The 72,089-nt window shown below is 38.0% G+C and overlaps 2 protein-coding genes and 1 long non-coding RNA gene across 5 annotated transcripts; 1 reads left to right on the forward strand and 2 right to left on the reverse strand.

The window, feature by feature from the left end:
* Positions 1-30,892: 30,892 nt before the first annotated feature.
* Positions 30,893-34,454, reverse strand: LOC142171531 (uncharacterized). Its single transcript, XR_012701146.1, has 3 exons — positions 34,316-34,454; positions 32,454-32,520; positions 30,893-31,192 (listed from the first exon to the last, which is right to left on the reverse strand). It is a non-coding gene; the product is annotated as an uncharacterized LOC142171531 (long non-coding RNA).
* Positions 34,340-43,216, forward strand: LOC107814023 (potassium transporter 11). Its single transcript, XM_075234221.1, has 8 exons — positions 34,340-35,079; positions 35,730-35,955; positions 38,795-39,040; positions 39,174-39,224; positions 39,336-39,596; positions 39,726-39,893; positions 41,260-41,514; positions 42,147-43,216. Exons 1-8 carry the CDS (start codon positions 34,948-34,950, stop codon positions 43,172-43,174), a joined length of 2,367 nt encoding a protein of 788 aa, XP_075090322.1. The 5' UTR covers positions 34,340-34,947; the 3' UTR covers positions 43,175-43,216.
* A 1,978-nt stretch (positions 43,217-45,194) lies between these two features.
* LOC107814022 (RAF-like serine/threonine-protein kinase 24) lies at positions 45,195-54,686 on the reverse strand. Of its 3 annotated transcripts, none has more exons than XR_012701144.1 (9): positions 54,420-54,663; positions 50,166-53,455; positions 49,981-50,061; positions 48,650-48,802; positions 48,010-48,207; positions 47,762-47,909; positions 47,103-47,225; positions 46,623-46,710; positions 45,195-45,653 (listed from the first exon to the last, which is right to left on the reverse strand). XR_012701144.1 is itself a non-coding variant. In XM_075234219.1 (9 exons), exons 2-9 carry the CDS (start codon positions 53,139-53,141, stop codon positions 45,451-45,453), a joined length of 3,936 nt encoding a protein of 1,311 aa, XP_075090320.1. In that variant the 5' UTR covers positions 53,142-53,455; positions 54,420-54,686; the 3' UTR covers positions 45,195-45,450. The 3 variants fall into 3 exon arrangements, 2 of the variants coding, with proteins under 2 accessions (XP_075090320.1, XP_075090321.1); XM_075234219.1 differs by having other exon boundaries at positions 48,010-48,173; positions 54,420-54,686; XM_075234220.1 differs by having other exon boundaries at positions 48,010-48,173; positions 54,428-54,644.
* Between the last annotated feature and the right edge of the window lie 17,403 nt (positions 54,687-72,089).

Below are 72,089 nucleotides of genomic sequence, written 5' to 3' on the forward strand. Positions count from 1 at the left end.
CATATCTTCCAGCAGCAGAGAGACCTTTAGCATTAGATGTTCAGACCTTGGCAGGCCAGCTTGTCAGATTGGATATTTCGGAGCCTAGTCGGGTATTGGCTTGTGTGGTCTCCAGGTCTTCCCTTTATGACCGTATCAGGGAGTGTCAGTATGATGACCCTCACTTGCTCATTCTTCAGGACAGGGTTCGGAGAGGTGATGCTAGGGATGTGACTATTGGTGATGACGGGGTGCTGAGAATGCAGGGCCGGATATGTGTGCCTAATGTAGATGGGCTTCGAGAGCTGATTCTTGAAGAGGCCCACAGCTCGCGGTATTCCATCCATCTGGATGCCACGAAGATGTACCAGGATTTGAGGCAACACTATTGGTGGAGGCGGATGAAGAAGGATATAGTTGGTTTTGTGGCTCGGTGTCTAAACTGTCAGCAGATTAAGTATGAGCATCAGAGACCGGGTGGCTTGCTTCAGAAGTTAGAGATCCAGAGTGGAAGTGGGAGCGGATCACTATGCACTTTGTAGTTGGGTTCCCACGGACTTCGAGGAAGTTCGATGCTATTTGGGTTATTATGGATCGGCTGACCAAGTCCGTGCACTTCATTCCATTTGGTACTACTTACTCTTCAGAGTGGTGGGCCGAAATTTACATCCGAGAGATCGTTCGCCTGCATGGTGTCCCAGTTTCCATCATTTCAGATAGGGGTACTCAGTTCACATCACAGTTTTGGAGGGTCGTACAGCGAGAGTTGGGTACTCAGGTTGAGTTAAGCACAGCTTTTCACCCTCAGACGGACGGGCAGTCCGAGCGCACTATTTAGATATTGGAGGACATGTTGCGTGCTTGTGTCATTGACTTTGGGGGTTCATGGGACCAGTTTCTGCCACTCGCGGAATTTGCATATAACAACAGTTATCAGTTGAGTATTCAGATGGCTCCGTACGAGGCTTTGTATGGGAGGAGGTGTAGATCTTCGGTTGGATGGTTTGAGCCAGGTGAGGCTAGGCTCTTAGGTACAGACTTGGTCCAGGACGCATTAGATAAGGTGAAATTGATTCAGGAGCAGCTTCGCACGGCGCAGTCTAGGCAAAAGAGCTACACGGATAGGAAGGTCCATGATGTGTCTTTTATGGTTGGGGAGAAGGTTTTGCTGAAGGTATCACCCATGAAGGGTGTTATGAGGTTTGGAAAGAGGGGCAAGTTGAGCCCCCAGTTCATTCGGCCTTTTAAGGTGCTTCGGAGGATAGGAGAGGTGGTTTATAAGCTTGCCTTGCCACCCACCTTGTCGAGTCTGCATCCATTGTTTCATGTTTCCATGCTTCGGAAGTATATTGGTGATCTGTCCCATGTTTTGGATTTCAGCACGGTTCAGTTAGAGGCTGATATGACTTATGATGTGGAGCCGGTGGCTATTTTGGATCGGCAAGTTCGAAGGTTGAGGTCAAAGGATATAGCTTCAGTGAAGGTGCAATGGAGAGGTTAGCCTGTGGAGGAGGCCACTTGGGATACAGAGCAGGAGATGCGGAGCAGATATCCATGCATATTCGAGACTCCGGGTATGTTTCAAGACCCGTTCGAGGACGAACGAATGTTTAATAGGGGGAGGATGTAATGACCCGGCCGGTCGTTTCGAGAGTTATAACCCTATTTTCCCCATTCCTACTTCTTTTTGTGTTATTCAGCTATATTATGTTATATCGGGTTAGTTGGTTCGAGTCCGGAAGGAACTCGGAGTGAAATGACACACTTAGTCTCATAATTGAAAATTTTAAGTTAGAAAAGTAGACCGGATATGGACCTATATGTAAACGACCTCGGATTTGAATTTCGATAATTCCAATAGCTCTCTATGGTGATTTTGGGCTTAGGAGCGTGTCCGGAATATTATTTGGGAGTCCGTAGAGGAATTAGGCTTGAAATGCTGAAAGTTTTATTTTTGAGAAGTTTGACCGGGGGGTTGACTTTTTGATATCGAGGTCGGAATCTGATTCTGAAAATTGGAATACCTCTATTATGTCATTTAGGACTTGTGTGCAAAATTTAAGGTCAATCGGACGTGATTTGATAGGTTCCAGAGTTGTTTGTAGAAATTGAAATTTCAACGTTCATTAGGCTTAAATTGGGGTGTAATTCATGGTTTTAGCGTTGTTTGAGGTGATTTGAGGATTCGACTAAGTTTGTATGATGTTTTAGGACTTTTTGGTATATTTGGTTGAGGTCCCGAGGGCCTCGGGTGAGTTTCGGATGGTTAACGGATCAAAAATTGAACTAGAACAGCTTCTGCAATTTCCTTCTGTTGGAAATTGCTTCTGCCCAGAAATCGAAGCCCAAATCGAGCTCAGGGTCTAGGGCCATGATCGAAACCCAGATCGAGCTCAGGGTAGAGGGCCACGATTGAAGCCCAGATCGAGCTCGGGGTCGAGGGCCACTATCGAAGCCATGATCGAGCCCAGAGTCGAGGGCCACGATCAAAGGCATGATCGAGCTCAGGGTCGAGGGCCACGATCAAAGCCATGATTGAGCCCAGGATCGAGAACCAAGACCGAGGACCAGGATCGAGGACCTCGATCGAAGGCCAAGATCGAGGGCCAAGATCGAGGCAGAACCGAGGATGTCTGGGCAAAATTATAAAAACAGGGACTTCGTCCCATTTGCCATTTTTGACAAATTAGAGCTTGGGGAGAGGCGATTTTGATATATTTTCAAGGAAAACTTGATGTAAGTCCCTTGTGATCATTTCTACTCCATAATATTGAATTATTATCGAATAATCCGACTAGATTACATGATTTTGAGGTGTAAATCAGAGATTGGAACTTGGAAAATTTGAAAATAAGATTTGTAGATTTGAGGGTCGAGTTGAGGTCGGATTTTGGTGAAATTAGTATGGGTAGACTCGTGGTTGAATGGGCTTTCGGATTTTGTAACTTTTGTCGGGTTTCGAGACATGGGCCCCACAGGCGATTTTTGAGCCTATTTCGGGTTTTGGTCTAATTTTGAAGATTTTCTTGTGGAATTCATTCCATTAGCGTATATTGATGGTATTATACTGATTGTGAATAGATTTGGAGCATTTGGAGGCAGAATCCAGAGGCAAGAGCATTGCGGGGTAGAGATTTGACCGGTTTGAGGTAAGTAACGATTGTAAATCTAGTCCTGAGGGTATGAAACCCCGGATTTCGTATCATTCTATTATTTTGAAGTGACGCACATACTTGGTGACGGGCATGTGGGAGTGCACTGTTAGAGATTTGTGATTTGGTTCATCCCGTAGCAACTATAAAGTTGCATACTTTGTTGAAACCATTTGATACTTATATGTTTTAGAAAGAATTTCTGTAAATTGGGCTGAATGCCATGTTTGGGCCTTGCGCCAATACTTTTTGGACCCTTAGGGGCTATTTCTTATCATCCTCTCACTGTTTTTGATTGAAAAATCTATACTCAGTCATGTTTATATTTGTTTACCGCATAACTCAGTTTTATGACTCTATTTCGATGCATATAAATGTTTTGGGCCGAATGCCCTGTTTTACTGAAATGCCCGAGGGCCTGATTTGTGAGGATGAGTGTGGATCGGGGCTGCCCGCCTGCAGTATACTTTATTATTATCGCACGTGAGTTGTCTGTGCCGATTATAGCACTTGGGCTGAAGGAGCCCCTCCAGTGTCTGTACACACCCCCAGTGAGCGCAGGTACCTACTGAGTGCGAGTGCTGAGTGCTGAGTGACTGGGAGGCAAGAGTGATTGTGAGGTATGCCCGAGTGGCAAGAGTGATTGTGAGGTATGCCCGAGTGGCAAGAGTGGTTGTGAGGTATGCCCGAGTGGCACGAGTGACAGTGAGGTTTGCCCGAGAGGCTGTATATGAGTGATGTTTTTGCCTGAGGGGCTGTTTATGATTTCATCATTTTGCTCACCTTTGCATTGAGACTTTGTTTGAAAAACTGTTGGGAAAATGTCTTTAAATGATTTTTACTGGAACTGGATTTAAACGAGATGTTTGATTCAAATCCTGATTTTTAAAAGCATGTGGTATTTTACTGAGATTTCCTAATATGAACGTTATATGCTTTATTTCTCGTCACTACTGCTTAGTCTTTATTTATTATTGTTACTTACTGAGTTGGCATACTCACGTTACTTCCTGCACCTTGTGTGCAGATTGAGGTGTAGCTGGACACGGTAGCGATTATTGAGTGTTCTGGTTGCAGATTTTCTTGGAGATAGCAAGGTAGCTGTTTGGCGATCGCAGCCCCTGCTCTTCTCCCTCTTATCTTCCTCTAGTAGTATTTAGCTATTTTCCAGGCTGAGTTAGCCTTGATATTGTTAGACAGATTATAGTAGATGCTCATGACTAGAGACACCCCGATGTCGGGCTTTTCTTTTCCGCACTTCTGTTTTTCTTTGATTTGAACTCTTTAAATGGAGGTTTTATGTTAAATAACCTTGAAATTATCTTTGAAATGAAAATATCATTTTGTTTTGGAAATGAGTCGGCTTGCCTAGTTCCACGATAGGCGCCATCACAATAGGGGTTAGCTTTTGGGTCGTGACAGGTGTCCCTATGAATGGGACTGGTGGCTCGGTGAGTGGTTGGATGGAGGTATGATAAGTATGATGTGATTGCGGGACGTGTTCAGATGGTTGGAAAGTGATAAGGAGAGTTCACTTGGGATGTAAAAAGGGTTATTGGGTGCTTTATTGTTTGGGTGTGTATACGGTCCGAAGTTAGGAGGATTTTGAGGAATTATTTCATGTTAGTTCATTGGTGGGGACGAAATAGATTTTCACGCCTTTGTGATGAGTTCAAACTCAGGAGGATTAAGAGATTGCGTAGTAATAGTGGTTGCGAAAGGGTATAGAGAGATTAAGTTTGAGGCTAAACAGGCGGGTTATCACCTGCGGGATAACTTATGGATGTGTGATTCCTATAATTTTGTGTGGAAGGTTTCTTTTCTACCAGCGGGGTATATGTGTTGAGATTTGATTTTGGATTGGTTGAGGAAGTTGACTTGACTGTCACGAAGATGAATGCGAGCATAGTGGATGATTGAGACATTGTATGGTATGTGTTACATGAGTTTATGAAGGATTTGGTTGAATTTCAGTGCGGGAATTTTGGCAGTAATAGAGTATGGGTACGGTGAGTTATCAGAGGTTTTATTCTATGGCTTTGAACTAAGTGGGGGAGCCTACTATTGACGATTTGATCTCGTGGTTATGTGTTAAATACTAGTTTTGGGTCTGAGGCAAAATTGTGGATCCGTTATGATTTGCGGGGATTGAGATCGAGGATGACTCGAGTTATATACAGGTTATATTTCACTTTATGAGTATATGAAAATCATGGGATGATTTAGTTGTTATTTGTGAAGGATGTAGTGCGCATGTAGTATGAATCTGATCGGTGCTTAAATGTGAGATTTACTTCTTTGGGTGTTGTTGTACTAATGGGGCACAGGTCATTCGGCCCGCCTGGGCGGTGAAATTTAGATTTGAGCAGAGTGGGTGACTCCTGAGAAGGTTATAATGGGTTCGAGATATATATGTAGCAATTGAGAATTGTTTCCAGACTTGTGTATAGATAGATTCTGAGATTTGTGTTTGATGGTGCCGGAACTTGCGGCAATTCTGTATGACTATGGATTCTACATTTCAGTATAAGAAAGGTAAAAAGAATAATTTTAAATACACATAAGGTCTTTTCAGAGTGGGTGTCTCGGTTGTGGTATTTATGGGGGTAATTATGATGTGGTTAGGCTCTACAGATGTTTTGGTGGTAATATTCTTGGGTTTGGTGACCTGCGTGGCTTGGTCGAGTTAGAGGAATTCGGTTCTGATAGTTTAGTTATGTGCAAATGGATTTCAAAGTGTTCTTGATGGTTTCTACCACGGTTTGAGATGGATATTTCCTACCGACGTGAGGAGCATGGTATGTATTGTGATTTTCTACTTGATGGAATCATGTAAAAGGTTCCTGGCTAATTGAGTATCTTATTTAAACTCGGTTGAGGCACTAGTTGCGTGTGTAGTATTTGAGATAGCCACACGCTATGGGAGCGCATATGTGTGGGGCTTGAGCCCATGTGCGAGCACCAAGGTATTTATTCATGCTCGGGGAAATGCTCAGGCTATGATATGCCTAGAATTGACTGTAAGCTTAAAGCTATAATATTTATTTTTCATAATTGTATCATTATTGTGAACTATTTGACCCATACTTGAGGTTACAAAGAGGTTAACTCCCTGACTAAATTGGATAATTAAAATTTCTGTGTTAACTTGCCGATTTGAGCTATAATCGTACACATTGCACATGCCTACACTTTAGCATGTCATTTATACCAGTCTAGGAGCGTAAGAATCTTATTTCATTCATGGCATACGAGTATACTTGTTTAACTGCTCATGTATGATATGTTGGACTGGAGATCAGTGACTATGCCAAGCGGATTATGTTCTTATAACACGTGAGTTATCCGTGCGGTTGACATTGATGTGAGCTCTAGGAGAGTCAGTTACTGTTATAGGATCGGGTTGTGCGCCGCAACTTTACTATGATGAGATGTAATTTATTATGCTTATTTTATGTGTTTTGCTCTTACTTATTTGAAAATAGTTCATAAGAAAATGTTAAAATTTCCCTGCTTTCTTAACTTGCTTAGTAACCTTCGTATTAATGTTCTTACTATTATTTGTCATGTTTGAATTATTACTTGTTTGGTGTACGGAATCGCGTTATGTGAGGCTTTATATGACTTTTGTTGTGACTTGTCGGTTGGACTACTTATATTGGCTGAGATGAAATTTCTAGACCTGAGATTTTCCCTATTATATTAGTATAAGGAATGTTTGGAAGAATGATACCGTATCCGCTAAGAATTTGGGGAATGGCCCTAGTTGGGCGAGTGAACTTCTCGGATTTTTGATCAGATAAGTAGTTAAGAGATTATGCGTGTTTCTTTCATCATCGGCAATGTACGAAGGTTTTGAACAAGGTTTTATTTGATATGAGTTTTACTACTAGTACCGGATTTGCTTTGGGCTACGCTATGTGTCACGACCCAATTTCCCCTCCGTGTGACGTCGTGACGGCATCTACTCTATACAACTAGGTGAGCCTAACATTTTGCGGAATAATGAAATAAAAATATAAATTTATCCAACTATTCAAAAATACACAACAAATCCCAAAACCCGGAATATCGTGAATCACAAACTACAGAAAGAAAAATCTAGTGTCTCTATAAATCAGAGTCTAGCAAGGAAAAATACAGAAGATAATGGACATGAGAAAGAGTAGAAGGGGACTCCAAGGTCTGCGGACGCGGCAGATATACCTTGAAGTCTTCAAAGCTGTCCTGGCTCACTGATAGTGCGGCCGATAAGGTACACCTGGATCTGCACACGAAAAACATGTGCAGAGAGTAGCATGAGTACACCACAATCGGTACACAGTAAGTGCCAAGCCTAACCTCGGTCGAGTAGTGACGAGGTCAGGTCAAGGCCCTACTGGTAAATATATAATAAAACAATATAGAGTGTAATACCGCAATAAAATACAGGCTGAAATTTAACAACAATGAAATCACAGAAGGTAACAGCTTAGAACACAGAAACACAACAGGGGATCTCCCGAGATACCGTCTCGTAGTCCCAAACGTAAATGTGCAAGGGGATTTCCCGGAATACAGTTCCGTAGTCCCAAAGTAAATGTGCTGCGGGATCTCCCGGCATACCGTTCCGTAGTCCTAAAGTAAATATGCAAGACATGGGGATCTCCAGGAATACCGTTTCGTAGTCCCAAAGTAAATATGCAGTACATGAGGATCACCCGGAATACCGTTCCGTAGTCCCAAAGTAAATATTAGCGTGAATGATAGAAATACAACTACATCACAAAATTCTTACAATTTCGACTAAGTACCAGTCAGGGAAGAAGCAGGAAATTCACTAAGCATGTTACACATAATTCACGTAAACAATTAAGACACGTAGACATGTTGTATTAGACTAAACATGATAGCTACACATATTGGAATAACTCAATTAAGAATGAAAATAGATTAGTACTCATTAAAATGGTATAACTCAAAATAAAAGGAAAACATATTGCTGCTCAGTAAGAAAAATCGGGTTTTACCACAACTAGCCCGTGTACGTACTCGTCACCTCACGCACACGGCGCTCACATATCACAATAGTTCCAAATCTTAAGGGGGATTTTCTCTCACACAAAGTTAGGCAAGCCATTTACCTCGAACCAAGCTCAATCAATTGGTCACAATTTCTTTCCCACGAATATCCGGCTCTGGATGGCCCAAATCTGGCCAAAAGCAATTACATATCATAATTACAACAATAATATACTCATCTAATTAACAAAATCAACATTTTAACGAAAATTCCGAAATTAACTCAAAATTTGCCCGTGGGGTCCATGTCTTGGAATCAGGTAAAAGTCATAAAACACAAAAGCCCGTTCACTCACGAGTCTACCCATATCAAAATTACTAAAATCCGACACCAAATGGTCCTCCAAATCCACAAATCAAACTTCCAAATCCCTAGCCTCCAATTCCTAATTTTCACCTTAAATACACACTAACTAGGTGGGAAACTACATGGGGAAGCAAGATTATTGATCAAAAATAAGCACAATGGACTTACCTAAAGAAATCTCTCGAAAATGCTCTCAAACATCGCCCTAAACCGAGTTGCAAAGTACAAAAATGATAAAAATCGCGAAGCCCTTCAGTGTTAACCACTGCCCAGGTATTTCCGCACCTGCGGAGCCTGGGCTCGCACCTGCGGGTGCGCTTGTGCAGCAAAATCTGCGCATCTGCGCAAATCACTTACCCCTCTCTGCCTTCGCACCTGCAATGAAAAGGCCGCATCTGCGCGTGCACGCCTGCGGAATTCCCTTCCACTTCTGCGGACCTTGCGCACCTGCGAAGGCCCCTAACACATCTGCGAGCATCACAGATGCAGAAATCACCGCGCACCTGCGACCCCTGGCACTCCTCCTTTTTCCCGCTCTTGCGCCAATTTGCTCGCACTTGCGCACAGCCTTGCGCAGGTGCGATTACAGTAGAACCAACAAAAGCACCAGATTTTTTCCTAAGTCCTATTTCATTCCGTTAAGCATCCGAAACACACCCGAGGCCCCCAAGACCTCAAACAAACCCACCAACCAATCCTATAATACCATACAAACTTAGTCGAGCCTTCAAACCACATCGAGCAACACCAAAAATCATGAATTAAGCACGGATTCAAGCCTAAGAACTTAGAATTTTCCAAATTCTACAAACGTCGCCGAACCACGTCAAATCTAGTCTGAATTACCTCAAATTTTACACACAGGTCACAAATGACACTACGAACCTACAGCCACTTTAGGAAATCCATTCCGAGCTTGATATCAAAATTTCCACTATCGGCCGAAAAATCTAACTTTCGCCAATTCAAGCCTAAATCTACTACAGACCTCCAAAACACATTCCGGACGCGCTCCTAAGCTCAAAATCACTCAAAGGAGCTAACAGAGTTGATGGAATTCCATTCCGGATCCGTCTTCACACAGTTCTGACTATGGTCCAATTTTTAAGGCTTAAGATCTCATTTAGGGACTAAGTGTCCTAAAATACTTTGTAACTCAAAACCAATCATCCCGGCAAGTCACAATAGCATAAATAGATATGAGGAAAGCAGTTAATAGGGGTTCGTGGCTCTAACTCTCAAAATGACTGGCCGGGTCGTTACATCCTCCCTCTCTCAAAACAATCGTTCGTCCTCGAACGAGCATAGAGACATACCTGAAGCTGTGAAAAGATGAGGGTACTGGCTGCACATATCCTGCTCGGCCTCCCAAGTCGCCTCCGCGACCGGCTGTCCCCTCCAATGAACCTTCACGGAAGCAATGTTCTTTGATCTTAGCTTTTTGACCTGCCTGTCTAAAATAGCCACTGGCTCCTCAACATAGGATAGATCCTTGTCCAATTGAACTGAGCTGAAATCCAACACATGGGACGGATCGCCGTGATACTTCTGGAGCATAGAAACATGGAATATCGGATGAACTCCTGCTAGGCTGGGAGGTAAGGCAAACTCATAAGACACCTCCCCAACACGCGGCAATACCTCAAAAGGACCAATGAACCTTGGGCTCAGCTTGCCCTTATTTCCGAACCTCATGACACCCTTCATGGGAGAAACCCGGAGTAAGACCCGCTTACCAACCATGAATGCAACATCACGAACCTTCCGGTTAGCATAACTCTTCTGTCTGGACTAGACTGTGCGAAGTCTATCCTAAATCACCTTAACCTTCTCCAAGGCATCCTGAACCAAGTTTGTACCCAATAATCTAGCCTTGCCCGACTCAAACCATCCCACTGGAGACCGACACCGCCTACCATATAGAGCCTCATACGGTGCCATTTGAATGTTGGACTGATAACTGTTGTTGCAGGCAAACTCCGCAAGTGGCAAGAATTGATCCCAAGCACCCTTAAAATCTATCACACACGCACAAAGCATATCCTCTAATATTTGAATAGTGCGCTCGGACTGCCCGTCCATCTGAGGGTGAAATATTGTGCTCAACTCAACCCGATTACCCAACTCATGTTGTACAGCTCTCCAGAACCGTGATGTAAACTGCATACCCCGGTCAGAGATAATAGATACTGGTACGCCATGAAGTCTGACGATTTCACTGATGTAGATTCGAGCTAGCTGCTCGGCAGAATAGGTAGTCATCACAGGAATGAAATGAGCCGCCTTGGTCAAACTATCCACAATCACCCAAATTGCATCAAACCTCTGCCGAGTCTGTGGGAGTCCAACAACGAAATCCATAGTGATCCGCTCCCATTTCCACTCCGGAATATCTAACTTCTGAAACAACCCACCTGGTCGCTGATGCTCATATTTTACCTGCTGGCAATTCAGACATCGAGCCATATACTCTCCTATGTTTTTCTTCATTCTCTTCCACCAGTAATGCTGTTTCAAGTCGTGATACATCTTTGCAGCACCCGGATGAATAAAGTACCGCGAACTGTAAGCCTCCTGAAGAATCAACTCACGCAAACCATCTACATTAGGCACACACAGCCTGCCCAGCATCCTAAATGCACCATCATCTCCAATAGTAACCTCATTAGCATCACCGTGCTAGACCGTGTCTTTAAGGACAAGCAGATGGGGGTCATCATACTGACGCTCCCTGATACGATCATAAAGAGAAGACCGAGAGACCACACAATCCAATACTCAATTCGGCTCAGAAATATCCAATCTCACAAACTGGCTGGCTAAGGCCTAAACATCCAACGCCAATGGCCTCTCTACTGCTGGTAGGTATGCAAAACTCCCCAAACTCTCTGCTCGGTGACTCAAAGCATCAGCCACCATATTCGCCTTCCCAGGGTGGTACAAAATAGTGATATAATAATCCTTAAGTAGCTCCAACCACCTCCGATGACATAAGTTAAGATCTTTCTGCTTAAATAGATGCTGCAAACTCCGATGATCAGTGTAAATCTCACAAGGAACACCGTACAAATAATGCCGCCATATCTTCAAGGCATGAACAATAGCTGCTAACTCAAGGTCATGGATAGGATAGTCTTTTCATTCACCTTCAGCTGTCTGGACGCGTAGGCAATCACCCTACTATCCTGCATCAACATCGCGCCAAGACCAATCCGTGATGCATCACAATATACAGTATAAGGCCCCGAACCTGTAGGCAATACCAATACTGAGGCTATAGTCGCTGTCTTGAGCTTCTGAAAGCTCTCCTCATATTCCTCTGTCCACCTTAACGAAGCACCCTTCTGGGTCAGCCTAGTCATAGGTGCTGCAATAGATGATAATCCCTCTACAAAGCGATGGTAATACCCCGCCAAACCAAGAAAACTTTGGATATATGTAGCTAAGGATGATCTGGGCCAACTCTGCACTGCTTCAATCATCTTCGGATCCACCTGGATCCCCTCATTCGATACTATATGACCCAAGAATGCCATTGAGTCTAGCCAAAACTCACACTTTGAAAATTTTGCATATAACTTCTTTTCTCTTAAGGTCTGAAGTGCAGTCCTCAGGTGTTGCTCATTATTTACCCGACTCTGGGAGTATACCAGAATATCGTCAATATACACAATGATGAATGAGTCAAGATAGGGCCGAAACACACTGTGCATCAAGTGCATAAAAGTTGTTGGGGCATTGGTCAGCCTAAAAGACATCACAAGAAACTCATAGTGACCATATCTGGTCTTGAAAGTAGTCTTCAGGATATCCGGCTCCCGAATCTTTAACTGATGATAACCTGAACGTAAGTCAATCTTGGAAAACACTCTAGCACCCTGTAACTGATCAAATAAGTCATCAATACGAGGTAATGGATACCTGTTCTTCACTGTGACTTTGTTCAACTGGCAGAAATTAATACACATCCGCATAGAACCATCCTTCTTCTTCACAAATAAGACAGGAGCACCCCAAGGTGACACACTGGGCCGAATGAAGCCCTTATCAAGCAACTCCTGTAACTGCTCCTTCAACTCAGGAGGAGCCATATGATATGGAGGAATAGAGATAGGTTGAGTGCCCGACAACAAATCAATGCCAAAATTAATATCTCTGTCGGGCGGCATGCCCGGAAGATCAGTTGGAAACACATCTGGAAAGTCCCTCACTACTGGAACTGACTCTACTGTAGGGGTATCAATACTGACATCTCTCACATAAGCTAGATACGCGTCACACCCCTTCTCAACCATTCGTTGAGCTTTAAAAAAAGAAATAACCCTGCTGGGAGTATACTCTAAGGTACCTCTCCACTCTAATCGCGGTAAACCTGGCATAGCCAATGTCACGGTTTTAGCGTGATAATCAAGAATAACATAATAGGGAGACAACCAATCCATGCCCAAAATAATATCAAAGTCCACCATGCTGAGCAATAATAAATCGGCTCTGGTCTCAAAACCACTAAGAGCAATCAAACACGACCGATACACGCGGTCCACAACAAGAGAATCTCCCATAGGAGTAGACACATAAATAGGGGAACTCAAAGAATCCCGAGATACGCCCAAATACGGGGTAAAATAAGAGGACATATAAGAATATGTAGATCCTGGGTCAAATAATAATGACGCATCTCTATGACAGCCTGAAACAATACCTGTAATGATAGAATCAGAAGCAACTACCTCTATACGAGTAGGAAGTGCATAATATCTGGCCTGGCATCCCCCTCTAAGGCGATCTCTACCTCCCCGACCTCCACCTCAAGCGGGCTGAGCAGGTGAGGTGGCAGCGGGTGCTATAATGATAGCCTGAGGACCCCGTGGAGCATGCTGTGGCTGAGAAGTCTATGGAGGTGCACCACTCCTAATCCTGGGGCAATCCCTCACCACATGGCGAGTGTCACCACACTCAAAACAAGCTTTGGGAGGGCGTGGTTGTTGTGACTAACTCGGTCCAGGTTTGCTGGACTGGCCACTAGGAACACCTCGTGCAGGAGGCAAACTAGATACTGGCGGTGCATAATAAGGCTCATGAGGCCTAGAAGGAGCTGGAACACCGCTAACGGCTGGAAGAGCTGAATGAACGGGGTGACTCACATAACCCCTACCATGGCGAGCTGCTGGGACACGAGCTGCAGAATAATAACCAGTCTCTCGAGACTTCTTAGCCTCTCTCTTCTCTCTATCCCGGGCAAGCATGCCCTCCAATCTCCTGGCAATACTCATAACCTGCTGATAAGAAATATCCATCTCCAACTCCCTGGCCATACTAATCCGGATGTTGGAATGGAGTCCCTCAATTAACCGTCTAACCCTCTCTCGAACTATGGCAACTAAGGCCAGTACATGTCATGCCAAATCACTGAAACAGATTGCATACTCTAACACAGTCATAGATCCTTGGTGTAGCTGCTCAAACTCCACGCGCCATGAGTCCCTGAGGCTCTGAGGGACATACTCTCTCAAAAACATGTCCGAGAACTGAATCCATGTAAGTGACGCTGCCTCAGCTGGACTACTCAACTCATAAGCACGCCACCAATGATAGGCTGCTCCTCTAAGCTAGAAGGTAGTAAAAGAAACCCCACTCGTCTCTACTACGCCCATAGTACGGAGAATACGATGACACTCTTCCAGAACACTCTGAGCATCATATGTAGCCAATCCGTTGAAGGTAGGTGGGTGGTACTTCTTGTACCTCTCAAGTCTGAGCTGCTCTGCCTCAGAAGCTGCTGCCCTAACCTCGGGCTGAACTGGAGCTACCGGCTGCATTGGTAAATTTTCTGGAACCTGGTCGACCTGAACCCGCTGCTCTGGAGTACCGGCAATGGGAGTCTGTGCTCCTCCCCTGGCCTGAGATGTGGCAGGAGCAAGTGGAATCAATCCAGCCTGAGCTAAGGTGCTGAACATGCTCAGAAACTGGGCTACAGTCTCCTAGGGGGCTGGTGCAGCAACAGGTATCTCTGGTGTCTTCCCTCCAGCTTGAGCTACTGGGGGCTCCTCTATAGCAGCTTATGCGGGTGCTCTGGCTGCACCATGTAGCCGTCCTCGGCCTCTACCCCGGCCCCAGCCTTTTGCGGCTCTAGCAGGGGGCACGGGTGCCTGTTCATCAGATCCGCTTGTACGTGTCCTCACCATCTGTGAGAGAATATAATACATAGGTTTAGAATTTTCTTGAAGTCAGCAATTTTTGCACGACAAGGAATCAAAGTAGTGAAATTTTCCTAACAGTTCCATAGCCTCCCGAAGATAAGTACAGACGTCTCCGTACCGATTCGCGAGACTCTAATAAACCGGTTTGTGACTCACGACACCTATGAACCTAGAGCTCTGATACCAACTTGTCACGACCCAATTTCCCCTCCGTGTGATGCCATGACGGCACCTAGTCTTTTCAACTAGGTAAGCCTAACATTTTGCAAAATAATGAAATAAAAATATAAATTTAACCAACTATTCAAAAATACACAACAAATCCCAAAACCCGGAACATCGTGAATCACAAACTACAGAAAGAAAAATCTAGTGTCTCTATACATCAGAGTCTAGCAAGGAAAAATACAGAAGATAATGGACATGAGAAAGAGTAGAAGGGGACTCCGAGGTCTGCGGACGCGGCAAATATACCTTGAAGTCTCCAAAGCTGTCCCGGCTCACTGATAGTGCGGCCGATAAGGTACACCTTGATCTGCACACGAAAAACATGTGCAGAGAGTAGCATGAGTACACCACAATCGGTACCCAGTAAGTGCCAAGCCTAACCTCGGTCGAGTAGTGACGAGGTCAGGTCAAGGCCCTACTGGTAAATATATAATAAAATAATATAAAGTGTAATACCGCATTAAAATAAAGGCTGAAATTTAACAATAATGAAATCATAGAAGGTAACAGCTTAGTACACAAAAACACAACAGGGGATCTCCCTAGATACCGTCTCGTAGTCCCAAACGTAAATGTGCAGGGGGATCTCCCGAAATACCGTTCCGTAGTCCCAAAGTAAATATGCAGGGGGATCTCCCGAAATACCGTTTCGTAGTCCCAAATTAAATGTGCAAGATAGGGGGATCTCCCGGAATACCGTTCCGTAGTCCCAAAATAAATATGCAGTACAAGGGGATCTCCCGGAATACCGTTCTGTAGTCCCAAAGTAAATATGCAGCGCGAATGATAGAAATACAACTACATCACGAAATTCTTACAATTTAGACTAAGTACTAGTCAGTGAAGAAGCAGGAAATTTACTAAGCATGTTGCACATAATTCACATAAACAATTAAGACACGTAGACACGTTGTATTAGACTAAACATGATAGCTACACATACTGGAATAACTCAATTAAGAATGAAAATAGATTAGTACTCATTAAAATGGTATAACTCAAAATAACAGGAAAACATGCCGCTGCTCAGTAAGAAAATCGGATTTTACCACAACTATCTTGTGTACGTACTCGTCACCTCACGTACATGGCGCTCACATATCACAATAGTTCCAAATCTTAAGGGGATTTCCCCCACACAAAGTTAGGCAAGCCACTTACCTCGAGTCAAGCTCAATCAATTCGTAAGAATTCCCTTTCCACGAATATCCGGCTCTAAATGGCCCAAATCTAGTCAAAAGCAATTACATATCATAATTACAACAATAATAGACTCATCTAATTAACGAAATCAATATTTTAACAAAAATTCTGAAATTAACTCAAAATTCGCCATTGGGGCCCACATCTCAGAATTGGGTAAAAGTCATAAAATACAAAAGCCCGTTCACTAATGAGTCTGCCCATATCAAAATTACTAAAATCATACACCAAATGATTTTCCAAATCCACAAATCAAACTTCCAAATCTCTAGCCTCCAATTCCCAATTTCCACCTTAAATACACACTAACTAGGTGGGAAAATACATGGGGAAGCAATATTATTGATCAAAAATAAGCACAATGGACTTACCTCAAGAAATCTCTCGAAACTGCTCTCAAAATTCTCCCTAAACCGAGTTGCAAAGTCCAAAAATGACAAAAATCGCAAAGCCCTTCGGTTTTAACCACTGCCTAGGTATTTCCGCACCTGCGGAGCCTGGGCTCGCACCTGCGGGTGCGCTTGTGCGGTAAAATGTGTACATCTGCGCAAATCACTGTTGCCTTCGCACCTGCGATGAAAGGGCCGCATCTGCGCGTGCGCGCCTGCGGAATTCCCTTCTGCTTCTGTGGACCTTGCGCACCTGCGAAGACCCCTAACGCATTTATAGGCATCGCAGATACGGAAATCACCTCGCACCTGCGACCCCTGGCACTCCTCTATTTTCCCACTTCTGTGCTAATTTGCTCGCATATGCGGGCTCGCAACTGCGGGCAGCCTAATTACAGCATAACCAACAAAAGCACCAGATTTTTTTCTAAGTCCAATTTCATTCCGTTAAGCATCCGAAACACACCCGAGGCCCTGGGACCTCAACCAAACCTACCAACCAATCCTATAACACCATACGAACTTAGTAGATCCTTCAAACCACATCAAACAACACCAAAAATCATGAATTAAGCACGGATTCAAGTCTAAGAACTTAGAATTTTCCAAATTTTGCAAACGACGCCGAACCACGTCAAATCTAGTCCGAATTAACTCAAATTTTACACACAAGTCACAAATGACACTACGAACCTACAGCCACTTTCGGAAATCCATTCCGAGCTCGATATCAAAATTTTCACTATCGGCCAAAAAATCTAACTTTCACCAATTCAAGCCTAAATCTACTACAGACCTCCAAAACACATTCTGGATGCGCTTCTAAGCTCAAAATCACTCAAAGGAGCTAACGAAGTTGACAGAATTCTATTCTGGATCTGTCTTCACACAGTTCCGACTACGGTCCAATTTCTAAGGCTTAAGCTCTCATTTAGGGACTAAGTGTCCCAAAACACTCCGAAACTCAAAATCAATCATCCTGGCAAGTCACAATAGTAGAAATAAATATGAGGAAAGTTGTTAATAGGGGTTCGGGGCTCTAACTCTCAAAACGACTGGTCGGATCGTTACACTATGGTAGTTAGCAGTTATTGTTGTGAGTACCTTAGTAATGTGGTGTATCACGTGGTTGCATATTGGGTCATGGTTATGGCTTGGCACAACCTGTTTAGACTTATACATCGTGTAAATGTGAGATTCGGGTCTTGTAAGGAATTTCGGATGTTGGAAATTGGGTTCTAAGGTTTACAGACTAAGGTTGAAGCAAGAATCTCCAATTATGTTGCGTTGGTAGGCTTAGATGGAGCGGGGTGATGTGGGATCCACCCCGGGTATGTACATAGTAAGGTTACACAGTGATTCGACGGCTTTATGACAACTCCTGGCACGTTCAAGGACGAACATATGCTTAAGAGTGGAGAATGTAACGACCCGATCGGTCGTTTTGAGAATTAGCGTCCCATTCAATGGCTTAAGGCCCCGAACAACTTCGTATAATATACTATGACTTGCGTGTGTGGTCGAGTTTGGTTTTCGGATAATTTGGGATCAATTTTGAAGAAAATTTATTATTTTAGAAGCTTAAGTGAAAAAAGTTGACCATGAGTTTGACTTTTGTGTAGACGACTTCGAAATGGTGTTTTGATCATTTCCATAGCTCTGTATGATGATTTTGGTCTTAAAAGTATGTCCGGATGTTGGTTTGGAAGTCTGTAGGTCGTTTCGGCATGTATTGGCGAAGGTTAGAAAAAAATTAGAAGTTTTGGAAAGTTTGACCGGGAGTTGACTTTATTGATGTCGGGATCGGATCCCAGTTCTGGAAGTTGGAATAGGTCTGTACTGTTATTTATGAATTGTGTGCAAAATTTGAGATCATTCCAAAGTGTTTAGGATTGTTCGCCGTTAGTTTTGAATTTTGAAAGTTTATTAGTTTATTAAGCTTGACTTGAGGTGTGATTCATGGTTTTGATATTTTTATGTGGGATTTAAGGCCTAGAGAAGGTCCATATTATATTTTGGGACTTATTGGTATGTTCGTACGAGGTCCCGAAGGGTTTGGGTGAGTTTCGGATAGGTTTAAGTTGTGTTGCACTTGATTTTTATGTTTCAACATCGTTTCTTCAAGAATAAATGGTACCACATTAAGCAAATGAGCACAAAATTCAGTTTGGATTGAATCATTAGATCTGTATGTAATTACGGTGCCATAGCAAAAAGAATCGCTGAATTCGGACATCGTATGTGAGAGTTATGCCTATTTCCGTATCGGGAAAGATTGTTGGTTTCTGGTGAGGTACTATTCAGTTCGCAATTGCAAAACTTTTTGCACTGTTAATATTCAAAATTGCAAAGAAATCTTGGCATTTGCGAACCCTGGATCGCAAATGTGACATCTGCAGCTTGTTTTCAGCTGTGTAAATCGGGTTTTAGCTTCATTTTTGATATTTTTGAACCCTAGGTCCGAGAGCGGCCGATTTTGAGAGAGGAATTTCATCTACAGTCGTTTGGTAAGTGTCCTTGTTTAATTTCTATGTATACTTCATGATTATATTTGAGTTTTAACACCAAAATGGTGAGAATCAAAGTGAAGAAATTGAGAAATTTGTAAAATCTTTCAAAAATAAGAATTTAGGATTTTGAGGTCGAGTTGATGTCGGAATTTGATAATTTGGTATGGTTGGACTCGTATCGGAATAGATGTTCGGATTTCGTGAATTTTGTGGAATTTCGAGACGTGAGCCCCAGCGTTGACTTTTGGTTGACTTCGGGGTTGTAATTATAAATTCGACCTTTATTATTTGGAATTGTTTCCTTACGCGTTAATTGATGTAATTGAGTTGCTTTTGGCTAGTTTCGAGCCGTTCGAAGGATGATTTGAGCGGGATAGCGCACCTAGTCTATCGAATTGGCTTGTTTGAGGTAAGTATTTTGCCTAACTTTATTGAGGGGATTTTTTCTACTAATTGCCATTGTTTGCTATATGCGGGGGTGATACATATATAAGGTGACAAGCATATATGCATGTGCTAGGGTTAATCATGCTCGGTGGTAAATTATATGACTTATTATGCTTTGTAGAATTATATGACACTCTTGTTTTATGTTTTCATTGACTTCTAGATTTCTATGAATATGATATTAAATGCTAGAAACCATGATTTGTCTTATTATAATTTGATTTAAAATCTGACGAACTTGTGTGAAAATTATTGATGTGCTAAATCCGGTCGTTATTATACTCAATCACAAATACATTGCTACGACGGTTATTCTTGAGATTTTAAATTCTATACTTGAGTTGAAGATCATTTTTCAGACTTGTTGAAATACTTAAATAATGAAGTACTTGAGGTTCATTGAATTATGATTGGCTTGAAAGCCGCGATTGATGTTCAATGTGGAACATTCATTTAAACACTCTCCTTGATATTATCTATGCTTGTTAATAATATACATGTGCTTGGTAAGGAAGAGTGTAAAGCACGAAGCATGATACCGTGCCATTTCATATACATTATCATGTAAGGGAGAGTGTAAAGTACGAAGGGTGATGTCGTGCCATTTCCGTTATATTATCATGTGAGGAAAAATATAAAGCACGAAGGGTGATGTCGTGCCATTCATATACATTATTATGCACGAAGGATAATACTGTGCCATTTCATTTACATTATCATGTGAGGATGAGAGTAAAAGCACGAAGGGTGATGCCATGCAATTATTTTTATATTATCATATGTTCATGGCACGAAGGGTGTTTTCGTGCAGGCGAGGACGAGAGACATACATTATATTGTGATATCTTTTCGTTGTTTATACATTCATGCCTTTATCTTGAGTTGTTATTGTGCACCTATATTTTCTATGTGACTTGTAGTCGTTGTTCCATCGGTGTCCTCTACCCCAAGTGTTGTTCTGTTATCCATGCCTTCTATCTGTTTAACTTGCAAATATTATGGTTTTCTTCTTGTTTGTTATATTTGCATCTAAGTCTTCTGCCATGCTAATTAGTGAAATTTATATTCTTCTTTCCTAATTGCTGTCATAATTTCTATGCCTTTTTCCCAGTCTGTTTTCGCTGTTCATATGTACTGCTTTGTTCGTTGTTGCTTTCTGTGTGCTTCCCACTTTATTTTTTTATTGTTATTGGCATTTCTCTCACCTAGTTGGTACTATTATATGTATGCTCGGTGAGAAAGAGATAAATGCACGAAGGGTGTTGTTGTGCCAATTGATTTGATCTACACATATATATATTGGGTGAGAATGAGATAAGTGCACTAAGGTATTACCGTGCCATTCAATTTGATATCTTGAATATATTCCTCACACCAGGAAAGTTATGAATTTAATTAGATAAATGCATGAAGGTGTTACCGTGCCATTCAATGTGATATCTTGAATATATTTCTCACACCAGGAAAATTATGAATTTACTACTGTGACTTCTCCTAGTAATCATTTACTGCCTCGCATAGCTGTTTTATTGTACCCTTATCTGTTATGCTCTATAATTGTTTCTATTACTAGTCTGTTGTACAAGTTATAACGGTGAGTATCTTTAAACTAAAAATCCCCGTCACTACTTCTACGAGATTAGACAATATACTTACTGGGTACGTGGGGTCGGTTGTACTCATAATAATATACTTTTGCACCTTGCGTGCAGATTTTGGAGCAGGAGTCATTGTACGTGGCGGAAGCTGATATTGAAGATGTACCTGCATTTTAGTCACTTGTTTTTTGGTAGCTTTAGAATCTTTAATCTGTTCTCGTGTATTTCAACAGATGATATATTTTATTTCTTATCAGTTTTGAAAGAAAAAATCTAAATTTTAGATGCTCGTGATTTGTACTAGTCCTTGGGAAAAGTAGAAATGTTTAGTTATTTTATCATTTATTTCCTCGATAAATCTAATTAAAGTGAATTGTAGTTAAATGGCTTACCGAATGGGTTGGGTCAGGTGTCATCACGACTGGTCGAATTTTGGGCCATGACAGGAATAAAAGAAGTTAATCTGGGAAAGTGAAAAGGTTTTTAACTGGTATGAAGTTATGATGTTTAATGGTGTTTTTTGGTGGAATTTAGAGAAAAAAACCAAAATCATACATTATCTTTGACTTTAGACTCAAAGTCATACATATTCTTCCACATGGAGCACTAATAGTCCATTTACTTTAACAAAATGGCGCACTTTTAGTCATAACACTAAACACATTTTAATTTTTAACAGAAATCTAAGATCTGATAAAATATACGTTCCATTTATTTTCTTGTTTACCAAAAGAAAGAAAGATGACAGATTTATCTATATAGTAAATAATAAATATACATAAAATTTACTTACTATTTATCTATTTACTATTTATTTACTATACGTAAAATATACATTTACTAAGAAATCTTAAACACCGTTAATTTTTATTTGCAATGATCGTTATCTAGATAACCTCAAATGTTATCAAGATTTTTTTATTATATACATAAAATTTATTTTTATTTTATGTATATCTATGTATTTTAATCTTATGTATTTTATGTATATACATAAGATTTTTTCTTTTTCTTTTTTTTTCTCTACTCTTTTTTTCTTTTTCTTTTTCTTTTTTTTCTCTATACTCTACTGTCTACATTCTTGTAAGATTTCCGTTCAATTTTCCGGTCGTCGTTCAGAACTCCGGTGTCAATTAGAAACCCCCTTATTCAATACTGTAGCAGGTTATTATTAAAGGTTTGGATTGTTCTTTTCTCTTATCTGTTTGATCGTTTCAAACAAAGGTTTTTGAATTGAAATTGAAGCTCAGATCTGAAATTTGGAAAAATATCAAAAAACAAAGAGAGAAAACAACGTAAAAGAGGGATTTCTGTAGCTGTGGAATTGCAGTTTATTTGCTCTCATCTTTTGGGTTCTAAGAGGTGAAAATCCTCGCGGTTTACTGTTGGCGGAGCTCTGCCGCATTCTTTTCCCCCACTGTTCTGTTGAAGTCAGTCATCTTTTTTCTTGGGCAATCAAGATCTGTCCCCCTCCTCTTTTTTATATTTCCCTTTTCTTCTTCTCCTTGTTTCTCTTCCCTATACCTCGTCTCTTCCACCCCTGTCCCCCTATTTTCTGGCATACTGATCTAGCCTAGCGGCGGTGGCGGCTGAGATAATTTTCCGGCGAGCCTCGAGCAAAGCGGGCAAAGCGGGCGGGAACTTCCAAAACGTAGCTGTTGTGGACAACACCTTTCTCGGCACTCGTGGTAACTTCAGGTTCTATTGTTCTTGCTTTGAATTCTATAATATGCTCGCGAGAGTTGGTACCTCCCGTTTTCCAGTTTCCTTTTGTTGTGTGAGTTAAATTGCTGGCATCTTACCTCGTACTAGTTTATTTACCGTATTAGTGTGCTTGTTGTTGCAACTTGTATTCTTCTGGTTTAGTCTGTTGCCTTGTGTGATAGTGATTCCCCTTACTCTACCGTAGGCATAGTGGCTGTGGTCTGGGATGGTCGAGTGAGGTCATGTCCTCGAGGGGAATGGGGGGTGGGCCGGGAGGTAGGGCAGGGTCTAGGGGGTGGGGCGGGAGGCAAGGGAGGTAAAGGGAACAAGGGTGTCTGTAGGTTGAGAATTGGATCATGGAACGTAGGTACATTGACGGGTAAATCTATAGAGTTGGTGAAGATCCTCCAGAAGAAGAGGGTCAATATAGCGTGTGTCCAGGAGACAAAGTGGGTAGGATCAAGGGCGAGGGACGTGGACGGGTATAAACTTTAGTACTCAAGAGTCCAGAAAGGTAAGAATGGAGTAGGCATCTTGGTGGATAAGGAACTTAGAGAGTCTGTAGTTGAGGTTAGACGATTGAATGATAGATTGATGATTATTAAGTTGGTGGTTGGAGAGTGCACCCTAAACATCGTTAGTGCCTATGCACCGCATGTGGGCCTAGATGAGGAGGTTAAACGACGCTTCTGGGAAGAGTTAGATGAGATAGTGCGCTAGGTCCCGCCTACTGAGAAGTTATTCATAGGAGGGGATTTCAATGGGCATATTGGGTCGACCGCAGGTGGTTATGGCGAGGTGCATGGAGGCTTCGGTTTTGGGGAGAGGAACGGAGGAGGTACATCGTTGTTGGACTTCGCTAAGGCTTTTGGGTTGATGATTGCGAACTCTAGATTTCAGAAGAGGGAGGGGCATTTGGTTACTTTTCAAAATGCGGTGGCGAAGACCCAAATTGACTATCTCCTCCTCAGGAGGTGCGACAGAGGGTTGTGCAAGGATTGCAAGGTGATTCCGGGTGAGATACTCGCGACGCAGCATAGGCTCTTGGTGATGGACGTTGGTATTATGTTAAAGAGGAGAAAAAGGTCTACTCGAGGAAGACCGAGAATCAGGTGGGGAGCCTTAACTAAGGATAAAGCCCAAGCGTTGGAGGGGCGGTTGTCGGCTATGGGAGCTTGGAGGAGTAGTGGTGATGCGAGCACTATGTGGTCAGCGATAGCAGACTATATTAGGGAGGCTGCGAGAGAGGTGTTAGGGGTCTCGACGGGCGTATCTGGTGGGCACAAAGGAGACTGGTGGTGGAATGAAGTGGTCCAAGGTAAAGTGGAAGCAAAGAAGGTGGCGTACCTGAAGTTAGTGGGGAGCATAGGTGAGGAGGAGAGGCGAGTATGCATGGAGAGGTATAAGGCAGCTAAGAAGGAGGCTAAGTTGGCGGTCACAGAGGCTAAGACTGCGGCTTATGATCGTATGTACGAGGAACTGGGGAAAAAAAGTGGGGAAAAGAAGTTATTCTGGCTGGCCAAGTTGAGAGAGAGGAAGGCTCGGGATTTGGACCAAGTGAGATGTATCAAGGACGAAGATGGTAGAGTATTGATGGAAGATGCCCAGATTAAGAGGAGATGACAGACTTACTTTCATAAACTTCTGAATGAAGAAGGGGATCGGGATATTGTGCTAGGCGAATTGGAGCATTCCGAGAGTCACCGTGACTTTGGGTACTGCAGGCGTATCGAGGTTGAGGAGGTCGTGGGAGCTATGCGTAAGATGAGTAGGGGCAGAGTGACCGGGTCAGACGAGATTCCGGTGGAATTTTGGAAGTGTGTGGGGAGAACAAAACGATACCTAATTTATTTTTAAACCTATTTATGTCTCTTGAGCCCTATAAATCATACTTTGGTTGTGGACTCTTCTCGCGGAGGGTGTAATGTAGTAATAAAGGAGTTTAGGAGAGAGCAAACCTGCGGAATGGATGATGTCACCCGCTGACAATGTGGGGTTACATGTACATCCTTTAATTGTCAATTAATGCTTTCATGTTTCCACGTGTACTCCACACCTAACAAGTTCTTACACGTGTGTGACCACACGATGGCTGCAAATATCTAATCTCTAGCATTTTCACTTGATTGGGGACTAATAAGTGGCCTAATTAATTCGCGATGGTTCAAACCTCTGTTTTAAAAGGCAGAATTGGGATCGCCCGGGGTTCGTCCTGGGACGAAACACTCGTAAAACGTCACTGGGCTTATATGAGCAGCTTAGTTTCGTGAGACTTACGCTTCGGTCGTCAGGGCTTACGCCTCGGACACGCCCAACGCCCAGCGTACTAGGCTCGCCTAATAGAACTTTATACAATTGTGTGTAACTAACCTTGTAAATCCTCAAATTTTCTTAATAAATCGTTGATTATTCAAAATTATATTTTTCTTAATCATAAATCATTAAGTTGAGAGTATTTTTTGTCATAATTAAATTAAAAATTATTGCACGTTATCCACTAAAACTGCTATGATAGTAAATTTTAAATAAATCTTTTATTTAAAAATATTTATTTATTAACTTTTGTTATGTATTTATTATATAATAGTCCATAATTATTTTTATAATTATTTTCCTAAATATTATTGTTTTCACGTTTACGAGATACAATACTTATTAATTTAATAGCTTAGTATTAGCTAGTAATTATTTATAAATAATTAGTTATCATGGTATAGTATGGTGAATTATTTGCACTTTATTAACTTGTTGAAACTTAAAATAAATGATGGTAGATAATCATATTTAAATTGTGAATTATATTTTTATATAAATTCTCTTTCAAATAGAAAGCATATTAAATAAAAGGAGTATTTTAAAAAAAATATCAAATTATAATATCGAAATTCTTTCAAGATTCATTACTCCTTAAGAGATACATATAAGATTTCATATCGAATACATTACTTTTGATGTTTGAGTTGTAATGATGTTGCAACTAATTTGCATATTATGATATATGTCATATTTTTCGTATTATTCATAGTTGAATTATAATTCATAAATATTTTAAATAGATTATTTATTATAATTTTGTGATTTTAATGTAATTTTTATAATTATTTTATATTTTATACTATCTTAAAATCTTTTAAAATTAGTAAAATTTAAAGATCTGTGGGACTTACGCCCCATGTCTCAGGGCTTACGCCTCGCCTCGTCAGAAGTAAAACGCCTCGCCTCCCCCGCCTTTTAAAATATTGGTTCAAACTAGTGAGGTTTGTATTTCGTAATTTTATAAATAACATTTTATTACATGTTAATAATACAACTTAAGAGTGTAAAAATCTTTACGCGTATTAATAAATGGTCAATTCACTTTGACATTTTTGTATATATTTTATTCAGTATTTTAAAAGGCGTGGGCGTAAGGCTAAGTGTTTTATATATAAGCCCTGAGGCACGGGGCGTAAGCCCCATAGATATTTAATTTTTAATATTTTATAAAATAATATAATTACAGTAAATATTTATAAACAGGTAAAATCATAAAAAAATGAAGAAAATTATATATATATGTGTGTTTGTGTGTGTGTGTGTGTGTGTGTGTGTGCGTGCGCGCGCGCGCACGCTTCATCCCCACAAAATACTAGTCAAAACAATCTATTATACACTATTTAGAAGCACAAGTAATTGAGTCAAAAAAAATAATGTTTTCTACATAGAGGAACAAAAATGATGATTAACTTGCAATTTGAACTTTGAACTTGCTGCTATGAAGGAGAATGTAGTTCTCTTTGTATTTGTAAAATTAAAAATTGAATATTCGTTGCTTTTAGGAGATATTAGTAGATTAGCGGACAAGATAAAGAATTGGAAAAGACCATGAATTAGGGCTTCAATCAATAAAAAAAGGTCTTGACTTTTAATTTTAATACATTTCAGTTCCTTTTTAAAACTTTAGAGTAATTACCAAGCTGAATTTTGAGAATTTGGGTATTATATGAAAGACTTATTCAACAAATTTTGTTTTAATTTGAAAAAGTCTCTGGGGCTTACGCCTCAGTAAAAAAAACTCGCCTCAAAAGCTCGGGTGTACGCCCCGAATTGCTGGACGTATGCCTTTTGAGATTTTCTCCCCACACCATCGCTTCATGGCGTTTTTGGTGCGCCTCGCCCCGAAACGCTTTTTGAAACACTGATTTTACTTCCCCCATTGTTGTTTATATAATTCTATTTTCTTTTACTTCATCCCAAAAAGAATAATCTAGAAATAATTTAACATAAATTTTAAATTCCATCTCAATAAAAAAGTTTTATGCTTCATATAAATACGTTCGCATGTTTAACGCCACAAGTAAAGTATCATTGCCATACAAATATGACTTATTAGGATTACAAGTTTGAAAGTATTTATTTCTTTTTTAAATTCTATATCTAATTGAATAGATTCACATAAATTAAAACAATAATATTAATATGTGCCTTCTCTGCAGTGGAATAAAGTCGTGCCAGGTTTCATTTTCATATTTATTCCTCTCTCTATGACCTATAACTCTTGCTCTGGAGGGCGAGAGGGAGCGCTCCTACCCTCACTTGTAATTTCAGATATTTAGTTTAGTGCTTTAACTTTTACTTTGAGCATTTCAATTCCTAATTATCTATAATAGCTCTAGGTGATTGTACTTGCATATATCCTCGTAGTTTTGTTTTTACTTATCTAATATAATGTAAAATATGTTGTACAATTATAAAAAGCATAGATCGTTTGATGCTTAAGACTGAGTATTATTTTTGTTGTGAAAGTTTAACCATTACGCTACATCGTTCCTAATTCAGTATATTATATAAGAAAATTATTTTACAATATTCTGTAAATCACAAATTTTGTATGTTGTATAATCTTTTTATTTATTTATAAATGAAGTATAACTCCATTAATTTGAGGTATTGTGGCGAAAAGATAGCATATCTTTGCAAATGCTAATTTATCATTTATTTTTTAATTTGTGTTTATGGTACTATGGTGTTCATTGTACAAAGTTGTTAGTGTTACTATTATATTTGCGTTCATCTTGGACTTTGGTGGATTAGTATGACTGTATTTCATTTTCTGTACAATATAATTTATTGTATTTCTCTTTTATCCGGCACATATACGACTCCTTTTTCTTTTTTAAAGTATTGAAGTTGACATTTTTCCCCACGTAGGGTATAAAAGGAAATTATTTTGGGATATTGAGGGCCAATTGAAATAATGTGCCTCCACCAGATGAATGCAATAAGACATGAATTATTATTATTATTATTATTATTATTATTATTGTGCTCAACTAGATGACATGGATTTTGTCATATGGTGGGCTATCTAGATTAAACACTCAAATTCAATTATGGTCGCACACTTTTTCGCTATAGACATAAAACAAAATAATGATTTTAACATTATGTTAAACCTTCCCCTTATACTGTTTATTAAAATAATAATGCTCTCAAAACCTAGTAACTATTTTATTGATTATTTATCACTTAAATACCATTATCTTCTCTTGGCATGATTAGAGTAACATATTTATAATTATTGTTCAATCAAGAATCGACCTTTTCCCCTTTGTACCTGCCAAGGTCTAAGATCCTGTCACGCAATAAGAAAAAATGCCACATTGATCACATAAATACAGCACTATGTCGCAGAGCCGGATATCATCAGATTTATTTAAATTCAATACTTTTGATATAGAGTATAATTAATGTGTAAGAATTTATTTAAAATATAATAAATAATAGATTTGAATCAATACTTTTAAAAATAAAATTATTAAAGATTGAACTCATAAAATTTGAATCATAATATATATGTAATAGTTATTTTGTTCTATTCAAGATGATTTTATCTTACACTTGTCACTATGATGAGAGTGCATTTAATATTCTTATGTTTGACTAAATACATATATTTTTGGTTTTTATTAATCGTAGTTCAAATTTATTTCTTTATGGTTTATATCGGTATACAACATTAATCTTCCGAGTTAATTTTATCCATGGTCATTGAACTTTTGTGTTTATTACCCAAGAGTCACTTCTTTTTTTTGGTTATGTAAAAATCATTTAACTTTGTGTTCATTACTCAAAAGTCACTATTCTTTTTTTTTTTTACACAAAAATTATTTTACTTTGCTCTAGTTATCACAAAAGTCACATTTGCCAGATTTTATAATATTTTTACTTGAAAAGTCTATTATACCCTTGATATTATATAAATCTTCATATTTATATAATACCTTCTATATTATATACTGTATAATATATTTTTACCTAGGTATTTTATTTATAACTAAAATAACTTAATATTATTTATTTATTATTTTTATAATATATTCGTACATTTAATTTTTTCTTAACTGATTTTATTTTTAATTTTTACCTGTGTTTTATAAAATCTTGTCAAAGTGATTATCGTGTCAAAGTATCTTTCTTTATTTTGTTACACAAAAATTATTTTACTATGGTCTAGTCACGATAATCACTTTGACAAGATTTTATAAAACTTTTACCTGAAAAGTCTATTATGCCCTTTACATTATAAATCCTCCAATTTATGTAATACATTCTAGATTATATATTTTATAATATATTTTTACCAAGAAATTTTACTTACAATTAAAATAATTTTATATTATTTTATTTATTATTTTTATAATATATTAGTACGTTTAATTTTCCCATGATACTGAATTTGTTTAATCATATTCAAGCATGAACATATTTTCAAAAATGAAAACGACAAAAATATATTTATTTGAAATAACAAAAACGGATTTGTTTAACAAATTATAGTTTTTTATAGTCAGTAAAACTTTTAATTTTTTTTAAAAGATATTTGAGTTTAATATTAAATTCTAAGCTTTATTTGTTGATATTATTTATTTGAAACTGTTAATCTGATGTGAGTTTATTAAATGTTGGTATTTTATTTATTGGATTAACGAATATAGCTTGATTGATAAATCTGTGAGCTTTGATTTTATAATTCTTATTAAAAATATTTCATTAGGAGTGGTTAAGAACGCTGACGTGAGATTTGTTCATAGTAAAGTTACTGACAAATTTAATAACGCTACCAATATATCTTGAAAATTAATGTTAAGGAAAAATTAAATATACGAATATATTATAAAAATTGATAAGGTGGGTTGCTCTGATGGTAAGCACTCTCCACTTCCAACCTGCTGCAGGCAGGCAGCCTCGACCCATATAATAGTAATAATATATATAAGGCCAACATGGCCTGCTGTGGCGCGTAACCCGATCCCAAAAATATCCTCGCAATCAGGCCCTCGGCCTCCCTCAGTCATCAATCTCTCTAGTCTCGCTCTCATGGGCTCACAATGTCATGAGAATAGCCCAAAAATGATTATATGTAATGAAATGAAAAAACGACGAATTACACCTCAAATCAAATCAACGAACTTTGAACTTTCAAATTCTATGTCTTGTGCCGAAACACATCAAATCAATCCGGAATGACTTCAAATTTTGCACACAAGTCACATTTCATATCACAGACCTATTCAAATTTCCAGAATCAGATTCCGACCACGATATCAAAAAGTCAACCCCACGGTCAAACTTCCAAAAATTCAACTTTCGGCATTTCAAACCTAATTCCACTACGGAACTCCAAATAATTTTTCGGACACGCTCCTAAGTCCAAAATCACCATACAGAGCTATTGGAATCATAAAAACTCCATTCCGGGGTCGTGTACATATAAGTCGACATCCGGTCACTATTTTAACTTAACCTTTAAACCTTGGAACTAAGTGTTTCAATTCATTCCAAAACCTCACCGGACCCGAACCATTTACCCCGACAATTCATACAATAACTGTAAAGTACAATTTGAGCAGTAAATGAGGAAACGGGGTTGTAATACTCAAAATGACCGACCGGGTTGTTACACAAGAAACAGTCAAGACACCTACTAGACATAAAAACCTGTACAAGTATGAATATAAAACTAGTAGGGAACAATATAAAGCTAAACATGGTAAAAATAATAATACAATACTTGCAATAAGAACTAGAAACAACAATTAACAACAAGGAGCAAACATGTAATTACACCGTAAAGTAAGCAGAACACAGTTTATGTCCAGCGAAACCACATAAGGGAAATCAAGTAACAACCCAATAAAATAACCTCTTTTACACAAGTTTATACAAGACTTTCCTTGAGGTGCCACACCTGCTAATTACAATCACGGGTCCCAAATCACGAACCCAAATCACTTGGCATCTTGTGCCCACATTACAAATCACATCCATACAGACAACTCGCGTGCTGAATAGACAACTCACATGCCAATACCATTAATACCTCAGATCTGCACGGATAACTGACGTGCTAAGAGAGTGACAATATCTCATATCTGCACGGACAACTCACATGGTAGTAATTACATACCTCATAACCGCACGGATAACTCACGTGCCAATAGTAGCAATATCTCATATCCACACGGACAACTCACATGCCAATAATACAACTCATGCACAGAAGGTAGGTATACAAGAATACATGTAAATGATCAACAAACATCAAGGTTCATATTCCTAGACTAACGTAAGCGATGAATTACGGTGTATGCTTGTGCAACTGTACTATCACGGCTCAAGTCAACAAGTAAGATCAGAGACAACAAATGGCACATAGGAAAAAACACAACAAAACTGTAATATGCATGACTCACACAAAGTAGGCACACCACTACACAAATACCATTAATAACAAACCCATCAGGCCATCACAATTTATCATAAATCATCCCCGACATAGCCCCGCTTGTCTCGCCGCATGCACAACAATCAAGTGCGAACACCCCGGCAATCCTCTCAATAATACCACGTGTGCCACAAATATAACAACACATCATAACAACTCACAGCACATGTGCCCATATGACCCAATATTTCCTTAGGAACCATTCTGTTACCAAAACCACACATAGCCCTCGGCTCAACAACACTTAATACAACAACATTAACAATAACACGAGAGTACTACAAGTAAATCAACACAAAAATTATAAAAATACAATGAAACAGAAGAATGAGCTCACGATGAAAGACATAACAATTAATAATGGCTTCAAATAAGAAAAACTAAAAAACGAGAGAGATAATGTGTACAACGATGTTAAATAACAATAACTCAACAATAGGAGAGATAACATATAACAATAATTTCAATTAATAATAACCCAACAATAGGAGAGATAACATGTAACAACGATTTCAAGTAAGGATAAATCACAATGGAAGAGATAAGATGTAACAATGACTTCAAATAAGGATAAGTCAACAATGGAAGAGATAATATGGCAATAAAAGAGGAAACAACTTCAATTAAAGCATATAAGAGTATAATTGGCAATAAAGGGTAGAACGTGAACCAATCAACTTCAAATAAGGCATGTAAGAGTAAATTTAACAATGGAGGATATACATGATAAGGCGACTTCTTTTTAATATACATAAGAAACCTAAGAGTCTAAAACAGTCAAATTTCCGTATATAAGCCGTGTATACACTTGTCACCTCGTGTACAAGTCTTTCACATAGTTCAAATAGTGTAAACAAACCAATCCTTACGGGTTAGTTCCCCCACACAACGTTAGGTAAGATACATACCTCAAAATCCTTCAATCAACACTCTAAAATAGATTTCCTTTACAATTCACCTCCGCTCGGCTAAAATCTAACCAAAATCGATATAATAACATCAAATAATGCAAGAGAAAATAATTACAATAAATAAATCTATGATCTTTGCAAAATTCTTCAAATCCCAACCCCGGGCTCGCCCGGTCAAAACCCGAGTCCAAGGGTAGATGACTACACATAACCCCACGAGTCTATACATGTGTGGTGTTTCTAAATCCGAGTCCAAATCGACTCGCAAAACTCAAATTTTCATTTTTCAAAATATAGGCAAAGTTTCTCAAAATTTCACTTTGATTATCATAATTTTGATGTTTAATTTCATATATAATCATGTAAAATAGTTGGAAATTGATAAAAATCACTTACCTAATGATTGTAGATAAAAATCCCTTTTCAAAATTGCTTTGGTATTTTATTTATTGGATTAACGAATATAGCTTGATTGATAAATCTGTGAGCTTTGATTTTATAATTCTTATTAAAAATATTTCATTAGGAGTGGTTAAGAACGCTGACGTGAGATTTGTTCATAGTAAAGTTACTGACAAATTTAATAACGCTACCAATATATCTTGAAAATTAATGTTAAGAAAAAATTAAATATACGAATATATTATAAAAATTGATAAGGTGGGTTGCTCTGATGGTAAGCACCCTCCACTTCCAACCAAGAGGTTGTGAGTTCGAGTTACCCCAAGAGCAAGGTGGGGAGTTCTTGGAGGGAAGGATGCCGAGGGTCATTTGGAAACAGTCTCTCTACCCCAGGGTAGGAGTAAGGTCTGCGTACACACTACCCTCCCCAGACCCCACTAGTGGGATTATACTAGGTTGTTATTGTTGTTGTATTATAAAAATAATAAATAAAATAATATTAAGTTATTTTAGTTATAAATAAAATACTTAGGTAAAAATATATTATATAGTATATAATATAGAAAGTATTACATAAATATGAAGATCTATATAATATCAAGGGTATAATAGACTTTTCAAGTAAAAATATTATAATATCTGACAAATGTAACTTTTGTGATAACTAGAGCAAAGTAAAATAATTTTTGTGTAACAAAAGAAAGAAAAATGACTTTTGAGTAATAATCACAAAGTTAAATAATTTTTACGTAACAAAAAAAAAGTAACTTTTGGGTAACAAACACAAAAGTTCAATGAAAATCGATAAAACTAACTCTAATCTTCCTTCACATACATATGAAAAGAAAGTCATTGTATTGATTCATCAACTTACTTTAACCTACACTCACCATAGATATGTGAACTCATGCAACTGTTTCACTTGATCAAGTGCTAGGAATTTACTAATTCAATTTTATATATTAGTGACACTAAGAAAAATGTTAAAAGAATAATTAAAACGTTAATTTGATAGATAAAATATATACCGTTATGAAAATTATATAGAATACTATTCTCTTCGTCTCAATTTATATGAAGTGGTTCAGATTATAAGGATCAAAACACCTATAATAATTAACTATGTGAATTCAAACATAAATTTTTAAAACTTTTAATTTAAAAATTACATCAAGAATACTATTATACATTAACTTAGTTATTAATTCAAAATATTTAAAAAGAAGTGAGAAATTGTAGTCAAAGAAAAAATTATTTTCCAATAATGATATTTCAGGTAAATTAAGACGGAGGGATTATTATTAGTGAAATCAAATATAATGACACATTTTGAAATGAAAATGCTATCTATAAGTTAAAACTGGTGGAGCATTAAACAATATTTGGTCAGTAGAATCTACATTCTTTATAAGATTAATACTAATCTAACCATTGTAATAACATCTTAACTAACTTACTTCCAAAACTGCCAGCTTTGCATGAAACAATACTCATCAAATCTCTCTCTCTCTCTCTCTCTATCTGACACGCGCGCGCGCGCGCGCGCACACACGCACACACAGACAGAGCAGTATAGCTAGAGATGAAAACTGATGTTGAGTTTTTTGTTTTGTTTGCTCTGTAAATGCTTCTTCAGGAAAGAGAAACAGTGAACGAAAAAAGTTAGTTTTTCTGAAGCAGCAATGACTGCAAAAATACAAAAAAAGCCACAACAGACTCTTCTTTTTGCAGCCACAATTTCTCCCCCTCTCTCTCTCTCTTTCCTTTTCAAGAATTGGGTTTTAGTCACTTTTTTCAAATATTGAATTCTCTTGAGCTCTTTTACTGAAGATAAGTAAAAAAAAGAGAATCTTTCTTTAAACTCAGCATATTCAGCACATAACTAATGGTGGTTTTCTACTGAAAGGGGTTGAAGTTACCAAATTGGTTTGCTGTTTCCTGTGGCTGATATTGATTGGGGTAGTGGTCTGAGCTGAGCTGACCCCACGTGAGAATTCTTGCACTAGCTTAAAAAAAATCAAATCTTGTTTTTGGATATATACAGTGTTCTTGAACTGTTTCATTTCCAATTTTGGCTTTCCCTGAGAGGATGGCTTCGGGAGTGGAAATTGATGAAGAGAATAATAATGAAAGTAAAGGAGGGATGTGGGATTTAGAGCAAAAGCTGGATCAGCCTATGGATGAGGAAGCTGGAAGGCTAAGGAATATGTATAGAGAAAAGGTATAAGATGTAGCTTTCTTTTATTGATTCCCTAGAAATAGGTTTATGTCAAAGATACCTTTCTTTTTCTTTTTCTTTTTCTTTTTTTGGGACCCTTTGCTTTCTGCTTGCTTTACTGGTTTAGTGCTTCTTTTCTTTCTTTCTTTCTTTCTTTCTTTTGTATGCGGCCAAAGTTTAATAGGTTAGCATCAGTTATTCAGCTTGAAGAATCTTGGATTGTTTCTTACCTACTTGATCTTAATGCACGAGTAATTTGCAGTCTCATAAAATAGATATGTAAAGAATTAGATGGATCTTGTAAGACTTGAATTAATGTATCTGCCACTGAATGATTGGTTAGATATTCAATTAAACTTAGAGGATGATTTTAGGATGATATCAAATATCATGTATCACATGTATATGTACATACACATACATAAGTATGCATGTGTGTGTGTGTGTGTGTATGTATACATATGTAGTTCATCGTGTGTGCACTTGTTTACTTCATCTTTATGAACACTATGATGAAAGCAGATGATTGAAATTGTACATCCTCTGCAGACTTGTGTCTGATTTCGTAGATCACAAAATGAATGAACCAGTGGACCATTTTAGTACTGGTCATTGTTTTAGCCAGTTGCCTGATTGACTTTGTCTTAATACAGAAATTCTCTACATTGTTGTTATTGCGGCTTGCTTATCAGAGTCTTGGGGTGGTGTATGGGGACCTTGGGACATCTCCCTTGTATGTCTACAACAATACATTTCCCCATGGAATTGATGATCCAGAGGATGTCATTGGAGCACTTTCATTAATTATATACTCTCTTACGCTTATCCCTCTCCTCAAGTATGTTTTCATTGTATGTAGAGCAAACGACAATGGCCAAGGTAAGCTGATTTTGCACAAATCTCACTCATATGATTAATTTAGTCATGCCTCGTACCTGTATATATATGCATGTCCTGTGATTAATAAGTGTTCCATCGCTGCATCAAAAAGGCTTAGCAGATTTCCTTCCTCGATGAAATGTCGATTCCATATGTAGCTGAAAATTCTAACTCTGTGCTACTAAGACATTTTAAGTAAGGCATATATGCTGTCTTACCTTGATTTTCGACCTTAATTGGATAGAAGCTAGGTCACCTTGCTCCCTTGTCCGGCAGTTTGAAGACCGGTAAATTAAAGAGACACCTGCAATTTCTAGGTTACCAACTTGGAACCTAGCATTGAAAATCAGGGCTAACAATCAACAGGATGTGTGAAAGATCATGTGTCTGTAAGCTGAGAAGAGGGACAGAAGATATAGAGCAGATACATCAAGAAACTGATCCACCTAATGAGCAGTATTCTGGAGTTGCTCTCTTATTGGAGAAAATGAAACAAAGGTGGAGCTGTAGGTATGGCCACGAAAGAATATTCTGAGCTGAAAGGCATGGTGCTGCTGATTTCTCCTAGTTGGACACAGAAGATTCCTTTATTTTCTGTAGTATTCTGCATGATTTTCGCCAATGGTAGGACATTTGTTTCAGATTTGACATGGTCTACCAAATTGTCTCTTTCTTGCAATTTCTTTTTGTAACACTAGGCAAATCCCATATCGGCAAACACGAGAGAGATGTTGGATATATAAGGAACCATGCTTTAAATCCTAGTGACACGTTTTAAAGTCGTGCGGGCCTAGGTCTAAAGCGGACAATATCACTAGTTGGCTGGGCTGTTGCACATGGTATCGGAGTTACTCTGCGTGCAACCTTGAGCGATAATGGGGCAAACCTCAGCGTTCAACTGAGTTGAGGAAAATCCCTATAAGGTGGGGCAAACCTCAGTGTTTAATTGAGTTTAGGTAAATCCAGGAAGGTGGGGCAAGCCTCAGCGAGGACGCTGAGTCCCTAAGAGGGGATGTATTGGCAATACACTGGAGATATGCTGGATATAAGAAAGCATGCCTTAGACCATAGTGACACGTTTTAAATTCGTGCGGCGTAGGTCCAAAGGAAAATATCATGAGTGGTCTGCGGGTTACACTTTTATGTGATTTGCTTAACATAGAAATCCATATATGGTTTTAAAAGTTGTTTTCAAAAACAAAATGGTCATTGCTCCTCAAGCTATTATGGTGATGCTACTCAGCTTCTACTCCTCTTTTTGGAATGCATTGTAATTTATGTTTCCATACGCTTCTTCTCCCCATTCATTTTCATGTCAATAAATTAGTATACGACAACAATCCACCTGTACGTACCTTCATAAAGACACCATTTTTGCTCCACATATATAGGACAAACCGAAAGAACTTCTACTCATTCCCCTTGCTCAATTTTTCTAAACCTACAAATGTATTTATAGAAAGTTGTATGCTACTTTGAGTAAATAGAAAGTTAAGATCAACAAAGAAAGCTTTCTGATCCTATTAAAGATTATACCCTGCAGAAAAACACTTCATCCTTACCAGCAACAGCATAGTGTCTTTCCATTCTTGTTGTCACAATGATCTCAATATCTAATAGCTAAACACATTAAGCAATGATGTGGCAAAGAATAGTTTCTTGCATCAGCCTCAAGGCAAAGAACAATGTTGAAACAAGTTAGAATGAGTCTTACAGTCACTCAATCCTACTAACATGCAACCCTGAAAATTCATCTCACACCTCTCAAATTAAGGCACCATACTTAAGGAGGTATACTAAGATTCATGACACACGATTTTCTGTTCTGGGACTGTAAATAATAAAGAGGGTTAGGTCTTGTTAACCCGTTATATATACCACAGTCCACTTTTTCTGTCGCTGTATCAGATGAAGCACTCAATCTATTGCAGTCGACTAGTCTCACTTTCTGGAGAAAGAAAAGACAGTTTTTGACATCTCCGAAGGCGGTCTGCCCCGTTCCTTTGACATAAGCTTAGTCTAATTGGAGATTTTCAATCACAAGGATCTGTCTTTTGAAGTCCTCTCAAATTAAAGAGTTAAAAGTGTCTCAAAAACCGAATCTTAGAAAGTATGTGCCCTCAATTACCACCAAATGATAGCCTAAAAAAAGTGCAGTTCAGAATTCAACTATGTTTGGTGCAGAAAGCAACCACTTTGGTCTGCCTATCATTGTCCATAGGCTGACTCCATTAGACAAGAGCACCCCTATTGATATTTGATACTGAGTGGCCCATTGGTAAGCTATAAGTAGCCCGTATTGCTATAAGGACAGAATGGAGCAATTTGAAATGGAGGCAAAAGACAGATTATCTCTCATCTATATTAATGCCCTTGCTGAATATTTTCTAGCTTGACAAGCGATATCAGAGTTCAATTATCGAGACTGCTTGCCAAAAGAACCTTCTTTTACGTGATTGTCTCATCGATAGTAATGCCTTTTCATGAAGGAATATTAATGCTTTTTGTGTGCACCGCTTTGTTGAGCAATAGAGGTTATTTATTTACTGCAGCAAACCAATATTTGTAAGTTTGATAATATTATGGAGGCTTCACAAAGTAAAATTGAGCTTCATGTTAAAATCAGGCATTTAATTTTAACTATGTTTTTGAATTCCTCATAACTGAATATGTAACTATAGTGAAACAAGAGAAACATTTTCTAATTATTACTTGGTAACTCCTCAGTTTAATCTAATTGAAAGGGCTCTCTGCAGTAGCATCAGCTACATTTTCCAATGCAAGAGCATATGTACTTTATGATGCACTACAATGGCATAACTGAATTTACCATTTTCAGGTGGGACTTTTGCTCTTTATTCGTTACTTTGTCGACATGCTAAGATAAACACAATTCCAAACCAACACCGAACTGATGAGGAGTTGACAACTTACAGCCGTAGCACATTCCATGAGCATTCATTTGCTGCAAAAACAAAAAGATGGTTGGAGGCATATCCGTTCAGGAAGAATGCACTTCTTATTCTTGTAGTTGTTGGCACTTGCATGGTAATCGGCGATGGAATTCTGACTCCTGCCATTTCAGGTATACTAGTGTGAAGTTCATCTTATACTTGTCAGCTTGTTAATGACTAAGTTGAAGTTCATTAATTATTATCAAAGAAAAGTATACTTTTAGTTTGAAATAAATAAGTACTTATGCAGAATATTTTTCTCAGTTCTTTCAGCTTCTGGTGGGATCAAGGTGGACCATCCGAAGATGAGTAACGGTACTACACTACTTTCCAAATATTTTTCTTTGTTAATCACATCTTGTTTACTTGCATCTCTTTAAGTTATTGATGATAAAAAAATTCATGTCTGTGCTCCTCTTTATGCAGATGTAGTTGTGGTTGTTGCTGTCATTATATTAGTTGGTTTGTTTAGCTTACAACATTATGGCACAGACAGAGTGGGTTGGCTGTTTGCGCCAGTTGTGCTGCTTTGGTTTCTCTTAGTAGGAGGTATTGGCATCTATAATATCTGGAAATATGATAGCTCTGTTTTGCGGGCTTTTTCTCCGGTTTACATATATCGGTATTTTAGAAGGCGAAAAAGTGAAGGTTGGACATCACTGGGAGGGATCATGCTCAGCATTACAGGTCTTTTCCTCTTGACCTTTCCCCTTTTTTCAAACACCTCTTCTGTGTGTTCTTAGACAAAAGTTTATTAGTGCAAAAAGAAATATGTGTGTGTGTTCCTACTTATATATGTTTGGCTGTCTATTTCAGGAACAGAGGCACTTTTTGCTGATCTTGCTCATTTTCCAGTGTCAGCAATACAACTTGCTTTCACGGTCGTTTGTTTCCCATGCCTTCTTCTAGCTTATTCTGGACAAGCAGCATACCTCATGCAAAATAAGGATCATGTTGTTGATGCATTCTATCGATCTATTCCAGGTATTTCTTGCTCTCTAACTGTGAGTATGTTAGAGGTATTTGTTTTTCTCCTCAATCGTGATAAAACGGATTAACAGTATGTAGACCTAAGAAGTCGTAATATCGATAGAGCTTTGAGTGCAGACTGGAGTATCTTTTGCATAGTGCACATTCAGTACACAGCAAAATAGCATGTTCCCACGAGTGAGACGCCTAAGGAGGACTTGTCACAAGCAAGGTGAGGCAGAAGAGCGGTGATAGAAAGGAGAATCTGAGACTTTCTTTTTCCTACAGGGTCTTATCCAATTTCTGTTTAACTGATCTTTTACAAATGCAGAATTCTTAAATCATGCACCAACAACCTATAAAAGCTAAAGACTGAATATCTCTTTTTTGATAAGGTAAATAATTTTATTAATGTTGGGAAATACCCGTATACAAGAAGTACACCAAAAAATAGAGAAACCTACTCAAATATGGCTCTCTACAAAATTCACCCACTCATCTATACAAACAAGGACCTCATGAGTGCATCCAAAAGAAACCAGAGACAAGAGGCTACTCCTCACATGTGCAAAATCAATCTCGACCCCTTCAAACGCTCTCCTATTTCTCTCCCTTCATAGCACCAGTTGACTTGTATGATCCTCCTCTTCCTCAGATTCTCGGCTGTCAGTATCACTTACCTAGCTGCCAATCGCACAAAGAAGCACACTTTTCTAGACGGAACCTTATCTCTTATAATGGAAAATTAAGAGAGGCAATCTTGAGCTGTGTCTTAGGCCCCAGAATTTATGGCTTATTGAAGGAACTATGTTAAAGAGATTCCTCAGTGTGCCTTGCTCCTTCAGAGTTTGCTTTTGATGATTGGTATTTGAGTTAGTTAATGACCCTTCTAGTTATGTACCAGACATAGATGCTTCTTTTTTTCCCATGTAACAAGACTTGAATACTACCACTGAGGCTGGTTCCCCATATCCTGTTTATATTAACATTTAACATGCTCTAATGATTAATATTCATGCCTTGGGTAGGCCAGGATCATTATATCCATGGGGTGGAGGTTGTGGCTTGGAATTATGTACATAAATTCCTAAATATTATGAGCATATATCTGTGATATTGTTTGATAACTTACTCTGTTAATAGTACAAAGCAAAACGTCTTCTAATTCACACATATGAGAAAAGTATTAATTGGATTATATATCAAGTGATAGTGTACAATCTTTATGACGAACTACCATTTTCAGCCCTCCTTTGAAGAAAAGTGGGGAAACAAAGAAGAAAATAGAATGGAGGAAATGTTTGTAATAAAGGTGACATCAATTACCAAATTTACAAGTTATAATGTACCTGACAAAAATAACATGTTTTCCATAATGCAGAAAGCATATACTGGCCAGTTTTTGTGATTGCAACTCTAGCTGCTATTGTTGCAAGTCAAGCTACCATATCTGCAACGTTTTCCATAATCAAGCAAGCTCTAGCACTTGGCTGTTTTCCGAGAGTCAAGGTTGTACATACATCGAAGAAGTTCTTAGGGCAGATATATATTCCTGATATAAATTGGATCCTTATGGTTCTTTGCATTGCCGTTACTGCTGGATTTAAAAATCAAAGCCAAATAGGCAATGCTTACGGTGAGTTTGTGTCTTGCTGCTAATAATATATCTTGATTCCGTTTGGCCTTTTACATATGCAATGATAGATTTAAGTCTTGATAAGATTAAATTTCCCGGGGGACAGTGCTCAAGCTACAAATCTATTTCTGTTTGTTGTCTTCCTTTAATGTCCTTACTAGTTGTTATGCTCTATTTTGCTGATAAGAGTTAATGCAATCAAACAGTTGCATGTTGATTTTCTAGGTTGCATGTTGATTTTCTATCTTTGTGGTACTTAATCAGGTCATCGTAGGTTACTGAAGTTCTCATTGTGTTTTTGCTGACATTTATATGCAATAGAGTTTAATTTTAGCAACAGTTAATCAGTCATATATGGTTTAAGTTTCTTTTTTGTTTTTTGCATTTTCATTTGAAGGAGAGAAAGATGGGGTCTCTGTAATGGTTCAGCAATAAAAGAAAAGTAGCGCATTAGTTTAAAGTTGTCTCAACAAAGTCAAACCAGAAGATGTACTCAACCATTTTCCATCATTTCATGTTTAGCCATGCTTTGAATTTTCTTCCTTGCCTTTGGTTTTTGTATTTACTGTTGACACCATACTTGAGCCTCATCTTGATACTCACTTGTTGACATGGTATTTCTTGATCAACAGGAACAGCGGTCGTGATAGTCATGCTGGTGACGACACTCCTCATGACTTTGATAATGTTACTAGTTTGGCACTGCCATTGGGCTGTTGTTCTTATCTTCACTGTCTTATCTCTGGTGGTTGAATGTACCTACTTCTCTGCAGTATTGTTTAAGCTTGACCAGGGTGGTTGGGTTCCTCTTGTGATTGCTGCAGCTTTTCTTCTCATCATGTATGTATGGCATTATGGAACGGTGAAACGTTACGAATTTGAGATGCACAGCAAGGTATCAATGGCATGGATTCTTGGACTTGGCCCCAGTTTAGGATTGGTACGTGTGCCAGGAATCGGACTTGTGTACACCGAACTAGCTAGTGGAGTGCCACACATCTTTTCTCACTTCATTACCAACCTACCTGCTATACACTCAGTTATGGTATTTGTCTGTGTAAAGTATCTTCCTGTTTACACAGTTCCAGAAGATGAGAGATTCCTTGTGAAACGGATAGGACCAAAGAATTTTCACATGTTTCGATGTGTTGCAAGGTACGGTTACAAAGACCTCCATAAGAAGGATGACGACTTTGAGAAAAAACTCTTTGATAACCTCTTTATGTTTGTTCGACTGGAGTCCATGATGGATGGTTGCTCCGACTCTGATGAATACAGCTTATACGGACAGCAAACACAACATTCGAGAGATAACGGGAGCTCTTCTACTGCAAATATTGAGCTCAGTTATTCATCAATGGACTCGATAGCCCCTGTCAAATCTCATCCTCAGGGAAACAACACAATCACATCCTCAGGACATGAGAGCGGACAGACAGAAGTTGATGAAATGGAATTCTTAAATAATTGTAGAGATGCTGGTGTTGTACACATACTTGGGAACACTGTAATAAGAGCAAGAAGGGAATCCAGGTTTTATAAGAAACTAGCTATAGACTATATATATGCATTTCTTAGGAAAATATGCAGGGAAAATAGTGTCATCTTCAATATACCTCATGAGAGCCTCTTGAATGTTGGACAGATCTTCTTTGTGTAAATTTATTTGACGATCAATTCGAAATATTATGGATTTTGTTCAGAGTCTGTCATCTGATCTCACACATCAAATGATTATCAAATATGTATATAACTTTTTTCATGATATCTTCTTATAGTTATCAATAAGTTCAGGTGTGGTAGATTGTAACTCAACAGTGAAAGTTTGCTTCAAGTGGTTAAAGATTTTATTGTGTTTGAATTAGTGGAAAAAGAGAACTATTACTGTTAGTTGCATTACAATTCTTTTGGATAATAAGTAATATTAACTGTTTTGTTAATGCTTCTCCAAAGATGGATGCCACAGATTTATATGTTCAACTGGTTGCATTAAACGTATAAGTTGAAAAAACAAAATACGCCTTCAAAAAGTTTTAGATTAAAAGGAAAAGGCCCAAAAATGACCTTGTGGTATTCGAAATGGATTAATTATAACCCCCGTTTAAATTTGAATCCAAAAATGACCCTGCCGTTATAAAATGGGTCTAATAATGCCCTTGTGTTATTCAAAATGGATCAATAATGCCCTGGAAATTTATTTATTTTTAAAAATGCTTTTAAAAACTGAAAAATATATATTCTGTAAAAACTAGAAAAAGAAAGGAATTTGCAAAATATATATTTTTAAGTCTTTTCAGTTTTTTAAAAGTATTTGTTTTGTAAAAACTGGAAAAAAAAATATTTTTTAAAAAAACTGGAAAAAAAAAACTCTCTTAAAGCAGTGAACTACATATGCATAAAAAATAAAAATATTTTGCAAAATCTTTTTTTTTTTTAATTTGACGGTTCAATATTTTTTCGGTTTATTTTTATAAAATAAAAAATCTACCATAATTATCGGTACAGTTATAGATTTATATAAAAACATACGGTTTTATTAAAAAAAAACCTAAAAATCGGTTCGGCACGGTACGATTATGTCGGTTTAATCGGTTTTTAAATATTCATTTACACCTATATGTCGGTTTAGTCAGTTTAAATATTCATTTACAGTTATATGTCGGTGTAAATGAATATTTAAAAACCGACTAAACCGACATAATCGTACCGTGCCGAACCGATTTTTAGGTTTTTTTTAATAAAACCGTATGTTTTTATATAAATCTATAACTATACCGATAATTATGGTAGATTTTTTATTTTATAAAAATAAACCGAAAAAATATTGAACTGTCAAATTGAAAAGAAAAAAAAAATTGCAAAATATTTTTATTTTTTAAAAACTAATGCATATGTAGTCCACTGCTTTAGGAGAGTTTTTTTTCCAGATTTTAAAAAAATATTTTTTTTTTCCAGTTTTTACAAAACAAATACTTTGAAAAAACTGAAAAGACTTAAAAATATATATTTTGCAAATTCCTTTCTTTTTCTAGTTTTTACAGAATATATATTTTTCAGTTTTTAAAAGCATTTTTATAAAATAAAAAAAATCCAGGGCATTATTGATCCATTTTGAATAACACAAGGGCATTATTAGACTCATTTTATAACGGCATGGTCATTTTTGGATTCAAATTTAAACGGGGGTTATAATTGATCCATTTCGAATACCACAAGTTCATTTTTGGGCCTTTTCCCTAGATTAAATTATAAAACATTGCTGGCTTTGAAAATACTAAAATATAATTGCCTCGATGGGAACATAAAAAACAGCCAGTTTCCTAATTCAAATAATCTCCTGTAGACTTCCATTTGCATTGTGAACTAGCGAATATAACCTTCTCCTAATTTGCTTATACGAGATGATAAGCAATGAATATACTTTATTACCGAAAAGAATTTCCATAGTTTTCCTTATAATTTTTCACTATATTCCCCTCTAGAATAATGGAGAAAAAGTTAGGAGAAGATCCATTTGCTCTTTTCCTTTTTACTGATTTTCTTTTGCATTTTGTATAACAGAAAAAAAAAAAAAAATTTTTTTCTTACCTCCTATCCACTCCCCTTCTCTAGTTGCCAAACGAAGCAAACTCCAAATAGAGGCAAAATAAAATCACTTAAACTTGTAATATCACCAAGCATTTCTGAGGCCAAAGCTACATTTCCATTTATCATAGATACAAATGATGCCTTACAAATTGCAATATGTAACAAGATTTTCATGTTTTTAACGGGAATATATATAATCTATCGTTCATTAGTTTTTTCACAATGTTGTTTCACACCCTGAAGGAGACCACTCTCCTCACTCCAATGTTACAGAATAAACAAACTATACTTAGAAACTACTCATAAGAAACTTCCGCCACAGATACCAGGAAAGAAGACGCCACACCATCACTTGGGTTGCTTATTTTGGGTTGGATGAGCTTGTGGTCTTGTTGGACAGGCAGCAGCCATGGCACGTAACCGTCTAGCAATTTCACTGAAAGATGGGCGGATGGCAGGATCCGGAGCCCAACATTGTTCCATAAGCATTCTCCACTCACTGTCACAGAAGCTTGGCACAGGCGGTCTCAATGTGTTGCTTACAATACCACCTGCATACAGTACAAACGATACAAGCCTGCTTTTAAGAAGGATACAAGACTGCATTAATTTCCAAACTGCATCTGTGGTTTGTATAGCTTTCAGCTTTTACGTAGGATCGATCACACCATTTCTTTATATTTCTACCCAGCTTAGAACTAGTAGAAACTACAGGGAGGGACACCACCAAGGGATTCCTGCATGAGAATGAGGAGTGGAACACAATGGGAAAAAAACCAAAACAAAGAGAGAATTAAAAGGAATGAAGATTAAGTAGGGTTGAGGGGAGTGGTACTCTATTCTAGATGTCTATCAATCAAATCAATTTCACTTCAATCCTAAGCATAGTTGGGGTCAGCTATAAGAATCCTCTATATAATCTTCGCTCTATTCGAGCCCATTTCACTTCAATACTATATAATTTGTCTTTTCGGTGCATTTCAATTCTCAGTTCCACATACCAAGTATTTTCTTGTATGTTCAAGCTGCACCTGACATTCTAAGTGGCTTCCTAAGTAAGAGATTAGAGGGAATAGGAACAAGCATTAAACTAGTTGACAATATCTTTTTTAATATTGCCACTTATGGAATGCCCTTGCAGATATAGTTTTAAGATTTAAAAAAATCTTATTAACTTGAGAAGACCAAAGTTTTGATCACAAAGTTCTAGATATTGATTTTTTTTTTAAAGTGTAGCGGACTTCAGAAATTAGAGGATAAAAATTGGAAGCGCCTGAATTGACTAAATATGTCTATAAATGTTGTGCTTTTACTTTCCAGTGAAGAAACAACCTTCTGTTGCTTACTTTTAGACTGGACTCTTAACACTCCAGCCTTTATCCTTCATTAAGGCGTCATTTAGCAGGAAATATAGGATATAGCAAGTAATTTTATTGTCAGATGCAGGCAGCAAATGACAGCACAAAGTGCAATAAGCAATAGCAAGAGCAAAATGTTGGAAGGGATTGAGTAAAACAAACCTATAATTGCTCCATAGTGCATATTAGCATAAGGTTCCTCGCCAGTAAGGATTTCCCACAGCACAATCCCAAAGGAAAAGACATCGACCTGCAAAATTTTGATTTGTCACTACGAATGGCAACTAGTGCGTATAGGATTGCATTTTTTTCATGGTTCTTTCTATCCAAAAAGTGAAATTCCTGCTGATAAAGTTTTGGTCAAACAACATTTCAAAGGAAAAATTAGAAGGAAGTGTTGCAAGAAAATAGAGGCTATTGAATGCAGAAGCTTAAACGCAAAACTAATGAAACAAAGAGACCACACAATCCATCAGATTCTTGAAGTTGGCGAAAAATCAATAACAGCAGGTTGAGTTGATAAGCATTAAGTATGCCCCTTCGCTACACCCCACACGAAGTGAAAAATGATGTCTGAAATAGACTAAGTTTCACATTCACATGTGAAGAGGTTAATATAAAAAATAGGAATTGAAAGCTTACCTTCTCAGAAACCTTGTTACTGCCACCATTCAATAGTTCTGGAGCCATCCAAGGAAGCGTTCCCCTGACACCACCAGTAACCAAGGTATTTCTCTTTATTTTTGACAGTCCGAAATCAGCCACCTATACAGAACACGATTTTCATTAGCTTTGGGTTGTTCCCTACACAACATCTTTGCTGTCCTTTACTTGACGAAGAATTAATTGTCACATTAAACTTGTAACTTAGTATAATGAGTGGTTATCGAAGTGACTGAAGAAGTTGTTTACAGTGCATTATCATTTTAAGCTAGTAATCCGGAAAAGACAACCTTAGATCTAGAAAATGTGTAACGATTACGAAAATCACACTTTTATAGGTACAAGTCCTCTTGTGGTATTCCACCTATTGCTTGTTATTGGTCTACAGATGGTTGTATCAAGAATTTTCGCAATAATAGCTTGGATCAAGGCGGGATTAACCGCATTATAAATGTTTTAGATCTATTTCCTCTCAAAGGGTATTACTAATATATTGGCTAATAAGCTGATTATGATTGTCAGACTTGTATGGTATAGAAAGACAAAGCACATTGTCGCATTTCAGATCAAAACCAGCAAATTCTTGCAAATGCAGCACCCATTGAAAAAATTCAAAAGCAGCACATTCTTGAAGTCACCTTACAAATGGGTCGAGAAGGATCCTTTAAGTTGACAAGCAAATTGTCACATTTCAGATCAAAATGCACAATATTCTTTGAGTGCAAATATTCCATTCCAAATGCAGCATCCATTGCAATTATGAGCCTCTTGCGACGATCAAGGTGTCTGGACAGTTCGAGTAGGGAGGAGAACATAATAAGTTTTCTAGAGAAAAAAGAAAACGAAACGAATAGTTAAAGAAGTGTACTATCCAGTATTACCGCACCTGTCCTTGCAAAGTAAAACATGTCTAAGAGAACCATTCACCATGAATTCTGCTACTGTGGCAAGAGTCCCCCCTGGCCCATCTTGCACAACACCATAAAATGCCACCACATTGGGATGATGTAGTTTTGAAAGAATTTCAGCTTCACGCCAAAACTCCACAGTCTGGAAATAGTTCCCAAGTTCTATCATGAAATAGCTAGTGCAAAGAAAGCAGAAGCATGACCAATTTATGTACTTAAATGCTTCTACAAGTTCAAAATTTTATAAAATTCTAGACTACAATGGAACTCACTCCGTCTCTTTCTGTACTGCGATAAAAGCCATTTCAAGTATGTATAAAGTAACTTGTAATGATACAAAATATCAATTGGGTGTACAATTTACGCTAGATCTCATAAACCAAGTGCCAACAAGAAAACACTTCACAGCTTCTACCATGATATAGAGATATAGACGGCGCAAACAATAACATGGATTTCCTTCTCAAAAAAACAATAACATGGTTGTATAACTTTTTAGCTTCTGTTAGTTTTATTTTTGCAAATTTTGCAGTTCAAGATGACCATCTACTGGAAACTGCACATTTGTTACTCATATTGCAGCAGAAATAAAATACGCTATTACTTTAAGACACTCACCAATCTCTCCTGCTCTGATGAGCGACCTGTGAAACAGCTTTTTTTAATTCTCTTGATGGCAACGTCAGTCCCTCTCCATTTTCCATGATATACGGTCCCAAATGTTCCAGAACCCAATTCCTTTAACTCTTCAAGATCTTCATTAGTGATAATCTATAATGCAATAAATCAAGTTAACAACAAAGATTGACAGAAAGAAGAGTTGCAAATACCCATTAAAGTAGAAGAGATGTATAATTAACTATAATCGATGTGTGAGAAAAGACTAATAGAAAGTAGGAAACACTCCATATGCAAGCCAGATGCAGAACGAAAAGCCAACAAGGGAAAGAAATAAAGAAGGAATCCTAAGGATATGCTACCTATATATGGTTATGTACAGTACAAGGAAAGAAGTCTATATACATTCTGTAACAAATATGAACGAAAAGCCCTCTCCTCACCGACCAAACACCCCCCCCCCCTTCCTGCGGCGCGCACAATGAAAAGGAGAAAAGAACAAAAATTATAGCAATAATGACTACACTAAAATGAAGCTTGATTAAAGCTAACTTTATTGCTTAAGAAAATGAAAGCAAGGAAAAAAATCATACTACCTTTTCTCTTGAAATTTGGGAAAAGGCTGCTTTTACACTAAAATAAGGCTCGACTAGAACTACCTTTATTGCTTAAGAAAATGAAAGCACGGATAAGAAAACCTACTACATCATATGTCACTGGCTACTTATCCTTCCTCCGGCCCCAGCTGTCCCCACCCTCCCTCCCCCAACCAAGCATCACCATCAACACCAGAAAAAGAAAAGCGAAAGGCAAAAAGTGATGTCAAAGCCTCGCCCAGGTACAGCCGTACAGGGGCTAGTACTTGGCAATATCAACAAGACAGAATACAGACTGATGCCGTATATGGCGTGGATGGCCTAAGAAAAATCTGTACCAAAGTCCAGAACATCAAGAAGAATTACAAAACCTTTCTCTATTTAATATATTTAGATTTAGAAAATGGAACGATTCAGAAAAATTATAAGCTGTCCCATGAAACTTGTGCAGATATATTCAGGACCTTGAAGTAGAAACTCAAAGCTTTTCTATATCTTGACTTCATAAAGAAAATTCATAGACTCGATATACACTTTGTAAGTATAGAATCTTTTATTTTAAAAGGAACTTTGTTAGTATAGGATGTAAGGAATGTAGAGAGTAGGAAAGGAAAAGAAATGTCTCCTTTCACTTCCTTCCAAATACTTCCATCCAAAAGTAGCCTTAGTGCTTTTTTTGAATCTCAGGCGTCTTTTAAACTCATACCCAACCACCAATAGAATAGTTCACAGTACCTGCAAGGAGCTAGGATCAAAGTCTCCAAGCGAGAGATTGGTAGGGGGAAAGCCAGCATTCTGAGCTCCTTGGTTCTCATCCTTCATGTTACATAAAAGAATTTACTTCACCATATGCTAAAAAAACAATAATTTCAAATTGAAGCAAAATAATGCTGATAGAAATCTCAACTACTAAAAAGTACCTGATAACCCGATTCAGGTATTTTTGAACTCAATTCACCATCATACAGCATACTTTGAACGTAAGTGGTTTGAGAAGGTTTGTACTCTGAAGGCAAATCCATGGTGTCTGGTCCAACAATTTCAGGTGATGGTTGCTGGAACTCAGCTTCAATATTGAGCTGAGAGTCCATATGATCTATCATTGCTCCATCACGCTGGAAAGGATGATAACCAGAATCCATAGACACCCCATCATCAACATTTGCACAGGTAGAAGACATACTAAGATGATCCTGGTCCATCAAAGAGACATCTCTTCTACCAAAATCACCTTGAGCTATCTTTTGAAAAAAGGACCAGTGCTTTGGTTCATGGTTCTCCATATTCAAGCTCAAATCAGTTCCATCAGTGTGTAGTGGAACAGGCACTGGTGAAGCATCCATAAGTTTAGCTTTCGAAAATATATCAGCGAGAAAATCACGGGGAAAGCGGTCATTAATGTCAAAAAGAATGCTCCCATGCTCAATTGTCCCAACAGTGACAGAGGGCCTCTCTGTGGAAGCTGCTTCTCCAACCTGACATTCTTTCACAGCCAAAGGCTGTATTTGCTCTGCTGCTTTATTTCCCTCGGCTCTATTTGCAGCTGCATCACCCCAATGAAGCTCTGTCTGCCCAGAAGCAGACTCAGCCTGGACATTACTGCTTGTGATGATATGATCACCTAGTCCAGATTTCACTTTATCTGCATATGTTGCAGCTTTCAGCTCAGGCTTATTGAGATTTGCTTCAGAAACTTCTCCAGCACCCTTGGTATAAATTTCTGTGGCACTGACACTTAACTCTATAGATTCCTGAAATTTTACCCCTTTCTCTGCAGTAGCACGTTGATTAGCAGACAAAGATCTTCCAGAAGATATAACATGCTCTGTCTGGGGAGCCACATTCCCGTCGTGCAACTTATCTACTGATTCTATGATGTGCTGTGTGCCTCCAGAGTGCGCATGGGTCATTATGAACTGCGAAGCAGATGAATCATCAGATCTAGATAAACGATTAAGGCCGGGCTGTTCCCTGGGTATCCATTCAGAACGATAAGGCCGTGAAGGAATTGATGATTGTTCGTAGCTAAAATCAAGTGGATGTGTCTCTGAGTCACCATAGCCAGCATTTGAAGTTCTACCAGATCTGGAGAAGCCATCTTCAGTAAACCTATCAAGTTTTTCTTCCTGAACAGCTTCAGGAGATGCCGAACTCTGCACTTGTTCCTGAATCTTGTCATTGATTTTAGATTGTGTAACAGAATTTGCAGCAACTGCCACAGCAGTGAAGGTCGACACTTCAACTCTAGGAACGTGACTTGAGGTGGAATCATCCAGTGGGTTTGAGGAAACAACTCTTTCGCATTCCAAAGGACACATTTTTTCAGGCTCATTTATTTTCTGCAAAGAGCTTTCTATCTTTATCTTTCCCTCCTCAAGCACTTCCTTCTCTCGATGATCTTTACTACGTTCGAACAGCTTCCGAGAAGAGTTATCTCTTTTCAGATTTACTACTGTAGCAGGTGTCTCATAGTTATTCATATGCGAGCTCTGATAAGACTGCTCAAGAGCCACGTCTCCTTTCCAATTCATGTAACCGTGGCCCGAACTTACAAGAAAGTTATCTGTGACTTGTGAAGAGTTGGGTGGATGATAACCATGGTTGTACTGCACTTGCATATTGGGTGGATGATAACCATGGTTATACCGCAGTTGCACAGATGGAAGAACCAGGCTTTCGCCATCTACACCTCGGAAGCTGTCAACTGGTATGGAAGAAGGTAAAGGTTGCCATTCAGTGCCACCATGATATACAGTTTGACCCAAGTATCCTGGTTGATTTGAGTCGAAGGTATGTGATGAAATTGACACCCCTACCCCTACATGAGCAGATTGATTTGTTAGAGGCATGCCAATGACTGGATCTGAAGTATCAGCCTCTGCTAGATCCCTAGCAACTTGACCATTCACCCCAGCAATTGTTGCACTCAGAAACTCATCCAGGTTATTTTCTGAAGTGCTGGCCAGGGCAACAGAGTTTCTTCTCGAACCAAAGTCCATGCCGTTGACAGCAATAACGTACTGCATCTCTGAATCTCCTTCAATATTTTCCAGACCAACCAGAGAATCTTCCAAGTCACTGTTAGAAAAGAGAAATATCCGGATTTTTTGTGATCCGTCACCTTCTAATACATTACATTCCTCTATCATATTCTGCAAGTCTTCATCACAAGAAACTGACACTAATGCATCAAGATCCTCACCAGGAAGCTGATATTTTACTGTGTGACAATTGTTAAATATTGTCAACATCTTTTGCCTGAGTTCCTCCCAAGAAATATCCTTGCTTACACGGACGAGGTGCGTATCACCTCCAACATATCTGAGTTTCCCATCACTTGGACGAGGGATAATTCTACCACCAAAACTGCACAGAAACTTCAACTTTGTTGATGTACTAGATCTAGAAGACATATGGCTTTGAATCCCATGGACATTGTTATTTCTCGATGAGGCTCTAGTTCCAGTTTGCACAGCTTGGTGGTTGCTTATCCCTTCATTTATAGAAGTACTAGACCTCTGGTGATGTTGAACTCGAGTTTTTCCAACTGAGGCAATCATGGAAATATCTGATCCACTTTCAGAACCTGTATGAGAAATTCCAGTAGTCCCCCCAGAACCATGAGGAATGAGGTTCTGCTTTGGGTTAACTCTTTCCCGCATAAATTCCAAAGAAAACTCTTCGCCAGTCTGAAAGGAATAGTTTACAGGTCTAGCTCCGACTGGTACAATGAAATCAGGTGGTCTTATGTCTGCACTGATAGAACTGCATGAATCCTGGAAAAATCTCTGGTTTGAAGAGCCAATGACCTCTGTTCTAGTCTCTATAGAGCTATAACGAGCTTGTTCAAAGTTATTTTGCTGTCCCATCATCCCTTTTCCAAAATCCCTATCCATTTTTAATCACTTAACTTAACATTCACTCAGGAAGGAGACTTATTAACCATGGAACAGCAGCCAAGTATGAGCTTCCAATCTCAACAGCAAGCTTTATTTTCAGATTCTTTAAGAAGAAATGAGTAATAGCTGATTTTATTTAGCTATTCTCTTTTAGAATTTTTAGAGGTGAACATTGATCGAGCAGTTAGGTAACAGAAAAACCGTTATAACCGTTTTCTTATTTAGTTATCCCTCACAGTAAACTTCTAATACGCTATGCCTTGATCTTGCAATTTTTTAGGTAAAAGCTGACCCTTGTGAAGAGCTACAACCTGCACAAAAGCATTTAGTCTATTATCAGAACATGATTAACAAGATAAAATCAAGGGTTGCCATGTTACGTGTCCTATGCAAGGTAAACACATATTAAGGTATCATTCCGACAATGTCTACTTTCCTAAAACCAAACCTCAAGGTGAAAATTATATTATTTGCCATAAAAATGTCAAAAGAAAAAGGTGAAGACACATTGTTCGATGAGTGCTTGTACTAACTCTAAGAGGAGCATCAATTACTAAACAGGGTGAGAATACATATAATTAACTAATTATATTTGTAATTAACGATTAGAAAAAGTCAAGATGTACAGTCGCACATGTCATTCATTTACGATTATTGCAAACACCTGTTGATGGTAAGTTTTTTCCAGCCAGAAATTTCCACTCTCCCAACCTTTACAGCAAGTAATAAGATCCGTAAACTTCAGTTCGTTTTTTTATTTTTTATTACTAAAGTTTGAACCTATAATCTTTGGAGAAAGTAAAAACAAGTCTTATAAGTGGCTTGTATTACACTGAGCTGTAAAATCTTTAGCAGAACCTCTACTTCTATCAACATTTTCAGAGCTGCCGCAAAACACACAAGCTGACCCAAGCCGAAACCTTAGCCAGCTCAGTTCAACTCAACTGTTTAGGACCTAGCATCAAGCCCGACCTCAATAAAACAAATTATTAGCATTAAAATAAAAGGAGCCCGAGTAGAGCAGAACAATTATATAAGATTCATGAAAACAATCACAACTAGCTTAACATTTAGACATAGTTGATTGAATGATGAAACTCGGCCTTATGGGAATAATGAGATGCTCAAAATCAACAACCAAAAATTATCCAAACCCAAATTTTAAGTTAAATCAAGCTAAAAACAAAATTAAAATCCAAACTTTTTATTATCAAGACAAAAAATAAAACAATTCTCAACCAAAAGAAATTGCGGTTCTATGATCAAACAGTTTACCGTAATACATTTACATGGCCAGCGCCGGAGCAGAAGGGAGCAGTCGCGGAAGCAAATCAGGTTACTAACTGATAGATATTGGAGATCTCTATGGTTCTGCCATAGTGAAAAAGAATCAAATGTAGACTTGCCCCTAAAGTACGCTTAAAAGATGGTACTTTTAGCCTATAGGTCTGGTACTTTTGGACAAACTTCTTTTTCTACTCAAAAGACTTCATGGTTGACAACTTCAACGTCCAAATATATGTCCTTTTTATGCTTTCAGTCATTATATTTCACTTCACTTGCACTTTTGACCTTATACTTTTTTTTCCTTTTCGAGTTTTAAGTTTTAAGTGTTGATATTATGTCCGAAGTATCATAAAAAAAACAAAAGATTTGTTATGAATATGTTAAAATGGATGTCTATTGAATACTCTTAGATATCCCTGTTCCATGAACCATTTGAGTTCATGTACTTAGTTAATTCATCACATAATATTTATAACCTTTAGGTGTATTCTTGTAACTTTTCATGTATCTTATATCCTATAAAAGGGTATTCTTTATCCTATGAAGTACATAGTAGAAACACACTTGAATAAAATAACTTCTACATTCTCCTCATATACATCCCGTCTTCGTTTGTATATTGTTCTATTTTGCTCTCATTTCTTAATACGTTATCAGCACGAGGTTCTAACCAACTGAGATTATCTGCTACATCAGAATTTTATCTTCTTTCTAAAAGAGGTAATCAGTTTCTTTTTCGATTCAGCTATACATTCTTATGTTTATAATATTTCTACTAGGATCTTTTTTTAACCTGCAATTTAATTACTATATGCATAACTTATTTTGAATATGATTATAATAATTGCATTGGTATGAAAATAATAAGTTTCGGTTAAATTGATATTTCATTATATAAACTACGAAGAAGTTTAATCCTACACATAAATAAATAAGTATTAAAATTGAATTACAATAATTAGACTAATTAAGCCCGCATCCAAATATTCTAACAGAATATGCATTTAGAAGGAATTCTTGCAAAATTTTCAAAAGGTTTAAATGTGTCTCCAATAAATTTATCACCTAAGTGTACAAACTAATTAATGACTTTAAAATTAACGACTGAACTATTAGATGAATCGTATTGAATGTTGAAACTTGTCAGAATTGATATCATCTAGTTTTATGCCTACTTAGCTTATTGAAACGTATTCTAAGTAGAACAAAATTATACTAGTACATATTAATTCAACTTATTTATTCTATGAAAATATACTTACATGTCTAAAGTTTTTGTGGGTAATATTAAACACTAATTTATCATCGCACTGCACATATTTGTTTGTTTGATAATTTTACATATATAATATTAATACACGATTATGTACTGCACTGAATTGATAATAATTCTTGTCATTATAATTTACTTATATCTATGATAGTTTTCACTATGTCGAATTTGTCAAAGATTGAATTTATGGCACTTGACATCTCTGGGAATAACTATTTGCCATGGGTACTTGATGCTGAAATTCACCTTGACGCTTAAGTTTTTGGTGACACTATTAAAGAAGGAAATGAAGCATCAAGTCAGGATAAGGCGAAAGCCATGATTTTCTTTCGCCATCATCTCGATGAAGGGTTAAAAAGTGAACATTTAACCTTGAAAGATCCATTTCAATTATGGACTAGTTTGAAGGAACGATATGACCACCTAAAGACCACGGTATTGCCAAGAGCTCGTCGTGAGTGGAAGCACTTACGGCTACAAGATTATAAGACCATAAGTGAATATAATTCCCAACTAAAATTATGTGGGGAACCTATGAATGATGAGGACATGCTGGAAAAAACTCTTTCCACTTTTAATGCCTCAAATATGGTGTTACAACAGCAATACCATGAAAAGGGCTTTAAGAAATATTCTGAGTTAATTTCATGCCTTTTGGTGGCTGAACAACATAATGCCCTTTTAATAAAAAAATCATGAAGCCCGCCCCACTGGATCAGCTCCATTTCCAGAAGCGAATCTGGGAACGGTAGATCCAAAGTCTGAAAAAAGACAAAATAATTATCGTGGCCGTATAAATTTACGTGGGCGTGGCAAGGGGCGAAATAATAATCGCCATGGTGGTGGTCGTTATAAACAAGAGAACAATAAGGGTTCTCAGAATAATCCTTCAAAAGGCAAAAGTAATGTTTGCCATCGATGTGGTATGAAAAATCATTGGGCACGAATTTATCGTACACCTGAATATTTTGTCAAACTTTATCAAGCATCTATAAAAGGAAAACAAAATAAAGTTCAGACTCACTTGACTTTTCAAAATGATCTTGAGGCGGGCCCTATGAATAATCATGATAAAGTTGAAGCAAACCTTGCCTATAAAGATGATATTTTTGAAGTCCTTGCAGATATTACTCATTTAGAAGCTGGAGACTTCTTTGAGCATCATAACTGAAAACTTATTATTGAGAAAAATTATAAGAATAAATGTATTTCTTTTTATGAAATTCATAGTTTGAATAAAACTTTTTATGTTGTCAGTATTTAATTTCATAAATGTAGTTTCTTTTGTTCTTAAATTTTTCAATATTACTTATGATGTATGTTTTTTTTGAAGAATATGAAAACTTCCCAGTCTTCATTTGGCCGTATGAATAATAAAGAAGAAATATGTCTTTTGGATAGTGCTACGACGCACACCATATTAAAAGATAAGAGATATTTCTCTTATTTAATTATAAAAGAAGTCAATATCATAATAATATCTGGTAGTACAAAATTAATTGAGGGCTCTGGAAGAGCGACTGTATTACTACCAGGAGGAACTATATTGCCTGTTAATGATACATTATATTGTAGTAGGTCTCAGAGAAACTTGTTGAGTTTCAAAGATATTCGCCAAAATGGCTATCATATTGAGACCACCAATGAAGGAAATGTTGAATACCTTTATATTACTACAATAAAAGCGAAAAAGAAGTATGTGCTTGAAAAGATACATCTTCCTCTGGATTATACAACACTAATATTAGTGTAGTTGAATCACATGCCATAGTAAACAAGGAGTTTACTAATGATTTTATTATTTGGCATGACCGGTTGGGCCATCCCGGTTATAATATAATGCGCAAAATAATTGAGAATTCACATGGTCATTCATTGAAGAACCAAAAGATTCTTCAAACTAAAGAATTCTCTTGTGCTGCATGTTCTCAAGGAAACTGATTATTAGACCATCAGTAATTAAAGTTGGAGTTGAATCTCCTGCATTTTTGGAACGTACACAGGGTGATATATGTGGGCCCATACACCCTCCATGTGGACCATTCAAATATTATATGATTTTGATAGATGCATCTACAATATGGTCACATGTGTGCTTGTTATCAACCTGCAATTTGGCCTTTGCGAGGTTACTAGCTCAATTAATAAGATTACGAGCACAGTTTCCAGATTATGCAATTAAGACACTTCGTCTTGATAATGCTGGTGAATTTACGTCCCAGGCCTTTAATGATTATTGCATATCAACTGGGATAACAATTGAGCATCCAGTTGCTCATGTTCATACTCAAAATGGTCTAGCGGAATCATTGATCAAACGCTTCCAATTAATTGCTAGACCAATGCTTATGAGAACAAAACTTCCCATTTCGGCATGGGGACATGCTATTTTGCATGCGGTAGCTCTTGTGCGGATCAGACCCACAAGTTATCATAAAGTCTCCCCAATACAATTTGCTTTTGGTCAGGAGCCAAATATTTTCCATCTTAGAATATTTGGATGTGCAGTATATGTTCCAATTGCTCCACCACAACGCACAAAGATGGGACCCCAAAGAAGATTGGGGATATATGTTGGGTATGAATCTCCTTCTATTATAAAATATTTGGAACCTATAACTGGAGATTTATTTATGGGACGATTTACTGATTGTCATTTTGATGAATCAGTATACCCAATATTAGGGGGAGAAAATAAGCAGTTGCAAAAGGAGATAGATTGGAATGCATTATCGCTATCTCATTTAGATTCTCGAACAAATCAATGTGAACACGAGGTTCAAAAGATAATTTATTTGTAAAGTATTGCAAATCAACTACCTGATGCATTCACTAACCTACCAAGGGTGACTAAGTCACATATTCCAGCTGCTAATGCTCCTATTCAAATTGATGTCCCGGTTGGACAATCTATAAATGCAAATGAGTCTAAGCCACGCTTGAAACGTGGTAGACCAATTGGTTCCAAAGATAAAAATCCTCGAAAGCGAAAAGAAGCAAATGATCTAGGAGATCATAATATGGAGGTAATTGCTCAAAAAGAGCCCTGTGACATAACAAATGATAAGACCTCAGAGGAGGTCGAGGTACCTGAAAATAATAAGAATGAAGAGATCTCAATAAGTTATGTCTCTACGGCAAAAAGGTGGAACCGAAATAATATTATTATCGACAATATTTTTGCTTATAATGTTGCTGTTGAAATAATGCAACAAGATGAGGATCTTGAACCAAGATCTGTTGATGAATGTAGACAGAGAAATGATTGGCAAAAATGGAAAGACGCTATCCAGGCAGAATTAGCGTCACTTGAAAAAATGTGAAGTATTCGGACGTATAGTCCGAACACATGAAGGAATAAAGCCAGTGGGATACAAATGAGTTTTTTGTGTGAAAATGAAATGATAAAAATGAAGTCGTTAGATATAAAGCAGGACTTGTGGCACAAGGATTTTTGCAAAGACCTGACATTGATTATATGGAGATATATTCTCCTGTGGTGGATGCAATCACTTTCAGTATCTTATAAATTTGGCAGTCCATGAAAAACATGATATGCGTCTAATGGATGTTATCACAACCTATTTGTATGGCACATTAGACAACGAAATTTATATGAAAATCCCTGAAGGGCTCAAAGTTCCTGAAACTAATAAAAGTTTTTGGAAAACTTGTTCAATAAAGCTTCAAAAATCCTTATATGGATTGAAACAATCAGGGCGAATATGGTATAATCGCGTGAGTGAGTATTTGTTGAAAGAAGGGTATAAGAATGATCCAATTTGTCCTTGTGTATTTATAAGAAGGTCTGGATATGAATTTGTTATAATCGCTGTGTATGTTGATGATCTAAATATTATTGGAACTCCTGAGGAACTTCCAAAAGCAGTAGACTGTTTGAAGAAAGAGTTTGAAATGAAAGATCTTGGAAAGACAAAATTTTATCTTGGTCTACAAATTGAGCATATGAAAGATGAAATTTTTGTCCATCAATCAACTTATACCGAAAAGATTCTAAAGCATTTTTATATGGATAAAGCACATCCATTAAGTACCCCGATGGTTGTGAGATCACTTGATATAAATAAAGATCCATTTCGACCTCATGAAAATGATGGAGAGCTTCTTGGTGATGAAACTCCATATCTTAGTGCAATTGGGGCACTAATGTATCTTGCAAATAATACTCGACCAGATATAAGTTTTGCAATAAGTTTATTAGCAAGATTTAGTTCCTTTCCAACAACAAGACACTGGAATGGTGTTAAGCATATTTTTAGATACCTCCGAGGGACTATTGATATGGGATTGTTTTATTCTTATGAATCCGATTCACAGTTGATTGGTTATGCAGATGCAGGTTATTTGTCTGACCCACATAAATTCCGATCTCAAACAGGCTATCTATTTACTTGTGGGGGTACAACTATTTTATGGCGTTCAACAAAACAAACTTTAGCTGCTACATCTTCCAATCATACAGAGATAATAGCTATTCATGAAGCTAGTCGAGAATGTGTATGGTTGAGATCAGTGACTCAACATATTCAACAATTGTGTGGTCTTTCTTTAAAAATGAAGATTCCAACGATATTGTATGAAGACAATGCTGCTTGCATAGCTCAACTTAAAGGAGGATATATCAAAGGAGACAGAACAAAGCACATTTCACCAAAGTTTTTTTTCACACACGATCTTCAGCAAAATGGTGAGATAGATGTTCAACAAATCCGTTCAAGTGACAATCTAGCAGATTTATTCACTAAGGCATTGCCAACATCAACATTTGAGAAGCTAAGACATAATATTGGAATGCGCCGTCTCCGAGATATCAAATAAAGTTTTTATCAGGGGGAGTATAATACGCGATGTACTCTTTTTCACTTAACCAAGGTTTTGTACCAATTGGGTTTTCCTGGTAAGGCTTTTAATGAGGCAGAACTCAATGCGTATTACAAGATATGTATACTCTTTTTCCTTCACTAGGCTTTTTCCCACTGGGTTTTTCTAATAAGGTTTTAACGAGGCACATTATCTTTTAGATGGACATCCAAGGGGGAGTGTTATGAATATGTTAAAGTGGATGTCCATTGAATACTCTTAGACATCCCTATTCCATGAACCATTTGAGTTCATGTACTTAGTTAATTCATCACTTAATATTTGTAACCTTTAGGTGTATTCTTGTAATTTTTCATGTATCTTATATCCTATAAATAGGGTATTTTTTATCCTATGAAGTACATAGAAGAAACACACTTGAATAAAATAACTTCTACATTCTCCTCATATACATCTTGTCTCTGTTAGTATATTGTTCTATTTTGCTCTCATTTCTTAATAAGATTCACAAATTCATACGTAATATTCCACCTAGGATAAGTACCTTGATAGTTGGATTATTCGATGATAATTCAATTTTATGGAGTAGAAATGATCACAAGTGATAGCATCCTAGGAAGCTCAACTCTATTCAAGGACAAGGATGAAGCTTTGGAATCTCAAAGATGGCCTTTAACAATATGTCAAGCTAAAGAGTTGCAAAATAAGGCCATTAGACTTCAAGTGCAAATAAAGAAGCTTTTAATAGTGGAGGACGAGCTCAAGACCAAAGGAGATAAATTATACAAGTTTTACAATTATTTGGTGGCCCAAATTGATGTCCAAGAGGAGGAAGATTGAGTCCCGAACTCGACCCTTGAAATCTAGCAAAAGGGCACCCAGAAGAGCCCAAAATGAGCTTAAACGAGGTCCAAATGGGGGTGTTTGAAATGGAGCCCAATTGGAGTCCAAACCAATGGCCCAAACTAGTAGTTTTAAGACCCAAATCTGCCCCAAAAGGATTTGGCCGCCCCTACCTAATTTTGTGACTTTTCTTATTTCTTAGCAACCACCCTACCTAATTTTGATGACTTTGTTACCCCTTAGCAGCCCCCTACCTAATTGTAATGACTTTTTATGCCTTAGTACTCCTATAAATAAGGAGTTCTTCTCATTCATTGAGGACTTCATTATTAATTAAGTATATCATACTTTGAGAGTTCTTTTGAACCTTTGTTACTTGTGCTTTGAGATTTATCTTTCAACCTTTACTAGTTCATAGTTCAAGGTAGTAAGATTACTTCTCTATTGTGATATCTTTGATTTCTTTGTGGTATTCTTAGAAGGCGATTAATACTAGTTATTAATTGTTGTCTCAAGTTACTCGTAAAGCGGTCAAGATCCGAATCTATTGTTTTGATCTGCTTTTAAGTAAAGGCGTTTGATTTCTTCAATAAATCAAGACGTTGTTGCTTTGATCTTGTCAAGGCTATAGAACTTGCGTTCTTGGAAGTTCTTGGAATTCTTTCCTTGAATTTTCCCATATCCTTTATTTTCTGCCCTTAAGTGCTAGTTGTTCAATTCCTTATTGTTATTTCTTCCGCATTTACTTTTCAAATTCTTACTCTAAGTTTGGATTCCCGACCTTGTCGTTATCAAGTGGTATCAGAGCGGTTCTATCAAGGTTTCGTTCTTGATAATTCTGGGGATTTCTTGAATACTAAGAGCTAAAAAAAAAAAAGTTAAAAAAAAAAAAAAAAAAAAAACGAAAATCAATTTTTAAAAAAAAATTGCTTGCTCTTTAGGAACTTTCTTTTGTATCTAATTTGTTTCCAAAAACTATCAAAGGAAACAAGAAGAGGGGATTCCAGATTTCAAAGATAAGACAAGAATTCAATTTTTTCTTACTCTTTCTAATCTAAATATATAATCATTTCCTTTTTGTTCGTGTCTTGTTTCAACCGAGCCTAATAGTTCTAGGATTTGGTTCTTCTTTCATTTGTTCCCCAAAAATCTATATTTTACTACTAAGAACTTCATATGAGTTGGGTTTAACCATAAATCTACAAAGTATTTTGTTCAAAGGTTATTTCGAGAGGAAAACAAAGGCAAGAGAGGTGAGAACATTATAGGGAAAAAGCCAAATTTGAGAGATACATATTTCCCTTAATCTATGTCAAGATGTCTCAAACAGGTAGTTACAGTGGAAGGAGGAAAGCTATGACTCAACAACTTGAAAAGTCGAACTTACAGTATACCGAATGGAAGGAAAACAATGTTAAAGTTATTTTTCAAACAAGAGCTAAAGTGATGTCTGCAATTTATGCCCTTAGAATTGACAAAGCATTTGGCTATAACTTAATTAGCACTTATATGGTTGAGAAATTGAATTTGCCTTGTGTTGAACATATTGAACCCTACATGTTGAAAGGGGTAAAAGTAGATAAAAGAGTGTTCTTGCCATTCTCTATTGGAAGGTATGAGGATGTGATTTGGTGTGATGTCATTCCGATGAATAGTTTTCATATCTTGTTGGGATGGCCATGGTATGTCTTTAGAAGTGCTTCATATAGTATTGAAAAAAATAGATATTCTTTTGAGATTAATGGAAAGAAACTCATTCTTGGGCCTTTGACTCCCTCACAAATTTGTGAAGATGAAAAGATTGTTAAAGAGAATATGAAAAAATATGAGAGAGAAAAGAATGAGAGGAGTAAGGGAGTGCATGTTGACATTCCAAGAGAGGAAAAAGGAGAGGTTGTCTTGAGTGAAAAGAGTGGGATGTCAAGTGAGGTAAAGAGTGATATTGAAAGAAAAGAAAAGAGAGAAGGTAATGAGATGAACAAAGTCTGTGAGGTAGAGAGAGAAAAGCAAGAGGGATTGAGTGAAAGCAAAGAAAAACTATTTAGTGAGAGAAAAGAGGCTAAGGGTGAGGAAAACGTTAGTCTTGTGATAAAAGCCAAAGAGAGTGTAAGCAAGAAAAAAGTTTCTTTACTTCCTAACCCATTAACTCTTTCTTGTTTTAGTTCTTGTGATTTTGTGCAACCACGTGTTGAAATACCTTTTGAAAGGGGTGGTGAGGCGCAGGAGATGGTAGCAAAAGATCCAATTGGATTCCAACATGAATTTGGCGATATCTATTCTTGTTGGATGGTGGAAGATAAAATCTTGGTTAAATTCTTTGTTATTGGACCTTTTGACTATTTTCATTCTTATTTACAGTGTTATGGCATGGAGTTTCCTAAAAGCATTGCTAAGTTGGAGCCATTGCATAAAAGAATACAAGGTGATGATGTTCCATTGGTAAATAAGTCCAAGTATGGTATGTATAATTGGTTTATTTGCATTCTTGGCCTTTCTAGAACACCTAAGGTATTTTTGGAGGTAATGAATTATACTCTTATTTCTTATATTGGTGACTTTATAATTTTTGTGGATGATGATATTTTGATGCACATCAAGTCATTAACTGTAAGATCTAAGTTAAAGTGCAAGAGTAATTTGCTTCCTTTTGAAATTGTTTATGACATAGATGATTATGTATTCCAACTTGGTGGAAAGAGGCATGAAATTTATGAGAAGAGGCTTGTGAATGAGTTAAATATTTCTTCTTCTCTTATTCAAGTGGCTAATGAGTTTTCATGTGATAAATTGCTAGAATGTGATTTTTGTTGTGTGATGGGGAGTCATTCTTCAAGTCATGTTCAATGTGAGCTTGTAAAAGTATTTGTTACTAGTAAAGATGATATGCATGATTGTTGTAACACTTGTGATCAAATACTCTTTCATGTAGAGGAATCCATGAGATTTTTAATTGTAGATAGTTGGCTATATCATGAAAGTATCTTCTTTGATACATGTGGTAGAGATACTTATATTAAATGGATGTGTGGTCAATCTTTTATAATTTCTTTGTCATGTATACCTATGGACTACCTTACCGACAAGATCGAATTGCAAGTTCCATTGCATGGCGCATCTACGAGAGGTTTTTATTGTATTAATCTAGGTAGGCATAAATTTTATTGGGATGATGATATCCATATGCCTTTATTTACACCTATTAGGATTAATTGGGTTAAATGGACACATGGTCACTATCTTATTTTATTCCAACTAGTTTTTCAGATTAGTGGATGCCATTTACAAGGGCGTGTTTTCTTTTTCTTGCAAGGTCGAAATTCGAGGACGAATTTTCTTCAAGAAGAGGGGAATGATAGCATCCTAGGAAGCTCAACTCTATTCAAGGACAAGGATGAAGCTTTGGAATCTCAAAGATGGCCTTTAACAATATGTCAAGCTAAAGAGTTGCAAAATAAGGCCATTAGACTTCAAGTGCAAATAAAGAAGCTTTTAATAGTGGAGGACGAGCTCAAGACCAAAGGAGATAAATTATACAAGTTTTACAATTATTTGGTGGCCCAAATTGATGTCCAAGAGGAGGAAGATTGAGTCCCGAACTCGACCCTTGAAATCTAGCAAAAGGGCACCCAGAAGAGCCCAAAATGAGCTTAAACGAGGTCCAAATGGGGGTGTTTGAAATGGAGCCCAATTGGAGTCCAAACCAATGGCCCAAACTAGTAGTTTTAAGACCCAAATCTGCCCCAAAAGGATTTGGCCGCCCCTACCTAATTTTGTGACTTTTCTTATTTCTTAGCAACCACCCTACCTAATTTTGATGACTTTGTTACCCCTTAGCAGCCCCCTACCTAATTGTAATGACTTTTTATGCCTTAGTACTCCTATAAATAAGGAGTTCTTCTCATTCATTGAGGACTTCATTATTAATTAAGTATATCATACTTTGAGAGTTCTTTTGAACCTTTGTTACTTGTGCTTTGAGATTTATCTTTCAACCTTTACTAGTTCATAGTTCAAGGTAGTAAGATTACTTCTCTATTGTGATATCTTTGATTTCTTTGTGGTATTCTTAGAAGGCGATTAATACTAGTTATTAATTGTTGTCTCAAGTTACTCGTAAAGCGGTCAAGATCCGAATCTATTGTTTTGATCTGCTTTTAAGTAAAGGCGTTTGATTTCTTCAATAAATCAAGACGTTGTTGCTTTGATCTTGTCAAGGCTATAGAACTTGCGTTCTTGGAAGTTCTTGGAATTCTTTCCTTGAATTTTCCCATATCCTTTATTTTCTGCCCTTAAGTGCTAGTTGTTCAATTCCTTATTGTTATTTCTTCCGCATTTACTTTTCAAATTCTTACTCTAAGTTTGGATTCCCGACCTTGTCGTTATCAACAAGGACCCCTTCCCCCTGGTTGTCCTCTTTCTTCTTGCGTCGCCCCCTCTTTTTCCCTTCCCTGTGTTTAATTTCTTCAGCCCTCTCCACTGCCCTCGCCGGCAGCAGCCAGGGCTGCCATAAAGGTAGTCACCAGTTGCAGCGGTGATAGCCCCCCTTCCCTGTTGGTTTCGCGGTTATTTTTTTGTGATTTTTCATGTTGCTAGCCGCGATGTTTGGAGACGAGTGAGAGGCATACGAGAAAGCAGTGCGGAATATCTCCGGTTGAGCAAGGGCCAATAGGAAGTTGGAAGGGAGTACGTCAGGTTCTGCAACCCCGGGTGTGCACCAAGTCAAAATTCCAGGTTCTATTCTCGAGAGTTGGTACCTCCCGCCTTCATGTTTCTCTTTCTCTTGTGTTAGTTAAATTGTTGCCATGTTAGTTGATACTAGTTTAGTCATACTATTAGAGTGCCTGTAGTTATAACTAGTTTTCTTCAAGTTTGGTCTGTTGCTTGTTTTGTGTTAGCGATTTCCCTAGTCTACTATAGGTATAGTGGTTGTGGTCTGTGATGATACAGTAAGGTCATATCCTCGGCGGATGGGGGCGGGGCATGGGTCAGGGGGTGGGATGAGGGGTAAGGGGAACAAGGGAGCCTATAGGTTGAGAATTGGGTCATGGAACATAGGGACGTTGACGGGTAAGTCTATAGTGTTGGCGAAGAATTTTCAGAAAATAGAGGTCAATATTACTTGTGTCCAGGAGACTATATGGGTAGGATCGAAGGCGAGGGATGTAGACGGGTTTAAATTGTGGTACTCTAGAGGCATGAAGGGTAAGAACGAAATAGGTATTTTGGTGGATAGGGAACTCGAAGAGTCAGTGATAGAGGTTAGGCGGGTGAATGATAGATTAATGGCTATTAAGATGGTGCTTGGAGAGATCACTCTAAATGACATTAGCACTTACGTGCCTCAAGTGTGCTTTGATGAGGAGGTTAAAAGGCGATTCTAGGAGGGGTTGGATAAGGTTGTGCGTGGTATTCCGCCTACTAAAAAGTTATTTATATGAGGGGATTTCAATGGACATATTGGGACGAATGTTGCTGGCTATGGCGAGGTACATGGCATCTTCGGCTTTGAGGATAGGACCAGAGGAGGTACTTTACTGTTGGATTTCGCTAAGGCGTTTGAGTTGGTGATTGCAAACTCTAGTTTTCCATAGAGAGAGGAGCATTTGGTTACTTTTCGAAGTAGAGTGGCTAAAAATCAAATTGATTATCTCTTCCTCAAGAGGTGTGATAAAGGGTTGTGCAAGGATTGCAAGATTTTCCCGAGTGGGACCCTCGCGACACAACATAGGCTTTTAGTGATGAACATCGGTATCATAATAAAGAAGAAGAAGAGTTTCGTTGTCACGTCGTGACTTCGGGGAGTGCGACCGGCACTCAACAGAGTTACTCCAGTCGAGAAAGCCTGCATAGTGTCGTCTACCCAACTCACCCACAAATAGAGAGACGAATGCATTTCATTAATTAGTCAGTAAGAAGTCATGTGAACAACACCATTTCATTTCCATTAGTCACATCCTTAACAAATGTTCAAAATAGTACATTGTACAATCATAGTTAAAGTGGGACAGATGATACAATTACAATATAATTACAAAATTTTTAGTTTTAAATTTTCCAAAACAAACACAACCCACATTATGTCTATAGAGCTTCTAACAGGAACAAAAGAGTGTTATGACAGTGCCAACAACAAGGCCCCAACAATATCTCAAAACGCTATGTACAAAGGATAGAAAATACATGAACCCAAAATGAAGTGGGGCTCACCAAATCAGCTGAGGAGAGTGTGTGCTGCTATCACTGATCAATACCACCTGCTATGGAACTGCCTGCATCCATTAAAGATGCAGTGCCCCCGGCAAAAGAGACGTTAGTACATATGGAATAGTACTAGTATATAAACTAAATATCCTCTCAGTAGAACGAGCAACAAAAAATGGTGAATAAAACATGATATCAATAAGAGAGGTATCAAAGTGTCACATTAGGGGAAACGTAAATTTCAAGTAGGCTTCGGTAATTTAAGTTGGGAGATCTTTAGCACCGATATACCACCGTGTTTTAGCACGGAGTCCGATCTCAGCCCGATCGGCTAAACTGTCTCACCCCCAAGACATACACTCACAATACCACCATATGCGTGGCATGGCGTCCGATCTCAGCCCGATCGGCTAAGCCGTCTCACCACAATGACATGTGGGTCGACATTACATCACATCTAGCTAGCAATAATCTCATCCCATTTAAGGGGAAAACATCTCAACACACCAATCTCATCCAATATAAGGGGAAACAGTCTCATCACATTAACACTGGGATTTACCCCTCAATCACTCCTACACCGCCACGTATAGTTTTGGGGTTAGGTTGTTCCGACCTACCCTTCCTCGGTAGCTAATCGATACTCCCAAACATTTGTTATTAAAAGTATTTACCATTCAATTCGTATTCTTTTACATGTCATTCATTTTATTGATATCATTGGCCATAACGTACTATCATTCTTGGCACATTGGCCGTACTTCATAATTCAAGCTCACTATTCTATTTTCAATCATTATCATGGATAATCAACAACAAGGCCTTTCAAATTAAGACTTTAAACACATACTTAAGCAAATTAGGGTCTTAGGCACATATGATCTCTTATACAAGTTGATGTGATCACTTTCATTTGGACTTGACTAGAAGTTCCAACATTTTAATGCACACTCATACTTCAAATACTCTCCCGAAGAATAGCACAATATAATAAGAACATTCCGGAACACATTTGAACATATTCATATATATATATATATATACATCATCCGACGTTAACTTATTTAGAAAAGTCAATTCATAATGGACAACTCGGGACTTACAAGATCATCATGGAAATTCAATTCTAAGAGAGAAGTTTAGCCAACATACCTTGCCTCGAGCCCTTTTAATTTTTGATCTATTTAGAGATATTGCAAAATTGAGCACAAATTAGGAATGAGTTCATAATTCTAGCTCACTTGAGCATTTTATCAAACACTAGGTGTGTATTAAGGTTCCAAGGTCCTCATATGGTGGATTTTTCACCTCACTACACAAAGTTCACCCAAAAGAGTTCAACAATCCTCCCACTTCCCTTGATGGTACATGCATGTAAAAATAAACAACTTCCACACCCAAGAATTGCTTGGTTTATTACCTATTTTCAATTAGAATCACAAAATTGAGGGCTATGGAGTAGAAACTTACCTCTAAGATGAAGACCTAGTGAATTCTTCTTACAATTTCTTCAACTTAGAGCAAGAATTGATGGATGATGGGCTTAGGAACTCCTCCTCTCACTCTTTGGCACTCCCTTACTCTAGAATATATGTTTTTGCTTCAGAAGTGGTCCATTACTCTAATATATCAAAATAGGGTCGGGTAAAAAAAAGTTAGAAAAAAAGGAGCCCCGTCACAGATCTGCGATCGCATATGCGACCACATAATGCTTCTGCGGTCCCCAAAATGGGCCGCGAAATGGTCCTTCGGAACTGGGCAACTCTGCCTTACTGTGCGGCCATTATGCGGTCCGCATACCTGTTCTGCAATCGCATAATGCACTGCAGACCTGTTCTGCAGTCCCATAATGCACCGCAGACTTTCCTCCAAACTTGCCCAATTACTGCTTCATTCTGCCACCGCATAGTGGGCCGCGCAAAAATGTTTTTTTTGCCAAAAACATTTACTTTACTCCCCAGTGCACTGTTCTACCCAAAAAGTCCGTATCGCGGTGAGCAAGCTCACCCAAAAATCTCCATATTCGTCAACACATAGCTTACTTCGGCACCATAAAATCCCGGGTTATAGGTAAAATATTTACGGGGCCTCACATTCGTATGGGAACGATAGAGGATCAGGTGGGGAGCCTTGACTAAGAATAAAGCTCAGGAGTTTGAGGGAGTTGATGGATATGGGAACCTAGAGGAGTAGTGGGGACGCAAGCGATATGTGGACAACGACGATGAACTGTATAAGAGAGGCAGCGAGAGAGGTGTTAGGGGTCTCGAAGGGTTATTCAGGCGGCCACATAGGCGACTGGTGGTGGAATGACGAAGTCCAAGGTAAAATGAAAGCAAATAAAGAAACATACCTGAAGTTAGTGGAGAGAACAGACGAGGAGGAGAGGAGAGCGAGCAGAGAAAAGTATAAGAAAGCTAGGAATGAAGCGAAGTTAGCAGTCATGGAGGCTAAGACTAGAGCATTAGGTTGTCTGTATGAGGAACTGAGGGACAAAGGCGGGGACAGGAAGTTATTCCGGCTGGCCAAAGCGAGAGAGAGGAAGGCTCGGGATCTGGACCTAGTGAGGTGCATCAAAGACGAGGAAGGCAGAGTATTGATGGAAGAGGCTCAGATTAAGCGAAGATGGCAGACTAACTTTCATAAACTTCTGAATGAAGAGTGGGATAGAGACATTGTGCTAGGAATTGGGGCACTCCGAGATTCACCAATACTTTAGGTACTATAGGCGCATCAAGGTTGAAGAGGTCGTGAGGGCTATGCGTAAGATGAGTACGGGCTGGCTTGGAGTAGCTGACTGTGCTGTTTAATGTTATTTTGAGGACGAAGAGAATGCCAGATGAATGGAGGTGGAGTACGATGATATCGATGTACAAGAACAAAGGTAATATCCAGAATTGTAACAGCTATGGGGGTATCAAGTTACTAAGTCATACCATAAAACTTTAGGAGAGGGTGGTGGAAGTGAGGGTGGGGAGGACAGTGTCTATATCCGACAACCATTTCGGGTTCACGTCGGGTCGTTCAATTACAAAAACTATCCATCTTATTAGGAGGTTGGTGGAACAGTACAGGGATAAGAAGAATGATTTGTACATAGTGTTTATTGACCTAGAGAAAGCGTATGACAAGGTCCCTAGGGAGGTTCTTTAGAGATGCATGGAGGTAAAAAGTGTGCCGGTAGTTTACATTAGGGTGATTAAGGACATATATGATGGATCTAAGACTCGGGTTAGGACAGTGGGAAATGACTCGGAGCATTTTTCGGTTGTTATGGGGTTACACAAAGGATCTTCCCCTTAGCCCGTTCTTATTTGCCCTGTTGATAGACGCACTGACACACCATATTCAAGGGGAAGGTGGCATAGTGTATGTTATTTACTAATGACATAGTTCTGATTAATGAGACGTGAGGCGGCATTAACGAGAGGCTAGAGGTTTGGAGACAGGTCCTTGAGTCTAAAGTCTTCAAGTTGAGTAGGACTAAGACAGAATACTTGGAGTGAAAGATCAAACATAATACCTAGAGTGCAAGTTCATCGACGTGACGGGGGAAGCGAGTATGTACGTGAGGTTTGACTCACAAGTCATCCCAAGAAAGGAAGTTTCAAGTACCTTTGGCCAGTTATCTAGGGGATGGGGAGATCGGCGAGGATGTCACACACCCTATATGGGTGGGGTGGTTGAAATGGAGTTTAACATCTAGTGTCCTATGTGACAAAAATGTGCTACCAAAACATAAATGTAAGTTTTATAGAGCGGTGGTTAGACTGACCATGTTGTATGGGGCAAAGTGTTGGCCTGTCAAGAATTCACGTATCCAAAAGTGTCACACCCCGAACTTGGGGAGCATGACCGGCGCTCAACCGAGTAAACCCGACCGAGCAAGCCTACTTTACGTCAATATCTCATCATAACTCATTCATGATTTATCAAAACATCATTAGATCATGAATTTTATATTGAATACATTTGGCTCAATTACCTACAATCTTTCTTATGATGGGTGCGTAGCCTCATAAATACTGTAAACATAAATACATGACAAAACTCAAATCTTTAATTACATGACCCACAATGTACATGGAGCTTCTATGGCAATAAATACCTAAATACATAAAATGAACTAGACCCAAGCACCCACTAGAACTGTAGCGGGCTCACCATATGTTGAGTAGTGAAGAAGATCCCTATCAAAGATCTATATCATCCTGTAGAAGTATACCTGCATCCACTAAAAGATGCAGCGCCCCCGGCAAAAGGGACGTGAGTACATGTGGAATAGTACTCATTTGTAAGGTAGACAAAACAGCTTATGAAAATATGGTAACTCAAATAAGAGGCAAATAAAGTACATCAAGAAACTACGAAACATCCCATAGAATCAAATTTCAAGACTTATTATACTTACATCATTATGAACTTACTTTGGGATCAATTGAGCCATATGAACTATATGTGGAATACATAATATAATGTAACTGAAACAACATGTACGA

This window comes from Nicotiana tabacum, chromosome 17 (assembly GCF_000715075.1).
Source record: "Nicotiana tabacum cultivar K326 chromosome 17, ASM71507v2, whole genome shotgun sequence".
In the NCBI taxonomy this organism is placed as follows: domain Eukaryota; kingdom Viridiplantae; phylum Streptophyta; class Magnoliopsida; order Solanales; family Solanaceae; genus Nicotiana; species Nicotiana tabacum.

Coding starts and splice junctions, on each gene's coding strand:
- LOC107814023 (XM_075234221.1), top strand. CDS start 34,948: ATGGCTTCGGGAGTGGAAATTGATGAAGAGAATAATAATGAAAGTAAA. Junction 35,080..35,729: donor GGAATATGTATAGAGAAAAG/GTATAAGATGTA, acceptor GTCTTAATACAG/AAATTCTCTACATTGTTGTT. Junction 39,041..39,173: donor TCTGACTCCTGCCATTTCAG/GTATACTAGTGT, acceptor TATTTTTCTCAG/TTCTTTCAGCTTCTGGTGGG.
- LOC107814022 (XM_075234219.1), bottom strand. CDS start 53,141: ATGGATAGGGATTTTGGAAAAGGGATGATGGGACAGCAAAATAACTTT. Junction 50,062..50,165: donor TACCTGAATCGGGTTATCAG/GTACTTTTTAGT, acceptor TGTAACATGAAG/GATGAGAACCAAGGAGCTCA. Junction 48,803..49,980: donor TTGATCCTAGCTCCTTGCAG/GTACTGTGAACT, acceptor ATTGCATTATAG/ATTATCACTAATGAAGATCT.